At 41.6% G+C, this 70,452-nt stretch overlaps 5 protein-coding genes and 1 long non-coding RNA gene across 10 annotated transcripts in view; 1 reads left to right on the forward strand and 5 right to left on the reverse strand.

The window, feature by feature from the left end:
* Positions 1 to 10,585: 10,585 nt before the first annotated feature.
* HOXD3 (homeobox D3) lies at positions 10,586 to 16,608 on the reverse strand. Its single transcript, XM_074215656.1, has 2 exons — positions 16,065 to 16,608; positions 10,586 to 14,080 (listed from the first exon to the last, which is right to left on the reverse strand). Exons 1-2 carry the CDS (start codon positions 16,606 to 16,608, stop codon positions 13,332 to 13,334), a joined length of 1,293 nt encoding a protein of 430 aa, XP_074071757.1. The 3' UTR covers positions 10,586 to 13,331.
* Positions 16,605 to 36,643, reverse strand: HOXD4 (homeobox D4). Of its 4 annotated transcripts, none has more exons than XM_074215665.1 (4): positions 34,444 to 36,643; positions 33,752 to 33,848; positions 21,090 to 21,176; positions 16,605 to 16,694 (listed from the first exon to the last, which is right to left on the reverse strand). In XM_074215665.1, the coding sequence occupies exons 1-3, from the start codon at positions 34,853 to 34,855 to the stop codon at positions 21,095 to 21,097; spliced, it is 591 nt and encodes a 196-aa protein (XP_074071766.1). In that variant the 5' UTR covers positions 34,856 to 36,643; the 3' UTR covers positions 16,605 to 16,694; positions 21,090 to 21,094. The 4 variants fall into 4 exon arrangements, 3 of the variants coding, with proteins under 3 accessions (XP_074071766.1, XP_074071765.1, XP_074071764.1); XM_074215664.1 differs by having other exon boundaries at positions 16,607 to 16,697; XR_012474257.1 differs by lacking the exon at positions 16,605 to 16,694 and having other exon boundaries at positions 21,088 to 21,176; positions 28,765 to 33,848.
* A 14,910-nt stretch (positions 36,644 to 51,553) lies between these two features.
* Positions 51,554 to 56,154, forward strand: LOC141507723 (uncharacterized). Its single transcript, XR_012474258.1, has 4 exons — positions 51,554 to 51,709; positions 52,119 to 52,164; positions 53,232 to 53,274; positions 54,132 to 56,154. It is a non-coding gene; the product is annotated as an uncharacterized LOC141507723 (long non-coding RNA).
* A 230-nt stretch (positions 56,155 to 56,384) lies between these two features.
* Positions 56,385 to 59,203, reverse strand: HOXD8 (homeobox D8). Of its 2 annotated transcripts, none has more exons than XM_074215661.1 (2): positions 58,288 to 59,203; positions 56,385 to 57,866 (listed from the first exon to the last, which is right to left on the reverse strand). In XM_074215661.1, the coding sequence occupies exons 1-2, from the start codon at positions 58,937 to 58,939 to the stop codon at positions 57,574 to 57,576; spliced, it is 945 nt and encodes a 314-aa protein (XP_074071762.1). In that variant the 5' UTR covers positions 58,940 to 59,203; the 3' UTR covers positions 56,385 to 57,573. The 2 variants fall into 2 exon arrangements, with proteins under 2 accessions (XP_074071762.1, XP_074071760.1); XM_074215659.1 differs by having other exon boundaries at positions 56,385 to 57,869; positions 58,288 to 59,201.
* A 5,676-nt stretch (positions 59,204 to 64,879) lies between these two features.
* On the reverse strand, positions 64,880 to 67,390 carry HOXD9 (homeobox D9). Its single transcript, XM_074215657.1, has 2 exons — positions 66,333 to 67,390; positions 64,880 to 65,962 (listed from the first exon to the last, which is right to left on the reverse strand). Exons 1-2 carry the CDS (start codon positions 67,123 to 67,125, stop codon positions 65,721 to 65,723), a joined length of 1,035 nt encoding a protein of 344 aa, XP_074071758.1. The 5' UTR covers positions 67,126 to 67,390; the 3' UTR covers positions 64,880 to 65,720.
* A 2,802-nt stretch (positions 67,391 to 70,192) lies between these two features.
* Positions 70,193 to 70,452, reverse strand: part of HOXD10 (homeobox D10) — a 3,339-nt gene continuing 3,079 nt past the window's right edge. Inside the window, exon 2 of the mRNA XM_074215658.1 lies at positions 70,193 to 70,452. This exon is cut by the window's right edge and continues 842 nt beyond it. The gene's annotated coding sequence lies outside the window, so the exon portion shown is untranslated.

Here is a 70,452-nt window from a genome sequence, read left to right on the forward strand (position 1 = left end):
CCCCAAAGCACTTTTCACTCTATCACCAGCAGTCTAACCATCTAACCATCATTAAGTTTAGAACCTAATGAACTAATTCCTATTGAGGAGAAAATCAATTTATAGTTTAAGTACTGGGAAGCAGTCTGGTGAGTACCAAGAGTGTTGGAAAACCTAGGTCTTGGGTTCAGATCTTCTTTCTATCACTTTCTGGCTGTGTGGTGATGAACACAGACCTTTCTGCAGTGTCAAGTTCCTTATCCAAAAAATGGGATTAATATTTTCCCGGCCTATTTTACAGAACAGTTGTGATGAGGGATGCTCTTTATAAATGTGAGTCTATGAGCTGTGAACCAAAACCATCAAATGTCAACTCCATTTAGCTACCCAAGATGTCTGCTGCCTGAGGACAAAGAGAACAGGAGCCAAATCAGTCGAACTATTCATTGAAGTATGAGGGGCCAGTGGGACTGCAGTTAAGATGAAAAGGAAAGCCAGGGAAAAGAAGTCAGAAAAGGAGAGTATCCAAACAAAAACAGAAACTTTGGGGAGAGCATTAAAGAAAATTTAAAAGTTACTTGTCAAGCTGTAGGGTAGAGACAGGTGAAAAGGTCTAAACTGAGGGCTGTTGAATTGAAGAAGTCAGGTTTAATTAGGTTTCTGTTTGAGGCTAATTACTCCTGATACTTGTAAAAAATATGTATTTAGTCATTCTATGAAGTTAATCAAGTACTTTTTCATTAAACATTCCCTTACCTCATTGTGATTCCTCTGGAGTTGTTTGAGATCCTGAGAGAAAAGTTGGGAGGAAAGAGGGGTGTGAAAGAAAGAAGAAAAAGGGAATAGATAGAAATAAAGAGGAAAGAGGGGAAGAAAGGCAGCAGATCAAGGAAAGGTGGGGAAAGAAAAACAGGGAGAAGTGGGGAGAGACAGATAAAGAAACCCTATTTCAACTCCCAACACTTGTATTTAGGTAAGCTTTAGAAAAGGAGAGTAATAAAAGAAGGAAAGGACTGATTTGTTTTATTAATTTTTCTTAACTTTTTTGGTTTTTGAAAGGCAAATGAGGTTAAGTGACTTGCCCAAGGCCACACAGCTAGGTAATTATTAAGTGTCTCAGGCTGTATTTGAACTCAGGTACTCCTGACTCCAGGGCCAGTGCTCTATCCACTGTACCACCTAGCCGCCCTGAAAGAATTGATTTAATAGCACCCTACTTCATCTTTCCCTCCCAGTGTGTTGGCACAGAATTGACCTGTAGACCTTTTAAAAATTAAAAATTTAAATTTTAAATTAAAAAATTTTTAAAATTTTAAAAATTTTCTACCTAGTTTCATGCCCAAACTAGAAGAGGTGTGTTTAGGAGAGACTATGGAACTAATTAGCTGTTCCTCTCAGTTGCACCCTGAATTACCCTTCCCTCAAGGAGGAGATGCCCTGGCTCTCAAAAAAGCAGTTGACTTACTTCTTACAATCAGCCTGACTCTAGGGTTTGTTATGAAGCTGAGTGTGTAGGCCCTGAAAAATTAATCTTCTCTTGGAGGGCAGTTTGTGATGCAGCAGAGAGCATGCTGGGTCAAATATCAGGAAAACTGGAGTTCACATCAGACACTAGCTGTATGACCCTGGGCAAGTCATTTAAGCCTCTGTTTAACTCAGTTTCCTTAACTGGAATTATAATATTATCTACCGTCTAGCAGAGTGCACATAATGGGCATTAAATAAATGTTTATTCTCTCCCTTTCCCTTGTCCTTATTACAGGTTATGAAAATGAAGGATTTGGATTAACTCTTCAACCCCATCATCCCATCCCCAAAGGATGAAGGATCTATTTCAACTCATGTTCTTCAGATCAACTATCTGGGGGACAGTGGGAACCCTGGAGAAATGGGAACCAGTGGGGAAGCTCAGGCCTTGGGTCTACTTGGGAGAGTCATTCTGTTCTTATGAACATGGATCAAGGGAAGTCAGAGTTTAGGGTTTGTGTTCCTAGATATAAATTACATTCTTGAAGAGAAAATTAGGATCTGGGGTCATTACTAACCAAATATAGAATAAAAGTTTGGGTGATGCAACATGACTAATATGGAAATATGTTTAACATGACTGTACATATATAACCTATATCAGATTACTTGCTGTCATGGGAAGGGAAGAAGGAAGGGAGAGAAATAAAAAAAAATATGGAACTCAAAACCTTACAAAAAGATGAATATTGAAAACTAGGAAAGGAACAATATTTCTACAGAAATGATAATATTCTTGTTATTTTCCTTCTACTCCCCCACCCAAGGAAAGACTTGGCATTTTAGCCTAGGAATGGACTGTATTTGTGCTATCCTGGAACCAGTCCAGCTAAGCTTAAAGAAGCCCTCTGTAGAAAAGTGACTATTAATGATTTTTAAATAGAATTTTATATATTCATTATTGTTATAGAATTCATATTATTTTCAAAGTCTGGAATAGAAGGAACTTGAGGGCAGAAAACATTTCATTTTTCTCTTTTTATCCCCAGTGCAGTATCTGGTATATAGGAAGTATTTCATGTTTATTGATTGATTTTTAACCACAGCAAGTCATGAAGACAAGTCAGTTAAGATGGGTCAGAGTTTGTGAAATATTTCACAAAGTACTTCCTTGAATGAAATCTAAATCATAGAATCTAGAATTGGAAGGAACATCAGAGGTCATTTAATCCAATCCAACATACATTTAGCCTAGAACAGCCCTCCTACATTATCATCAAGTGATCATCCAGACTTTCCAAAGAGTTCACTACCATCAAAGGCAGCCTCCTTAGAAACAGCTTAAAGAAGCCTTTCTTAGTCTGATTTGTGTAATTCAGTTCAATAAACATTTAATCACCTGCCATTGACCAAATTTCATTTGATTCTTGAACCCCAGGAGGCAGTGTTGGTTCAAATGAGGTTCCAAATTTCGTTGGATTCTCTCTAGTGGGGTTGGGAATTAGACCTTAACTATTCTGGTAGCAGGTAGAGATAGAGACCTGGACAATTACTTTTGGAATTTAAAGAGAATAAGCTACAAAGTTTGGGATGAGGGGGGAGAGAGGTAGGAAAAGACAAATTAATGCACTCTAAGTATAAAGGGTATAAGGAAGCTAGGACCGAATTTTAATCCAAGATATCAATAACAATAGGTCACATTAAATAGAAATTTAGGGGTATGAAATGCTTTACATGCATAATTAATTAATTTTCTGCAAATTACATAGAATCCTGCATTGTCATTTTTATAACCATTATTCAGATAAAAAAACCTGAAACTCAGATTAAGTGATTTATCCAATAATAAGTGAAAAAAAAAACAAAATGTCTTCTATGCTTTCTACTACTCTGATGTCCTCAAAACATATTCTCTTTCATCAAGTCATTTAACCTCTGTCTCTATATGAAGTGTAAAGGTGTGCATGAAATTATGATGAGTTTTGAATGCTTCTTTTTATTCATATGTAAAACTGGGAGGAGTGAGAGAATGACTGAAGCAAAGTAACTTTAGATAATGTCCTTCTGCTCCCCAAAGGAGATTATTGAATTGATCTCAGGGGATCTGGACCTGGCTATAGAGGCTATAGAGCTAAGTCCCTTAATTTCTGGAGGAGAAAGAGAGCCCAGAGAAGTAAAAGAGCTTATCCGAGGTCACCAAGGAGAATTACCTTCAGGGACTTGAACTCAAGTTCTTTCATTAGATAGTCCATGGCACTTTCCCTCCACCCCCAGATATTAAGAATTTGTGTGAAATCTTGAGGAGTGGGGGGGGGGGGGAGAAAGGGAGGAGTAACCTGAAAGTTAATTTGTTAAGAGAGGATATCATTCAGAGCCAGCAGGTACTCTTTAATGCAGGTATTCACCTGCATTCTACTTTTTAATGGATCTCCCTTCTCTCTTAGTTACAAATGATGTAACTAAGGCTTTAAGTAATTGCCAAAATATCTTCTAAGGAGGAAATAAGTGGAACCTAAGGGCTTAAACTTCCTACAACCCAACAAAGAAGAGTTTACCTTACAGAAGGGAATGCTAAAAAATGATCCCCTGTTGAATCTGGCTTGCTAACACCTACAAAAGAAAGAATTTTGTTAGATTCTAATATCAGTTGCAGATCCTTTTATGGTTTATAAATAATATTCCTAGAGCCTAGTACAGTGCTCCCAGTGAAGATAGTATCTTGTCCATAGAAGGTGCTTAATAAATGTTTGTCCAATCAATCAATAAGTACTTACTAAGTACCTCCTATATTACAACTAACTGTGCTGGATTAGACAGCTAAATATCAAAGAAGTATTAGAAGCCTTCCCTCTCCCTCTCACCCATTTGTTTTCCCCTTGCCCCCATAAATACATACATACATTAAAAAGAAGAGAAAAGCATTAATTTCATATTTTAAAAATATTTTAATGATCTTTTTGGCCATTAAAAATGCTTATGTTTACCTTCAAGTTCAACCAAATTTTTCCGTTTTCTCCATTCATACATGTCCTTTGCAGATAAGTAAGCTTAACCAAGCATGTTCAAAACCCTGCATTGAATACTGAATTTATGTACTTAGAATTTTTCAGTGTTTTAAATGAAGTAAATATTGCCATATTTTATTTTAACTTTTTCTTTTATATATATTTTTTTGCAGAGACTTCTTTGCTGATGATAGAGGGAAGAAAACAGCTAAAGTGGGGCCAGTCTCTCTTTTGTGTAACTATCTGTCTCTCTCTCTCTCTCTCTCTCTCTCTCTCTCTCTCTCTCTCTCTCTGTTTGTATACTATTAAGGTAGAATGAGGAGTGGGAAGAATGGGTCTGGAAGTGTAGAGGAGAGGGTCGTGTGATCATAAAACTGGGGTTTGGCAGGGTCTCTCTGTGGGCGTTCCTTGGTTGGTAATATTTGGCAGAGGGAGTGTGAAGGAGATGTAATGGGGATGAAAGGCTGGTGCGGTTGCTATCTGTGGTTACCCAGATAAGTCCTTTTTATATTCCTCTTGCTACAGAGAAGAGGTTTGAGCTCTTCTCCCCTCCCTGCTGGAGTTAGGAAGCTGCGGGTTTCTCCCGTTAGCTCTGTCTCCTCTGCTTGTGGTTTCTGGTCGGTTCCCAGCTGGCCCAGACTTGCTCTCAAAGAGGAGGAACCACTGTCTAGTAAGAAGTGCAAATCGGGTGATTGATGAACTCTTAATAGAACCAGCCTCCCTTCCTTCACCCCTCCTCCCCACCCCATAGCACCCCCTTCATCCAGCCCAACCCACCTTTTTCCCTCTTACCCGAGATTTTAATTCAGCTCTTTACTGAGAAGGGGGATGCTTCAGTCAGTAGAATGATATACTCACTGTTTGTCTTTCAGGAAAGATTTCAGGTAGATTTAGTAATGTCCACCTACTGCCCCTCCCCCAAGCTTTACATATCACACAGACACAGCATATTATGTCGATATTTCGTGGTCACAAATAGATGCTAATGAACATGGAGTCACGTAGGTATCCAGCCAACCAATCCGGGCTCATAGCTGCAGAGACAGGCCCTTTGTGCCTCTAGTCTGAGGAAGAGACAGCTATTGTTCCCAATGGAGGAAGGAAGAACACTTGGATAGACAAGCCTAGGTCAGCCATAACCCGGCTGCTTCCCATTTCTTTTTCTTTCTCCACCTCCCTCCCACCCACCCTACAGCCTAAAGGCCTTTCCTTCTTAAATTTAGCTTTACCAGAGCCTTTGGATACCATGAGGAGATTGGGGCAAGATCGCTACCAGAGGGTGTGGCTATAATCCTTTGTGTGTTGTCTGCAAACAGCTGGCCAGTGCTAGGATGAGTATGGGAGTTGTCCTGAAGTCAGAAGGAGCTAGGAAGTTGAGTTGCAGAGGAGAGGGAGAAGCTAATGCCTATTCCTTCCCTATGGATTCACCTGAAAACCATTTTATTCTTCAGCCTTTCTAACCAAATTCCCATTGTACAAAAGGAACTGATTGGAGAGCACCTTCTAAAAGGAATTTTTATTAGGAAAGGAAGACAAGGTACAAGAACCTCTAGCCATCAACACCATCTGGTAAATACACATTGGGTGTCTCTCCCAGTCCTTATTGGAAAGTATTAAGGCAGGTTCCTCAAATTTCAAAACAATTTCAAATATATGGAAGATATCTTTTCTGGAGCTCTAGAGGCCTCTTTACATCTTAATTTACATTGGGATCCCTTCCAAATACACTCTTCCCTTCAATCCCACCTGTAGTTTTACTTTCTTGATAGCTTATTGTGAATTAGTTAAAACTAGTAGGCTTCCACTTCTGGTTTCTCTCCACACAGATTGCAGTTATCTGAGGGATTTTCTTATCAAGCCCTTCCTGAGAAAATAGGATCTCTTTCATACCCCTTGAAAACTGCTAGTGTTATGCATTTCATTGGCTACCTATTTGCCCTTACACTTTTTGTCTTGTGACAACTCCCAAACTTCTCTATATTTAGTGATAGCATCATCATCCTTGAAGTCATATAGGTTTCTAACTTTCCTTCCTTTAGTTAATTCCCCTCTTCAATCTATATGTCATCTTGCTGTTGGGGGGGGGGGGAATTCTTCCTAATATATAGATCTGACCAAGGTCACTCTAACCCCAAACCTTCCATAATTCTATCACCTCCTAAATAGACTGCAATCTCTTAGTCATTGCATTTCAGATCTTATGTTATGCAGTTGCAAGTCACCTGTTTAGTCTTATCCCTTACTACTTTCTTTGATAGTCTAGCCAAACTATATTGTTCTCTGTCTGTCTCATGCTTGTCCTGACTCTTCTAGTCCTTATACTCTTGTTCAGACTATCCCCCATGTTTGGAATGGACTTTTCAGTCTCTTTCTCCATTTGTTGAAGTTCATAAGGCCAGACCCAACTCAGGTGTTATCTCCTTCCCTCCACTTTCCATGTCCTCTAGAAAAAGAAAGTGACATTTACTCTACATTTTCCTTTGAAATTATCTCATTCATTTCTACCCTACTGGTTTATATACTATATCCACCCCATCACTACTTCTTTCAAACTATATGCTTCTTGAGAAAAAATTCAGAAGTAATGTGCACAAATAGGTGCTGAATAGATGCTTCCTAAATGTCTAAATGTTTGTGAGTCAATAAATCTATTTCCCTGGTCCTTAGACCATAAAATGCAATGCCAGTCTCAAGTACTTTTCTACATGGGAAGGATAGGAGTAGGTGTTGGCTAGAAAGGCTTGCCATCTTCACTAACCCCAGGCCCAGACTCAAATGACTCCTCTAAATTCTTGATATTGATAAGCATTATTACTTTGGGATTCAAAGAGGAAAATGTTTGAAGAGGGGGAAAGTTGTAGCTAGCATGACAGAGCAAAAATAAAGGACAAAGAAAAGACAAAAAAACCCCAAATAAACACACTACATTTGGAAGCCCTAGCTTCAAATTCTTAAATCTGTCCATAATTAATTGTATGACCTAAGCTCTCTAAGTATCAGCTTCCACATCTGAAAAATGAAGATGAAAATTACTTGCCTATCTGATTCAAAGGATTTTGGAAAGAAAATTACACATATTATGTATATACATATATACATATATATGTATGGGTATATATGTCTGTGTGTCTGTGTATATATATTCATATATCTAATGTATGTATATCTATATATATATATATGAGCTTTTTAATAATTGTTTTAACTGTGACATCATGGTGTAACACATTCCTAATGAGAAAATTTCCTCAACCATTGTAGTTCATCAGTCACTCATTTAGATATAGAGGCTGACTGGGGACACTGAGAGGTCAAGTAACTATAATGAATCATTTCATATGAAGACAAGTATTAAAGAAAATCTTGAACTCAGGATTTTCTGATTTTCTATCCATTATCCTATGCTACCTTATTATTATCACTACTACCTTTATTCTACTACTGTTCTATCCATTCATCCACTAAGTCTCAACTAAAGAATCATATTCCTGAACCTTCTTCTCCCCAATAAGGTTTCCTCAAAAAAGGATCACTAATAAATCAATCAATAATAAGAATACAGGATCTCAGAGGAATAAACTTAGTTCCAATTCTCTAATGTCTAGTTCCAATTCTCTAGAGTTTCTACTATGTCTTTGGGATGAATAAACTCCCTTGAATTACTATGCCATCCCTGTATTTATGGTGAACAATCACTTTATCATGAGTTAGATAAAACCAGTAGTCCCTTGTCCTCTCTAAGATGACTTTGCTGTCAGCCTGTTGGATTAAGTTACCTTCAATGTCTTTTCATTCTGTTCTTGCAATCTTAAAGAGAATGATTTAAATAATGATTATTTCCTGTTGAAGATGACTACTGGCCCACAAAAGGTCCAAGGAGGTTTCACAACTATCCCCTTTTTTTGATAAAATAAAAATAAGGCATTTGATTCCACAAATGAGAGTAGGGGTGAAGTGCTTCTTTCATCAATGTCGGACACAGGAATAGTTCATGGTATGATTCAGGTAACTTCCATCTGTGACTCCCTGAACTCCTACCTTTTATGAAAAACCCCAACAGATGGAGAGCCTGTACTCACTAACCAACTGTCCCAGCACATTTCTCAGGAACCATAAGGCTGCAGACTGAAGGGAGGAGAAGACAAGAGTAACTAGTATAGATAATCACTATCTTTTAATATCCCTTACAGATAGAAATTCAAAAAAAATCTCGTTCAGCAAGGTTAGCAGCCTCTAGGGCTTCAGAAACCAATTCAGGTGATGTGTCTCTGATAGGGTACAAGACTAGGAGGAAAGGAAACATCTCTCCCCACCCTTTCCTCTTTCCCCTTACTCCCTCCCTTCTGAAATTTCTCTTGGTACAAATAGATGGTTGACTTTATGGTTCCACCAGAAATGAATTTTTCTCTGATAGATCTCTGAATGATATCAGGATCTGAAGACCAGCTACTCGCATCTGTATGTAACAGATCATTCTTTCTGAGTCTCCCTTCCTGAGGTCTCTTAACTGGCACCAAAACCCAAATCTAATATGTAGTTAGTTGAATAGACAGAGCTACAAGGTCTCTGTTTCTTTGACTGCTTTGACAGCTTTGTCCCCTCTTTTCATTTTTTTTCCATTCTTTTTTCCATTATCTAACTGTAAAGTGGTGACTAGGGACTAGTGACTGTTCACATTCCCCAACAGAGGCACACAGGTCATCAACCCCATCCTCTTGCCTGGTCTTAGCAAGAACCCTCCTGCCTGGCTTTCTTCTTTCTCCAGCTCCAATGCCTCTGGGGTTCCCAGAGCCCCTTCTCTCCTTCTGGGGTCCACAATTTTATTCCCTCCAATCTAGTCTTCCAAGCTGCTCAGAGATCCCTTCAGAATAAAAGGCAGGTAGAGGTTGGAGAAGGGAGTGACTGGGATCTGAAGAGTCGTTCCTCCTCTTGTAAAAACTTGTGGGACCTTCCAGAGACCAGGGCCTAGGACTGGAAACCAGTTCCCTCTCCTGTAACCCCCCTTCCCTAGAAACAGCCTTCCCTTTGTCTGGTTCCCATAGTGGAGACCCATTAGAAACCAGCTATAAAGCCTCTGACTATGTATCCTCTTTTCCCCAACAGCCTCTCCCCACCAAGCCTAATCAACTAGGTAGGGAAGCCCATGGAATCTTAGGATGAATCTCTGGATTTCGACCCAACAACTCTTACTGATTTCCCCTCACCCTGGCCTGCAGCGGTAGATGGGGGACTTCAACTGCTTTGTCTCTCTTTCACAACAATGGCCAGATCTCAGACCAAGAATGTGTGCTTTGGCGCTAGGGGAGCCGATTTCTTCCCTCAGTATTTCCCGACCGAATCATTAATACAACAAAGAAGGGTTCCCAGGCAGTCTGGCCTCCAGACCTAAGCCCATATCCTGATCCCTGGGATTCTTCCGCCTCTCCTTCCCCTCCCCCACCACCTCACCCTCTTCTTTCTTTCCACTTCCACGGATTGGCAGCCGAAGAGGCGGCTTTGCGCCTCCGCAGATAGAGCTGCTATTGTGACCTCGACTTAGGCTGCAAACTGAGGTTCTGGGGGAGGGGGTAAATATGGGAAGTCTGGGATGCGGAGAGGAAGAAGGCAAGCTGAAGAAGGCGATCAAACCTCGTGACGCTTCGAAATAGATAAAGGTTTGCAAACTTGCAGTTAAGTAGGGCATTTTATTTTGCTTGGGCTCTGTAGGTTCACGGCATTAATTGCAAGCTCTAAAAAGAAGCTGAATTTATGATGGAGACCAAAGTGGATATTTTATAATTTATGAAGTTTTAAAGGGATATGTGGAGAGTAGGGCATCTTACTATATGCCAAAATTGCTGCTCATATCTATTTGTATCCGTCTCAGTCTCAGTCTGTCTCTATCCCTGTCTCCGTCCCTGTGCTCCGAGAGAGAGAGAGAGAGAGAGAGAGAGAAAGAGAGAGAGAGAGAGAGAGAGAGAGAGAGAGAGAGAGAGAGAGAGAGCTCTTCTTCCCTTCTTTTATGTAGCACCCTCCAAATGGCAGTATCACTGCTTGGGAAACATTCCTTTAATAATTCTCGACCACTCCCCTACTTTTCTCTCCCACCGCCATTGCCCCCACCCCATGCGGTGAGAGGAGAGAAGAAACTGAATTTACTTATCACATGATCCCTCACACCAATGACAGGAACTCGGAACTGAGAGATTTGCAAGCTATGCTGGCCCTCTGAAATGCAAGGGGGAGGGAGGGTGGAAGGGAAGGGGACGGGAATCCCAATCTTCACTACCTAGATGGAAATCAGGGTGGGCTAACCAGTCGTGCAGGCCCCAAACTGAAACCTGCTTTCTCCAGTGTTATTTCCAGTGACTGGGTAGAAGGGAAAGTAGAGACAGTTAACAAACATATATTTGCCTAGAGCCTGAATGCAAGAGGAAGCTATGATGTCAGCCAGGGCAGACACCATTTAAAATCTAATCTATGAAACCCTAATTTTAAGATAACATTTGGGTCTTTGCTGATACCAGTAAACTCAGCAAATACTCATGCGATCATATACAACCCTAGAACACAGCTTGTAAGATGATACATTATGTAATTTTATTATTACCTTTGTGAGGAAGAGGAATGGAGGAAATAGTTGAAATCTAAACAATCTGACAATTCATCTGTTTAATATTTAGCCAGTCTAGAAAGGTTGGTATAGTCCTTGAAAGGCAATATGCTATTTCTGAGATTCCCTAATAGGTTTAAAAATTATTTCATCCTAGATAATTATAGATTTTGCCTATTCTTGCAGATTTCCATAGAAAACAATTTTAAACCTTAAAATAGGTAAAATATACCTTCATTTGAAGCTGTTTATTCTGTTGGTTTGTTTTTACACATCTGTAACATGAATATTGAAATATATGATACTGCTTGAATCAAATGAAAGAGGATACTTTTGTTTTCTCCAACCTAACATGCTATGTTCAAAACAGCACAAAGAAAGCTGGTAACTAGATATTATTTGGAGTCCTTATTATTCAGTGAAACATAGACATTAAAAGAGAAACGAGTGCTGTTTGATCAGAGGATGAGGAGTTAAAATATTTCCACACAACAGGCATTTCACCTCTTGTCACCAGGGCCTGGAGATAGAAGCTGCAGGATTTGTCAGACCCAATAGAGACCAGTCGGACGACTTCGCTGGAAATACTAAAGAACTGACCCTTATCTGGAGGCGTTTTCAGAGAACGCCTCTCAGAGAAGATGATGTCAATTATAATGGGCCCAGCCAATGACACTCAATGATATTTACAAAATGTTAGCAAACCCAAACTGCTATAGTGTCCTAGGTGGGGAGAGGGGAGGGAGGGAAGTAAACGAGGTGTTTTGGTTTTCGATTCCATGAGCGAAACTTTTATTATTTTACATTGTGAGTTAAGATTTGTTTTCCTTAGAAATGAACCACTGGCTACTACAAAAGAGAACGAGGTGAATCGTGAACAGCATTATATTATTCTAAGTAAAAGATTCTGGGCACATTTCCCCACAGGATTTATGGGTGGTGGGTTGTGGTTTGTTTATTTTTTTCCTGTGCCTTGTGTCTTTTCTTTGATTGTCAATTTTCTTTCAAAGTTCCTTTTTTTTAAAATATATTATTACTTAATGCACAAAAGTAAGCTTGAGCCTCCCACTTTGAAATGAAGTCTACAAAAAATCGATTCCTGCCTAGTAGAAAGACGACGTAGAAACAACAAAGGAGAGAGGCAGCAGCATTGTGTCCTTTCGGAAACCTCTAATGAAATCATCTCTATTAAAACGGCTTCTAATTCCTGCCATCTAGGGTTTTCCTCCTCTAGGTTCGAATAGCTGGAATGTCGGAAAGTAGCCCCGAGAAGGAGTTGGGGCTCTGGGTTCCCATCCGCAAGCAATCGCCAGCCTCAGAAGGGCTTTGTGTTCCAGTTTATCAGCAAGAAAATGGCAGCGTGATCTGCTCGCAAGGCTGCATTATCAAAAACAGATACACTTCTAACTGAGAAACGTATTTTTTTTATTCTAAGTATTTGTTCAAATGGTACCAGACAACTTGAAATTAATAAACCGTGTGTGGTGTGTGCTGTGTGTGTTCAGGAAACGCAAAACCGCCTTTGCGAAATGCCACGGTTCTGCCACTCTATGAATGAATTACAATTTGCGGTCTTAATTAATCCTCACATAAACTACAAACACCAGCCACTGTTACAACTGTTCAAAACTACTCTCTCAACTAGGTTCAGACCAAGTAGACTAAATAGGTGAAACGTAGCCACCGCGGACCTGAATCGATCTCCCGAAGATACGCCGAATAAACTCTACAAATATACACATAAATACATTAAGACGAGGATAAATAATCCGTGATACAAAATGACTCGCTTAAAATAATAAATACATATCATTTAGTCCTATGCAATCCTTACATTACTGAGGAATCATATAAATTAACGTCTCTGAAATAAGTTTCGATGCAGGCAAAATCCCATCGCTCACACTTGGTCTACAACCCCTCAGCATGACGCGTTGCTAATTCTAATTGATCTAAGACTTACCTTCCAGTACATCATTACCAGATTATTAGTCCCTTGGTTTGCAGTATATTGCACTGTCATGCTCACAGAGGATCCTTTTAGTTGATTTATGGAGAGTTACCCCAAAGGAGGAAGGGAGACCCATCCACTGCTAGACTATGGGCCCTTTGAGATACAGGGACCAGGGAACGTCAAGGGAGTGGACGGGAGAGGAAGAGGGGAAAAACAGGCACACAAACAAATTTTTTAAAATGTTTCAAAAAGAAAAACAACAAACTCAAACCAAAGTGAGGTAATTCAAACATGAGTCCGCCGCTGCAGCGCCCTCCGATAGGGCCGGAGCCCATTACAGATGCGTCAGTTTGGGGGCTTCTTGAATCCTTCCCTGAGAAGTATGGTGAGACGTGAGATCTGTGTAGGTGGGGTGGGGGTCACACGGTCCGTGATGGTGGTTGCCCGGAATCTGGGCGGCGCAGCTGTAGTCCACGCTGGCCGACGAGGGGTGGGAGAGGTGGCCCAGATTGAAGACTGGACCCGAGGCCGGCATGGAGTCGACAAAGTTCCCACCGACGTAGACCGGGCTGCCCTGCAGGTTGGCGTTGGCAAAACTCCCGTTGCTCTGCATCGGGTGGTGCTCGTACTCCGGCCCGGGGTATCGCTTCTGTTGCGGGAGGCAACTGCTGAGCGGTGCCGTGTAGGCGGCCAGTCCGTACATGTTTTGCTGGGACTTGGCGAAGGAAGGGGGCGAGGGAGCATCGTAGCCCAGCCCCGGCACTGGGGGAAGCTGCCCTGAGTAGCCCACGTGGTTAGCCCCGCTCAGCGGAGGGCTGCGCTCGGGAGACTGACCCACAGGAGAGTGCATGATGCCCTTGGCCTTCTGATCCTTCTTGTACTTCATCCGTCGATTCTGGAACCAGATCTTGATTTGGCGCTCGGTGAGGTTGAGCAGGTTGGCCATCTCCACTCGGCGAGGTCGGCACAGGTAGCGGTTGAAATGAAACTCCTTCTCCAACTCCACCAGCTGCGCACTTGTGTAAGCGGTACGGACCCGTTTGGACGCCGGGCCAGGAGGGCTCTTGTCCTCACAGCTCTCACCTGAATTGGGGAAGGAAGAGAGAAAAACAGAGAAAAAAGTGGGGGTGGATTCAGTATCACACGGAGAGTGTGAGGGACTGTTGTACCTGAAGATGAGAAAATTCCTGTCTTCCCCTTCACCTCCTCCCACTCCTCCCTCCAGTTACCATTAGGATCCCTGAAGGGATAGAAATAGAGGCTAGGGTTAGAAGGACCACACAGGCCTCTAACCATTAAATATCTGGTTTTAGATTCTCACCTTTCTCATACCCCCTGAAACTACCATTTCCAAATCATTTCTGAACCCTGGGCATTACCCCGGGATGGCCCATTTGTCCCCAGTTGTTTGAATGTGGAAGAGAAATAATTGTTAAGATACATTTCACACTGTCAGTCCCGTCTTATTCCTTTCAACCCTAGCTCTTCCTTGGCAGAGGTCCTCAACCCAGCCTGCTGATTGTTGAATACCGTGCAGTGAGGTGAAGCTGTCCTGAACAAAGAAAGTTTCAGACACTGGAGAACTAGGTTCAACTGATCTGCAGGTTCAGAAGAAACTTCACCCAGAGAACAGAAAACTGGGAAAGCTTTCTTGGTCTTTAGGGAGGCCCATTTTCTTGGGAGTGAAGGATGGTGATGGAAATAGTATTTTAAATGATGCAATTCCTCTGGAAGCAGAATCACTCAAAATTCCCACTGGTGATGGTACCAAAGGAAGGAGAATAATTAGGGGGCCAATACACCCCCTCAAAATACCTAGAGATCATCCTTCTCCTTGGCAAGATTGGGGACAAATGAATGATTGGGTACTTCTTAAATCCTTTCTCAAGATTGGAGAGCAAGAAAAGAAGCTTCTTGGTTGGTTGACCTTTCTTAGGAAGAAGAAAGCAGAGAGCAACAATAAAAGAAATCTGATACCAAGTCCAATTCATTGACTTCCTTAATATTTTGGTCTGGAAAACTAAGTTCACCCACCATTTGCAAGCCAAATTAAAGAACACAGATCATCACAGAAAGTCAGTGAGTTGAGCATAGATCAAAACAGAATACCCTGATTTGCTCCTGTTCCTTTAAAAATGGTGTGTTTTTTCCTCTGTCCTTCACTGGTCTATAATCTCTTGACTGTGTGACTCATACATTTTTGTATCTCCCACAGTACCTTTAATGTAATACACAGTATATACTTGTTGCTTGACTTGAACAAGAGACCCTTTCCCTCATTTCTTTTTCTCTGAAGACTCTTCATTGAGGGAAGGATTCCTGGGATTATCTATGGCTGAGGTTCCTGCTGCTCTTTCTCTACGACCCAAGAAAACTTATGATTAAAAGGTATTGACCAGTTTATTGCAATCATTTATTTGGGAATTGGACAAGATTCAATAAAATAGTTCAACGGGCATCACTTAATCACCTACTGTGTGCAGAAGTGACCTCAACTAATAGATGTTTGTGGAATTCAATTAAAATATTTGAAAGAATAAAGACTTGCTGATGCTCTAGAAAGTTCAATTAGGAATAATGCTGGAAATCATAGAGGTAGGTTTCTTTGTAATGTGAACAACTATTTTACAATTAGAGATGCCCATGGGGGCAGCTAGGTAGCACAGTGGATAGAGCACCAGCCCTGGAGTCCGGAGTACTGAGTTCAGATCAGACCTCAGACACTTAATAATTACCTAGCTGTGTGGCCGTGGGCAAGCCACTTAACCCCATTGCCTTAAAAAAAAAATCCTAAAAAAAAATTAGAGATGGCCAACAATAAAATAGATTTAAAGATAGTGAACTCCCAGCTTTGAAGTATTTGAGCAGAGGCTATACGTGAAAGAAGTGTAACCTGTCAAAAATTTTGGAGAGATTTCTGAATTTCATCGAAAAGCCCAATGGGACTATATGGTTTCTCAGAGTGAGTGCTTCTAACTCTATGAGTCTAGGTTGGATAGCATGTCCTTAGATGGGATTGGTGTTAGGTGAAGGGACCCCCAAAAGGAAATAATAAATGAATGGCTACCTGAAGTGGTACAATTGCTCTTCTGTTTGGAGTTCTGCCGGGATTCCTTCATCCAGGGGAAGATCTGTTTGCTGATAGTGGCAGAGGAAGAGCCTGAGGCATTGGGGCCACCCTTGGCCTTCTTGGCTGGAGTGGCAACACCAGGATTTGTGGGTGAAGATGGGGGCAATGTAGGTGGTGGTGGGGGTGGTGGCGGTGGCTGCTGATCTGTATTCAAACCAGGGGGTTGACTGCCACCTCCACCAGCCTGGCCACTCCCACCACCTGGACGCATGCAGCTACCATTGAGCTCCCCACCTTTGTGGGATGGGGCACGGATTGGTGCTGAACTCTGAATGGAGCAAGCAGAACCTGTGTAGTCAGCATCCAGGGCTGCAGGAGCAGCAGGGGGTGGGTAAGGCTGATGAGTGGACCCATAGCCATAAGTGTCAGCAGCCTTGCTATAACCATAACCCCCAAAGAGGCCCGTGTTCTCATAGTAGGCAGTCTTCTGCATTGTGCACTCTGGGATCTCTGGGGCCTGATGACCCGACTCAAATAACATTGACTGCCACCTTTTTCTTCACCTCCACTCCAGCTTCAACTGGCTTCTTAGATGAACTGTAGCTCAGCCCCAGCCCAGGGGACAACCTGCTGGGAAAAAAGACAAGAGAACCCAATGGGACTGTCATTGGCAAGATAAGTCAGTATAGAATAGATATCATCCCCTCCCTCACCTGGTTGGATCCCATTTCCATCATTTCACTTATATCTACTCGTGAAAGAAGGGAGAAATGCTATATTTGGGGTACTGTGAAATTCAACTTGTAAGAACCCTTGTAAGAAATGTACTTGAAGGAGAAATGTACACTCACTCTTGTCTTCTGTCTGGCTTTCTCTATCTGAAAGAGACTTTTCTTCAGAAATATTTTATCCTTCCTCTAATTCTGTATTTCTTAACCCATGTAGAAAAATAAAGGTAAAGTTTCTATTGAAAGGACTTCTATTAGATGAAGGAAGAGAAGACCCTTAGATTGACAAAATGTCCTAAGGAACTGTTATTTCTGAGTCTGAGTCATTCATGGAGCTAGATGTAGTCATGTAAAGAGGATAAAGTGAGGCCTCACAAGTTAGTAAGAAAGAAGAATAAGGAATAAAAGTTGTTTAGTACTCCTAAGAAATTCTCAGGATTATATCTAACAATTCCCCACTTCCAGGTCCTAACAAAATCATCTATTATTTCAGATTTTATATTCTCTCTTTGTATCTTGAAATTTCTATGGTGATGAATGAGGAGTCTGTGGGTCTTAAATTAGTGGTTTGAGTAAGCACAGATAAATAGGAGATGGTTTTCAACATGCTTTTTTACTATAATTTTATCCTACGTCTACTCTATAAAGAACTGTGATTATCTACCTCCACTTTGATATCATCTATCTCTATGTCTCTCTCTGAATCCCTCTCTGTGTCTCTGGTTCTGTCTATCTTTCTGTGTGTGTGTGTGTGTTTCTCTGTCTCTCTGTCTGTCTCTCTTTCTCATCTATCTGTCTATCTATCTATCCATCTGTCTATCTCTATATTTCCTCTCTCTTTTGCACCCTCCCTTTCTCCCTCCCTGTCTCTCTATCTCTGTTGCTACTGCTCTCTCTGTGTCTTCAACAAGAGAGCCACCCATGACATGATGGATGGAACCAGAATTAGAATCCTATTCCCCACCCCCCCCCCCAAAACAAGGAAAATTCCAACCCTATTGTATCTCCTGATTCTTAAGAGAGATTTTTCTCCACATCTTCTTCTGCCTCTGAAAGAGTTCTAAGAAGTTAAAGTATAACTAATAGTTCCAAAACTTTTGTTTGTATGATAAAGAAAATACATAGGTCAGCTCCCTTGCCTTAATTCACAATCAATTTCCTCAATTTAAATCTTCTCTTCTTTGGAGACATTCCCTAAACTTCCATCTGGACAATTAAGATAACCTGAATTACTTATACAAGTTGCATTACTTTGCATGTTTGAAGCATTTATTGACATCAAAATCTTTCTCAGATTTGCTTATTTCTTTGCCAATTCACTGCTTTAAGAGCCTAACACCAATCTAACAAAAAAATTGAACTCTAAATTTTAGAGGTATTAAAATTTGATTTTGATACAGATCATGAATAGAATTACTCTCCATCTTGATCAAAGCTCTTTACAGGTTAGTTGGCTGCTCTTTAAATGATACTGAGAAAGCAATGTTTTTTTGTGTCTGAATTTTCACTCTCAATACTTTCTTGGCAGTTATTCAGATAAACACATTCCAGTTCTCTCATGATAAGCAGCAGTTACCTACATGAATCTAAAAGAGCCGAATCTTTATCTACACATTTCTTTTAATATCTACATCTTACTCTGAAAATTAAAGTAGTTAAATAGCAAAATGACTACTAATTTATTTAATCATATAACCAATACAGTGTTACGTAGCTCATTGGCTGAGCTTTAGATTATTCCTTAGATTTTTTTTCCCCATTATTTAAAATCCAGGCACTTTATGTATCTGAAGATTGACCATCCAGATTCTCAGCACCCCAAACTCAAAATCACTTCAAACTTTCATACTGTCATTTCATCTAATCAACTGCTGTGGTGAAAAAGGATCCCATTTCCTTCTACAAAGTCCAGAAATAATTTGTCTTTAGACTTAAGCTGTAAGAAAGCCAGTAAAATTAAAGTAGCTGCTTAAGACAATCTCATGACTGTATGGGGGAAAGTATATATAATATCTATCTATAATATTATACATTGACTGTGAGATATTAAACATCCATAAAGTATTTGTAGAGGAGTGTTATTATGTGCAGGGGCCTAAAAAGTATACCACTGGTAATGCATTGGGAGAATACAAAAATTTGAAGTTCAGTGCCTCCTCTCTATTAAAGAATTTTGTGAGTAATTCAATAATTATCCGTCAACTGTACCTTTTCACTAGTAGAGACCACAGGATCACCATTTTTGATTGTATAAGCCTTGTAGATAATCAGATAAAATACAGTGGTCCCCCAAAAGCTACCTCTTTAAAAACAAGAAAATGAGAATATTACTGTGGAACTGGTTTTTTTTTTAAACCCTATTTCTTTTCAGAAATCCCTACTCCTTGTGAACTCTGTTTGAACCTAAAAAGGAGGAACGGGTAATAAATCACTTGGACAATGGTCAACTGTTCAGTGGCTCATCTTTTGGATCCCCCCCCCACTTTAAGTTTTTTTTTTTTCCACCCTTTGGTACCTTAGTACATTTGGGCTCAGCACAAAACTGCCTGGGGGTAAGACCATATATGGGGGAGGCACAGAAAAGCTGGGCTTCTGCAAGCAGGCTGCAGGCCCGGCTCAAGAGCACGACCCTGGAAAAAAGGTTGGAGGCTAAAACTGAATGAACCTTTGCCATATGTTGCAGCCAATAAAGCCAGTGTGACCCACCCATCCAGTATCTGACTCCAGGCTATCCAGTCCTAAGCAAGTCCTCCAACCCAGGAATGGGCCGAGTGTCCTTTCTCCCTGTTCCCGAGGAAATGCCTAGCCTGCTCGGGAATTCTAGCTCTTTTAGAAGTCAGATTGACGACAAGGGAGCCGGCAGGAAATGTGGCGCCAAACGGTCACCCACCCACCCCCAGCACCCACGTGTAAGAATACAACAAACTTCTCTCTTGACAAGTTCCCGGCCTCCCAATTGCGTTCGATCCGACGTCCAAACATATTCATATGAAGCAGCTCGGTACTAATACTTGCTCACTACACTTAATTCTGTTGGGGATCAATACCTAATATGATACCGAATAAATAAAAGGCAGTCAGAGCGGCCAGTGGATGGGGTTATTAAGCAGCCGGAGCTCTCGCGGTGCATATCAATGCACCTGTCATTGCGCCTTGTAACAAAATTTATGACTGCTAGTACGACGGGCAGTAAACGCTTCAGTAAGGAATGAAAAGGAAAACACTTCCCAAGCCCTCTCGCACTTTTCAGAAGTGTAAAACAGCCTCCGCGTAGGAGGGAGAACAGCAAAAGAATTCCCGACACCGCACTTTTCCCAGCTTGGCCAACAGGAAGGGGAGTTCTATATAAAGTGACCCGCTCCGTGTTCCCCTTAGCTCTCCTCCGCCAAGACTCAAACTACATCCTCCCAGGGTCCAGGGGCTGTCGTGGAGCCTTTATTTCTCTCCAAGAAGGAAGAACATTTTTTTTCTACAGGGCACTTTGGAACGGAAAAAGTTCAGGGCTCCTAATGGATACTACTTTAGCCCTGCACCCCATCCCACCCAGAGGAACTCCGAGACACGGACTCTTATTTATGGTGCAGTTGGAAGAGGGCCTGGGATGGAGAGGGGAGACAATCGATGGGATTTGACAAGAGCCGCCATTGTTAGTAAATTACGTTCTCGTTATAAATCCCATGTAGGTCTAGAAAGAAATGGGGGTGGCATATTGGTTCCTTCTGTTTCTCTTTAAATAATCTACAGATCATGGGCTGCTCACCCTCTGCTTTTGATAAACAGGGATTAGGAAGTCTACCGTGCAGATTTCTTTTCTTGAGCATATATATTCCATGAATCGGGCGTGTGGCTAAACTCTTCTCGGGGGAGACTACTCCTCTTCCCCCACCCCTTAGGTCTTCAGTTTTTCTCCTGAAGTTTCAATTCGTAAAGGTTAATTGTTTTATAAGACAGCATTTTCAGATGTTCTCAGGTTCTTTTCCCCCACTTTACCCTTTGGCTGTTAGAAGCAATGACAATTCCTGAACAGGCAGTTTTTAAAAATCATTCTTATTTATACCAAATAATTCTATACCATTACACACAGTGCATCTAAGGCACTACGACTAACCTCATTAAGTAGCAATAAATCTTAAGACTGATGATTGGATATCAAAGAATAATGCTTTAGTTCAAATCTCGATGATAAACTTCAAAGTTTCTCTTTTGTTTTAGGTTTGTGATGTAAGAATTCTGGTGTAACATCCCTGAGTGGCAGAGTAGGTGGAAAATACGTGGAATTAAAGAAGACACTCACCACAATTACGTTTTTTTCCCTTGAATTTTGTCTTTAACTCTTTTTGTAGGGTCTTCAGGTTTCTCTTGATAATCCGTGGAGGAGGATCTGGAACAGAATGGATAATTCTCAGAGGAAGCGGTCTCTTCTGCGCACTTACACACAAATGTGTCGAAAGCCTTTTTTCCCCCTTTAAGAGCTTCATAATCAATGTATTTCGTGTACGCCATTCTTGCCCTAATTCAGAGGGATAACTTTTAGCGAATAGAAAGAGAGGAGAATTTGGTCTGGTAATGAATAAAACTAAAACCTTTCTCACAGAATACCTTGGCTGGAGGGAAGGACTGGAGGGCAAACATGAATTTGTTCAAACAATGAAAGTTCAGAACTTAGAAAGAATCTGGAAGTTCTGAGAACAAAATTCCTGAGGTTCCATCTCCCTCCCAAATCAGGAGTGCGAAGGAAAAAAAGACATCCTTTCTCTTCTTCCCATTCCCCCCTTCAAACCAGACTCCTAGATGCCTAACTTTTATAGAGGTCTAGGACTGACCATAGTCCCAGGTGAAGAAAGAAGTTCTGTGAGAGTGCTTGCTAACCTCTAGGAGCAGAAATGTGAAAGAATAGATGCGCTTGGAAGGGAACTTCGAGGAGGGGAATGGGCAGAGTTTGTAGACCCATAACTGGAGAAGGGTGGGTAGGGATGGAAAGTGGATGACGCCTACCCTGGGCCAAAAGATAAAACAACTGCTGAGCTCTCCAGTGCCCCCATCACTCCCCTGAGGAGGCAGAGAGAAAAAGAATGGAAATTTACTTGCAAGACCCCAGACGCCATTACCCAGGACTCTTACATGATGTATAGAGGTGACTATCTTAGGTCTATCATAATAAACAAAGCCCCGTCTCTCTTGCCCACATCCACTCAACCCCTAGGCTTCAGTTTGGCGGGAAACACCCCAAGAAATAAGAATTGCTCACAAACACACGAACTATGCAAAGTAGACCACCCCTACACTACCGCCCACCGAAACCTCGAGCTTGAGGGGGTCAAGGGAATTTGATAACATAAGGTGAAAGGAGAGATCAAAAATTACCCCTCTAGCATCTCGCTTCTGTAATTTGTTGACTCAGTTATTCTGAAAACATTAACCACACCAAGGGAAAAAAACCCACACACAAAGCATCTCGGCCATTATGAGGACAAGATCTCGCCACCGTAAGCCTTTGAAATGACCTTTGCCTCGCGTAGCAATAACTCACCCCTTAATGAACACCCAACAGAAGCGCCTCCAAGAAATCCCAAAACCACGGGGATCCCAACTTTGCCACCAATTCCTCTAGGTCCCTAGCCAGTGCCAGTAAGCTGCAGCCTGCTTTCCTTCGGCAAATAACTGGACTCGGGGCTGGTCAAAGGATGAACAAACGGGAATTTGGGGAAGGAAGAGGAGCTGGGTGTCTAAGGCGCCAACCTTTCCCATGTCCTTGGTCCTGGGCCTGTCCCAATAATGTCTTATATAATATATTCACGTGGGCGGACGTCAATTTTAAATGCTTTATTATTTTATCATTCTTTTTTTTGGAAAAGGTATTCATTAAGATCAGAAGCCTTCCCAGAAGAAGATATTGAAAGCTGAAAGGCCGTCAAACTCTCTCCCGATCAAGAGATACAAGTACACCGCTTACATTTTTTCCTCTCTAAAAAACAAACAACAGCAAAATACCCCAAAACGAATACTTCTTTCATTTCCATCCCCCCCCCCCAAACCAACGGTTGATTAACTGGGTAAGTTTTCATTTTGTCTTTAATTAGTTATCGACGTGGGATCCCCATGGCCTTCCTTTGGGCTTTCTAAAGGAGAGGCTGATCTAACTTAGTCTCAAGGAAGGGGAAGAAGAGTAAAGCTAGACAAAGTTGGCCAAAGTCTAGACTTCAGGCACCCAGCATCCCAACCCCCATCTCCCCAGTATCTTCCTTCTGGCCCACCCACCGATGAGGAAGATTCCCAACTTGGTGATCTCAAAAGATCAGATGCTCCCAGCACTGGCTGTGGGCCATCAGATTGTAGCATCCTTTCCAGGAACAAGATGTGGAAACCCAAACCCAAAGTTGTCAGGAGACAACAATTCCCGTCCCCAGCTCCCAAACCCTTTCCTCCAGCTCTGAATCCCACCCTCCCCGAGAAAATCTTTAGGATTACTCAGGCATAGACCCGATCCTGGCATTATTGAAATTTTCGGTGAAGTTATAAGTGACTGCTTCTATGGGGCCAAATGAAATGCTGGTGGCGGTAATTGGATTCAGCTGACTAACTTGGCAGTCTCACAGCTCCGAGGCATAGAGCTAAGAAAAATGTCCAGCGCCTTTAAGTTCTGATCGAGCCAGGCACATGCAATTGACAAAACAACTTTGTTGTCTTCTCTGATTGCTGCAAAGGGCTGGAGGTGACGCACCTTAGAAGGGTTCCATCGGAAAAGCTCTTTCACTCCGTTGGAGTCTGGACCACTGGGGTCCGAATCACCTCTCTTTTTTTTTGCGAGAGACACTTCTAATCCAGAAGGAAGAGAGAGATGAGCACTCTCCCTCATCTATAACTGGATCCTAAATCGCCTTCTCAGCCAAAGTGGTTCCTTCCTATCCTCGACCTCAGAGGAGAAGCCTCAAAGATGGTTTCAGGGTTTTGACTGAAGCTGGGAACCAAAGAAATAGTCTAATAGAAGTAGACAAAGGCTAGGATGGTGGTGAAAAGAAATAGATGATTTTTGTATTTAGTCTAGTTATTGTACGGAAACAGTGAAATGGGAGAGACCCAGAATCACCTAATACGTGTGTTAAGATGGTATTCACTATTGAAACTGCTGAAAGAAAAGATTAGAGTTCATTCTTTAAAGGCACTTTGAGGTTTACATTATTTTATGCCCTTGAACAGTTGGGGGAGGGGTGGAGAAGAGACTTTGCTAACAATTTCATATGAAAAGAGAAATATTAGCCCAACAACTGAAAAAAAGGAAAGTCCAGTCCATGCATGTGGAGAGGTTTAAAGAACAATGCACAGAGGCTACGTTGCCTATGAGTTTATTTTAAATACATATAAATCAACCTTCTTGCACCCTGCCCAACAGCCCAAGACAAGGAATTAATATGACATTCCATCTTACTTTGGCAGTGACAGCCTTAAAAAAAGTTTCTTTTCTTTTTTTAAATTTAACTTCATTTTCAGTCTCTTCTCAGAATTAGAATGACCCCCCAAAGCCCTTCCTCCAGCTTCTCCCAACCCCTCCCCTAAATTCATCCCCCTCCCCTCCAAACCCACCACCCCACCAGTCAGTCTAAGAAGGAGGCGAATATCTTCTCCTAACCTTTGGGAACCCGGGGAGCTTCCCCACAAAGTGCATCTCATTACGATTAATCATCGTCCTCGATGTATATGTATAAGTGTATATAGGTCTGTGCGGGCTGGCTAACAAATTGGCAATAATCAAGATCACAGATTACACAAAATAAATCATATTTAGTATCTCGCTAAAGGCAGCGGCGTGCGGCCCTGTGCTCAAAGGTTTCCATTTGTTTGTCATGCAATTGCTTACCTGGGTCTCAATTTATCATAAACCTGGTCTCCTCAGTCTCAATAAGTGCGCCTGCAGTTGTGAGAATATATCCTTCACCCTTTGTCTGCAGACAATACTGTCCTAAACCTGATCTTGCGGCTTTACAGACATTTCCATATACCAATGCAGACAGTATTCCCGATAGAATGGAACCAGGCTGAGGTTCAACGACCAATAAAGGCAGGAAGGATGGAGTTCTCAATGTGGGATTGAAACCCCTTTCCCAGTGCCATCCGCCGCCCTCCAGCGCCGAGGCTGCCTCGGGTGCCTCTCTATCCCCCACCCCCCTCTTCTTTACCCGCCTCCCCCCTCCAGTCTGGGTTTGTTTTGATTTCAGAACGTGGCCCTCTATGAATTTGGAGCGAGCCCCAGAAACCCCCTCACGATCGGAAAATACAAGCGCTGCCTTAAAACGCGAAGCATATTTGTTCACGTGATCCCGAGAGCAGATTGTTCTGATTGAAGCTGAAACTTTCACGTTGTCCATCCCCGGAGCACGGGCATGGCTGGGGGGCTGGGGTGGGCTTGGTGGAAGGAGGAGGGTCTCAGGAGGTGGTGGGCGCGCAGGCACCCCTCCTGACTCCAATCCCCGGGGTGGGGGTGGGGGTGGAGGGAGAAGAGTAAGAGGAGAGCACCTTAACCACCTTGCAACTTTCCGAATGGCTCCAGCTCCCCTTTGTGGGACAGGAACCAGTTAGCTTGGGGTAGAGGGAGAGAGCCTTCTTTCCCTGGCCATTCAGGTCCTTTGGGCCAAAGAGGCCTGGTAGGTTCCAGGGTTTGCAAGACTTCCTCTTCGACGAGAAATTGAAGGGGACCGACCAGAACCCATTCTTAGAGAGCTTGCCCCAAGCCTGCTCTCCTGCGGTACAGACGCCCAGCCTTTCCGATGGTTTGCATTGTGTTTACTACGGCGCTTCTCTCCCTCTTTCTTCCTTGTGGGTAAAACAAACACATAGGGTATTAATTAATTTGAATGGCAGTTTTGCCAGACCTTGCAGATCAAATAAATGATTAATCCGCCACCGGTGGGATGGGGAGAAGAGAAGAGAAGAGAGGCTTAATTCTGGGTAGGTGGGGGTGGGGGTAAAGGAGGGACAAATCTACACCAAGCAGCAGCCCCAAGAGTGCTTAGATTGAAATGTTTCTCTTAGAAATACCCTCCTCAAGTCTTCTCTCTCTCTTTCTTTCTTTCTCTTTCTTCCTTTCTTTTTTCCCCTATTTCTCCCAGGTCCAGGGGAGATTTCTTGGAGCAGCAGAGATGGAAGAGCCCTTGAGAAAAGCGTGATGTGGGACTAAGACAAGTCATTCCCCCGGGGGGTGGGTGCGTGTGACTAATGTGTACTGTTTATCTGTAGAGATTCTGAACTTCTCAAGCCCTCTCCCCGAATATCTTCATCTCCTTTGTTTGGGGTTTGCCAGTAGCCGAAGCCCCTGGAGCCAGGGGCAATGGTTGGTGTCTGTCCTCAGGTCCCTTACCGAGCGCCAGCCCAAGGCCTGACAGTAATGTATGGCCTTACCTTCCGAACTAGAAGTGGATTGTAACATTTATCTAAATTACATTGCTTTCTATGACTTTGCAAGTCAGTTATAAAAAGATTGGGGTCCAATTATGGAAGGATAATAGGTTTCATGTAAATAATTGTTAGCCGATTGTTCTTGTTGGCTTGTTTGTTTGTTTTTTTTCATCCCACGATTTGCGTGCTCTCTCTTTTGAGGAGGAGGGGGGGAAGGGTGGTTTTAAACCACCCACTGAAAAAGGGGTCGTGGACTCTGACTTGAAATATAAATGCCTAGAAAGAAAAGATTTTCTATGTGTATCATTTTCTGCCAACCCTTGACAGTCATACACGAATCTGTTTGTTTATTCACCTAATCACCTACACACAGACATGTATGAGGCATATATTATAATCCATTCCTTACACACACACTACATACTGGATTTATTTATTGTAGACAAAGATATATACACGTGTGCTGCCACAGTCCATGTCTCACTTGCAAGTGCTTTTGAATTTCAAATCTGATATCTATATTTCAATGAAAATTCCTCTTTTCTCAGGGTAAGTGAATACTTTGTATATGCATACATAACGCATAAAAAGGACAAAGTGGGAAAGGCGCACGAATTTTCTCCCTCCCCTCTAAATATTTTTTTAATTGAGGAAAACAATATTTTACTAAGTGGAATTAGAGGAGACAACAAAAGCATCCGCCAGACCAAAAAGTGAATGAGGAGAGAAAAGGCAAAAAAAAAAAAAATCATCCAACAGCTTCTCTTCTTTTGTTTAACTTGGTGAACGTCGCCTCAAAGTGAATTTTCTTCGAGGGCTTTCTTACTGGACCCTGTAGATGATCCAAAACCATTTTCTTCTCACCCTCACCAGTCCCCAGTCTTTTTTGAGAGGAGTAGAAGCAGACGGGAGCAAGTGTTAATCCCTAGTCAGAAAGGGAGGGCGGCTTTGCAGGGAATTTGTCTCAAGGAAAGGATCTAAGACTTCTTCAATCGGAGCATATGTTCATAGAGCAATAAAACCGAAAGATTTACAGTCCTCGCCCGGCCCCCAACAGCCTCGCACCCTTTCAGGAATTACTTACGATGATTTATCGCAACAACCCGGGCAATTGTCAAACTGATAAAATATCCTGAGCCCGGTGCCCAAGCAGCCCCGTTCTTGGGAGAGTGGTGGGATGCGAGGGCCTGGAGTCCAACGGGGCATTTTGCAATGTTTTCCCCTCTGGACCTAAAAAGGAAAGTCGGGTGGTTAAGGGGGGGTGGGGGGGGGTAAGGGAATAAAGCGGGAAGTAAATCCTCATTGAGAAAAATATCCGAGCAGCTCCCGATAAGAACCGAATCTGTGCCTGAGTCACCAGCAAAACACATAAACATTTGTCATGTTTGAATAATTGAATTAATGCGTTGTTGTTTGAATGTATAATTCATAACGGGGAAAACTTTGTCTTCGTCCTGCCCGAAAAACAAACCCACCATCACATGTATTAAAAGGAAAAAGAAAACATCAACAACCCACGGAAGTCATAAAAACTCCTAGGGAGGTATCTGAAACAGGACTCCTGCGAAGGCTCAATTAAAGGGAATTCCAAAGTAGGAACTAGAGAACTCGCTTTTTCAAAGCAAAATCCAGGTTTTTCTGGAAATGAAAAGGTGCTTCTCTCCGAGGCCCCTTTTGAAAGGTTTAAAAGGAGGAGGAGGAGGTGAATAGAGGGAGAGAGGAGAAACACCGGCCCAGGGAGAAACCAGCGTTTGCCTCCCAAAAGAAGGCTGTTTAAAAAAGTCTAAAATTATTTGTGGTGAGGACAAAGTCTCGTCTTTTTCGAAAATCCTTTTTCCCTCTTGTCCCCTCATGCCTCCTGCCCCCAAAAAGCTTTCTGTCTCGCAGAGAGATCTCCAGCACAAAAAAAAAGGAAAGAAAAAAAAGAAAGATGCTTTCTCCTTCGCTCTATTTTCTTCGCCCGTATAGGAAAATTGAAAGGAAAAAAACAGAAGAGCAAAAAGATGCCTATCCTAAGTGAGGGAAGCAGCAGTGCTTAGATGGGGGGGGGGGGGGGGAGAGAGAGAGAGAAGGAACTCGGAAATCATTATCTGTTGGTTAAAACCTGCCTTGGGTAAAATTTCAACTCGATTTTATAGCCTTCTATTATGACGCAAAGAAAAATTTACGACCCTCGCTTGAAAAGAGGTCCGGGGCCTTTTCTCACCGGTTTAAGAATAGGCAGCAGATGCCCTGACAGCGAGCATTGTTCCCAGTTACACCAGTAAATCTAAGCCCCATTTCAGCACACATGCAAACCCCACAGCCTTGCCATTTTCTTTACAACTCTTGCAATCGCCAAGCAAAACGTGCGCGTACACACACATGCACACATACAGAGCCTCTGGCCGCTCTCTGCAATTTTTCATAAGTGCAAAGCTTTTCTGAATCAAAGGTCACTATATAAGCCTCTAACAACTTCTCACTGTCGTACGGTTCCAAATCAGGAAGCCAAGGGAACTATTTGTCAACCCCCCTGACAGCTAAGTTCATTAAGGATTTAAATCCGAAGAAATAAAAGTAGTAAAATGTTTACATACCGAGCTGCTCTTTCTCGCCTGCTACAGAGGGTTAGGTGTACAGAGAAAGAGTCCGCTCCCTCCCTTTGTATATTATATTCTTGGGATCTCTTCAGTTTTCAAGTCTGATAGAGTCCTTTGCTTGGCAGATTAATGACGAGTCCGTGTTTCTTAAGGGACGTGCTGAATTAATTATTTCGCAAATCACGTGGTCGGGACTTGTAGAAATCTATTCTTATCATCTTCCTTGCACTTTGAAAATTCTCCCCGTTATGAATGGCCCTCCCTAGGCTGCTGGTGATCCCTACGATCACCCAGTTCAGGGGAAAGGGCTGACAAACATGGCCGTTGAAGGCTGTGTAGAAGGGCTCTGCTGGGAAGGTCCTGGCTTACTGTACTGTACAGTGAGTGGTGTTTGCTGTTGACTCTGCTTTTCCTCCCCATTCTTTCCTTAACGACTAGTGGTGATATAATATACAGAATTTTATTGATGTATTGGTAGTAACAGGAGGAGCCATTAAACAGAAGACGGTCAAAGTATAATCATAAAATGTGTCTGAATATTAAAACTTATGTCTGTGCACTTATAAATACACATGTACACGCGTCTCTGGCGAGTCTTTCCATATATTAAGCACACATGTCTTATTTTATGCATTGTGCTCATTCCGTGTCTCGAGCAAGCCCCATCTATTTTTGGACTCCTGCCTTGGCTACTCTTCAAGGAAAGACAAGTCAAATATGAAAAATACCCTCGATAAAAATAGCGCCCGCCACTTTTTATAGCAAGGAGTGTTTATTGTTGTCTATGAAGCTGCTATCACAGGGGAGATAGGAGGGGCAGGGGGCTGGACTGAGCAGCCCCAGCAAAGTTTAAGTATTTCGAGATTTTTTAGTTTAAGATGTTCTGCTTACAGCATCTGATACAGTCAAACCTGCTAGTGGTGTGGGGTTTTTTTGGATACAATCTAGACTCTTCCTTCTAGTTGTCAATTAACAGTTTGATCTCACTATCCACCTCAGAATGCAGAGCTCTGTGGGGCTCCAAGGTTCAAGAGGAAGGTGGGGGTGGAAAGAAATGCTTTTCTGGCTATAATCAGGTAGGAAACCAACCTGGAAACCAGTCCTTTAGCAGGAGCTTGTCAATTATTGTTCCCAAAAGAAAATAATAGACAGTACCCTGGTAGACTTATTCTCAGGGAGACTAAGGCTTTTTTGAAACAACAATAGTCCAATCAACATGATTTGTCAGATTGCTTAAAAATAGTTTGTTGAAGTGGGAATTCAGGGTGGAAGATAAGGGACTTTTTAAAGGTGTACTTTGGTACTCTCTCTTAAAAAAACAAAACTAAAATAAACTTAGTTACCTCCCCTATTCCCATTATTGTATAATTAGGGGGAATGACAAGTAAATAAGTATGCAAATAAGCAAGCAAGTAAACAAGCAAGCAAACAAATGTTGAGACTTAGTTCTTTCAAGATTTACAAGCACTACTTCTGTCAAGGCAACAAACAGAATAGGTTTCTCTACACCTTTTATTATTTCAAATATATATGAACAAATAACATCAAAACTACAGGAAACAATTAGTATAAATAATACTTTAATCAGTGGCAGTGAAACCATTGGTAGATTCTATAAAACCATCTTATGTGGACAGATATCATAGTGTTGCTTGACGATGTCACAACAAAGGCTGCAATATTACAAAGTGTGATGTCTGAGGAGCAGTCTCTTCAAGAAAACATTCCTCTTCCACCTTCAGTCACAGAGCCACCCCCATCAGAGTTTAAGAAAAAAAACATAAACAAAACAAACACTTCTGGCTCATATTTTCTGAAACAAAATGGAAAAAATAATAGCAAATGGGCCATGGAGCTCATTTTTGTCAAGCTTCCCTTTTAGCAGGAACACAGATGGAAACTCTCCCGACACTCCCTTTGGCTAGAACCACAGAGTGGGTTTCCTGAGGCCACTGGCCTAGTGTGGCCCTCTTCCAGCAAGCCCAAATGGACCCTTGATCCCAATATGAATTTAAGAGTTAGGTCTGCCCTCACATCCATCCAGTATATATTAACATTTCAAAAGCCCATCACTTGAGCCATACAAGGAAAGTTAAGACTTATAAACAAAGGGGTTGCTTCTTTGATTAAGTTACTTTCCAGAATATTAGCTCTAAGTAAGAGAAGTCTTGGCTTTTTTCCAAGAAAACATACTTGTGTGCTTTCTCAGTCAGAGCTGGGGAGAGTTGAGTTAAGTAATTGTGACATTTGGTCGAAAGCTGGGGCTAAGTAACCTGAACTTCCGAGGGGGTGGGGAGAAGCTCTCTGTGAGCTGGACATCATGCAAAATAGACATTTCATGGAAAAGCTTCAATATATTCAGGGATGTGAATTTCAGGGAATAGTGAGAGCAATGCCCAATTTGCCTAAGGAAAAAAAGCTTTATAAATGCTGCATCTAAATGGACTCCATGTCAGAAATGGGGGGAGGGGGAGGGAGAGAAGGGTAGTTAGAGTCCAAAAGGTTAAGGGTTTAGAGGTCAGTCCTCCCGGCTGAAATACAGCTAATCGAATAGAAAATTTGTCCTCTGGATGAACCTGTTTCAGTAATTTAGCCGAACTTCAGTAAAATACCTTTTCAACTTCTCAACGTGAAGGCGTCAGAAAAAAGACGTCTTTACTATGTATGAACTCTGTGCTTTTTGTCATAGAAACAATGATGCGAATAATGCAGGAATATCCATCTTTAATATCACGACATGTAGATATTCAAGTATTGCCATGTGCAAGTCTGAGAATCAGGCTCACCCCAAGGAAGAACAAAGAGTTGTCTCCAGGATTTAATACAAAAGACCAAGTCTTGGAAAAAACTTTAGAGGAGCCTAATTTTAGCCAAAGAGCTCAAATTAATTAATACCTGCTCTCAGCTTTGGGCATGAACCATACTGAGAAGCAAACACATAGACGAAACTTCCCCTTTCTCTTTTTCAGCCTATTTTAAGATTACCTTTGGAGTCATCCAAAATGTCTGGAGAAATAATACAATTCTATGATCTCTCTCTTAACCCCCTAACTACTCCTCCAAATCTCCTTCCTTTTAATTCTGTAATATATCAAACAATTTTATTTGGTGATTGTATTTTAGAAACCCAGAGAATTTAGGATTGGGGTGGAGGTAAAAAAAAACATGAAAAGCCTGGTTACTAACCAGCCCTGGTAGAACCTTTCCATTTTCCCACTTTTACACTTAAACAATTAGTATTTCACACACACACACACACACACACACACACACACACACACACACAAATTTTTTTAAAAATCCACAAACCTCTCTTGGTAGAGTAGTATAAGAAAAATGGCAATGAATCCCTTTCCTTTCGTTTCAGTATTTTTCATGTAATTCTGCCGAACTCAAGACGTAACAGAGACAACTTGAAAACTTTAAAAGGGTGGGTTAGATCACCCAAAACTAGGACATAAAAGATTTACTTCTATTTACCAAAAAGACGTTTTCCCCCTCCTGGAATTAACTTCCTTCTATTCTTGCCCATTTGATTCAATTTGCTTGCCATCTTGCTTATTTATTTGGACAGCATTCCTCCACCCCACCCCCAGTCCCAATATGTTTTCCAGATTTCTGGTAAGACAATACTTTGCTAAACAGACTGGTGTGCAAGGTGAATTGTGCGTTGGGAATCGAGTTGGAAGGTAAGAGGATCTCTACAATGGCACGGAAGACTGGGGCTGTTTTGTTTGGTTTCCCCACAATGAAAATGTTTGACCATTTGTTCCCCTTTTTAAAATCCCACAGAAGCGGTTGTGAGCAGAGCGAAGAACCAGTTGTGCAGTCTAAACACATTTTAAAGAAATTGACTTTGGGTCGATATGTTTTTCTCTCCCTCTCTTTATAAAAAGGTTAGAACATTTCTCCCATACTGGGAGCGGTGTGGGGAAGAGGAAGAGAGTCCTAAACGCCTGGCAAAGTGAGAAACCTAAGCCGTACATATTCTCTATGATTTTCCATAAGAAGGAGCCTTAAGCGTCAGCTCTCCTGCTTAGAATTTTTGGCTTAATGCGTGTTAATGTGTGTATGTACTCCTCTAATCGACAAATAAATAAATATGTAAACACAATCTGAAAATAAAATAACCCGTTTCCACTTCTTTCCTAGTTATTTCTTTGGGGGGTTTCTGAACACGAGCAGGGGCTTTAAATAACAGTCATCCACAAGATAGAAGACCCAGGAAGTTCACAAATCCTGTAACCAGCTAAAAGTCCTCTGCCCTGAACTCTCCTACATTCCATAAGCCTGAAACTGCATGAGGTGGGGGATGAGGGTAGACAGAACATCAAGACTGATACTGGCATAGAATCAAACCTTCACTTTAAAATTGAAAACCGAAAAGATGCAATTTCCATTTGTGTTTAATGACTCGTCAGATTTTTATAGACTCAGTAGCTCTTCGATATATAATTATATATATATACATATATAATTATATATCTCTCTATATAATTTTCCCTAAACTTTCCACTTCCTGCCTGGAGAGCTGGGGCTTGTGCTAGTATGAAGAATGCCAAGAAAGTCTGAAGTACCCTCAGCGAGTCCGCTTTGTATAGCACAGCACCTTAAAGCAAGCTGACAGCCTGGGGAGGCTTTGCCTGCTCCATGCAGGTTTGCGTTTGGATCATGTCAGTTCTACACACAGCACAGTTCAGAAGCAAAAGATGAAATTGAGGGGAGGGATGGGAGAGATTGGATGGGGTGGGGGGTGGGGGGGAGATTTCACCTCCTCTATAAAGTCGTCAAGTCAGTGTGATGGTCCTTGGACACCGGCTGTAAATGCTGGTTCGAGGCGGCAGAGGAAGACCTGCCCTTCGTGTTGGGCAGCTTATGGTCTTTTTTCCATTTCATCCTACGGTTCTGAAACCAGATCTTGATCTGGCGTTCAGAGAGACAGAGAGTGTGGGCTATTTCGATCCGACGACGCCTCGTCAGATACCTGTTAAAATGGAATTCCTTTTCCAGTTCTAGGACTTGCTGCCTTGTGTAGGCTGTTCTGGACCTCTTGGGCTCCCCTCCGGTGTAATTAGGATTCACTGAGGGGGAACAAAAGAAATATATACGTAAATGTAAGCTACATAAGAACAAGTTTGGTGCTGTTCAATCTGAGCTTACACACCATTATGATTTTCAAACAATCCTCGGGCGCGCGCATAGACGCGCGTGCACACTTTCACAAGCTTGTCTGTGTAAGGGGTCGTTAAATCCCCACCAAGAAAAAAAAACTCAAAACAACAATACCCAAATCCCAAACCCCAACCACAAAAAAAAATGTGCAAGTTGAGTTCTCTAAATTTTGTAAAATTACACTCCCCCCTTTCACCTCTAACACATTCTCCTTCTAAAAATGGAGGACCCCCCCCCCTTCTCTGATTCAGCCAAGGAACCACATGGCCAACGGCCTATTTCCTCAGCTATAAAAATTTATGGGGAGAGTAATTGCGGCATCCATTTAACACACGCTCATGCACACACACACACACACACACACACACACACACACACACACATTCGGACATAATCCACAACTCCTAGCTGGCTCTGGGGAAGCACTTGAGGGTTGCAGTCTCAGGGGTGGTGGAACTGGGGTAAGGGGAGACAGAGCGACCGGAGCTAGGAGAGGAACCTTACCGGAATTTACATGCACTTTCTTCATCCAGGGGTATACCACAGCGGGTTGTTTGAGGGCCGTCCCGTTGGGAGGTTGCTTGAGGTTGGCCGGCTGGCTGCAGGCCCGGGAACTGGGAATTGGAGGCGGGGGACAATGCTCCCCTTGGCCCGGGTAGTGGCTCGCCGGGCCCGATGGCTCCTGTCCATGACCCCGCGGAGGCACCGTAGAGCCCTGGGCATTGCTACAGCTGAAGGGCTGCTCGCTGTAGTTTGACCGTGGGTAGACTCCCTGATGCTGGAAATCCGAACCCTGAGAGCCACTATAATACTCTGAGCTCTGCTCGGCTAGGTAGCTATTCTGCAAATATTCCTCACAAGGAGGAAATTTGGGGTCCACATACTTAGAGTTCACCATATACGAACTCATGGCCATTAATTTCTGAAGGTAGAAAATACTAATTTTTCTCGTGTTGTCTTTTTTTCTCCTTCCATAGGGCCCTCCTACTTGCTGTCAACTGAATAAAGTTAGGGGGCCATGTGACCGTCCCAGCCAATAGCGAGGAAGGAAGTTTATCACCGGATTTGTGAGCATCTCATAATTTTCACAAATTTAACTAAATAATATACGTGTAATCAAGTGACTCCACTCTATGCATTAGGTCTTTCCAACCAGATGTTAATGTGGTAGGACGATTCATCACTCCGACCCCCATCTTCTTTGCCCCTCAGGTAATTCGAGCTTTTGTTTGAAACTGACTTTTCTAACCTTCCATGCCCTTTTCACTAATCCCCCAGAAATCATTCCCCGGCCCTTCGCGTTACATTTGTAAATAAAACATCCAGCAAGAATATAGAACTGTGTGTTAGAGGATTTGAGGCTGGGTTAGGGGTGGCATCAAGACCTTGGGGAAAATATGCAGAGGGAGAACTGAGAGAAAGACTCCACGCCCAAAGAAAAGCCATCAAACAGAAGGGGAATATGATGTACAATAGATGTGTCTTGGCTTTGTCTCCCCGGGGTCACCCAAAAGTTACCAGAATCTAGTTCGGTTGAATAAAATTAGGCAATCAGTAACTTCGAATGCACTTAGCAGGTCCGGGAACAGAAATTCACACAGAAAGCAGGGCGACTCTCGTTTGTGCTTCGGGTTATCTCCCATCCCCGCCCTCCACTTCTTTATGATTGAAGTTACAGGCAGTTAAATCGAAGACTGCTTGACACCATCACAGGAAAACATTGCAAATTTAATCACATAAACTTTTCCCCCTGTCCAACCGTCTGCCATGAGCAGAAATGAATCCAAGCCGATATCTCTCGTGCTACTTTGTAGATAATCCAGGAGGTTAAAAAAAAGTGGCCAGGAAAATTCTTCACACCTAGCCTCTTAACTCTTTTTTAAAAGTGCCCTCTTTCAGAAGCATTCATTTATCAAACTAGTTTTCAGATCATCCAGACCTACCATGTGACTCAGTTTTACAATGAACAGATTTTTTTTAAGCTGATCTATAATTCACCAACATCAATCCATATTCCCCATGTCGTAAGGTGTCAGTAAATAAGACAGAGCTAGCATGACTTGGATAAGTCTCCAATGAAGCAGCATGCACTTCATTTCGGATCCCCAGACATTTACACTTTTAACCATTTGCAGAAATGTGAAGTTTTTGCATCGACCATATATTCCCCTAGAATCGAATCTGTGACTATGTGAATACCACACAAATTCGGTTCTACAGGGTATATATAGACAACGTAATAACATTCTGTTCTCATCTACAATGTAATCTGCCAGGATCTCTGCAATGTTTTCTGATTCATCCTACTTTCTAAATCAAAACTATGCTGCACTGGCCAAAGGCTGTCATCCTCCACTGAAATAAAACTGCACTTTCAGAAGACATTTCAAGTAGCCTACAGTTTGCTGAAATATCTCTTTAGAACTTAAGGACAATTTACAGCGGCTAATTCAAATCTCCTTCCTTCTCTGCCTGAGGGGGAAACCTGAGTGGGATTGAAAAGCCTCCATTGGAGCTCTTTTAAGAAAAAAAAAGAAATAATAATGTTAATAATGATGACCCATCCTGATATTGCCAATTTTTCCCCTACTTCTGGGCATCCGAATAATCTTCCTAAATAATATTTTCAGAACGAAAACAGACAGCGTCTGAAGAGACAAGAGGAAACAGAGAAATGCGTCCACCAGCCCTTTCCCTCCCCCACCCCCCCAGCTGAAGTAAAACCCTGGCTTGAAAGCTAAAGTTAGTTTCCAGAAAAACAAAACAAAACAAAACAAAGCAAACCCCAACAAGTTTCGTTTACCTTCGCATCATTAGAGTGCCTTTCTCTTTTATCCTGTCCAACTTCAGGCAGTAAACCTAGGGTCGAATGCTTTGCTCAGGAAAATGTCCTTAGGTTTAGTGGGGTAGCGTTTATGGTGAAGGGCAGGGCTAGGGGTCATTCGAAATCATTTACAAACATATCACAAAGTTTCATTATTTTTGCTTTGGCGACAGCAGCACACAAGAGTACAAAAGTTCATGAATTGCGCCTGCCCCAGCTCCTCTGTGCTGTCCGGGGATCAACCCCTCAGCTTGGGTTGGGTTTTCAAGCAGGCAAACAAGAACACTCAGGAGGATGGACTTCAGAACAAGAAAGATGACCCGTTTTTTTTCTATAAGGATCATAAGCTTGGGATTTCTTTCTTCTTTTTCTTCTTTTTTTTTTTAAATCTTTGCAATATATGGAGATCCGGCCCTTGGGTTGGAATAGGAATTAAGGGTTAGGGCAGAGAAGCAGCTCCTGGTTACTATTGGACCAGTTCCTGTTTGGATGAAATCCGTTCTCCAACCACTCCTACCCCCATCCCCCATATAATTTTTTTTGTCAACTAAGTATTTGATCTTAGAATCTCTTTGCTTTGCAGCTTTAGGGATTTTATGGTGATGATCCTTGTGCTTAATGCTCACTGAGTCAATCTGATCTCTCTCTTAGACAACTCCCCTTTCCCAATCTCCAAAATAAAACAAATTGTCCACTTTTGACTCTTTTATTGGACAACAAGGGTGCTTGATCTCATCTAGAAAATCGAGAGAGATAGACCCAATGGACTCCGCAATGGGAGAAATTCAGTACATTTTCATATTTGTGAGACGCTGTGACCTGCATTTCACCTTACTGCACGACTTGCTCAGACAGGTCAAAGCCAGAGAGTTATTGATGAACAAAAGCGTTAAATAGTCACCTCCTGTTCAACTGCCCACACAAATGCTTTTGATCTATCAAGCTTTTTGTGCTCGTGTTCATAATCGCTGAGCTAAATGTAGATTTGGGAGAGGGAAAAATTGATTCAGAAATATAAGGGGAGTCCATGTCTCATCTGCCAAGTGTATATCTGCAGTTCAGTATGGAGGAAAGCAAGGAAAAGGTTACCTATGAAAGACAATGTTAAATCCCACAGCAAAGAGAGCCATTTAACTTCATCAAGGATATCTTGCAGAAGAGAAGGGGGAAAATCACAGAGCAGAATCTGCTGCGCAAGGATAAGCCTGGCATAGTGACTGAAAACAACCTGATTATCAGAAAGACTGCTTCTTTCTATGGGTTGGACAAGCCTGTATATATATTATATATTTACATAGCTATGATATACATGTAAGTATATGTATATATTTATAATTTCTTTGTTCCACACGATCAAGGATAATATTTAATTAGAAAAAATGGGCATGTGTGGAGAACTTAACTTCTACAGACTTCATTTTCTTCATAGACAACAATTAGCACAATTTCATAGAAATTCTAGACTACCAAGGCTGCAATTCCTTTCGTTTTCTTTAAAAATAAATAAAACCATCTAAATGACGATTCTCTATAGAAGATCTAATCGGAGGCCTTAGAAATTCTGGTGCTCTCATGTGGAAAACCAACCCCGGGAAGACCAAAATTACAGCACCGAAGTCCCAGCAGCAGTTGCCCCCTCTCTTTCCTTATATGTTATTGGGCTGCTCTAACTGACCCACTCATTTTACTTAAAGCATTGGGAATATCTTCAGTTGCTCTATGGAAAGCTGGATGACCATTTTAGCCCCATACCTAATAGTAATAGTCACCCCGCCCCCTTGGATTCCAAAGTGTCTATAAACCACGTTCACGCAAAGCCCATGAGTATATTCCTCTCTCTTCAGAAGTGTTTCTAAATCAGGAAATCCCTACAAGAGAGTAGTAGGGAACTCTTTTAGGGAAAAGAAAGGCAGTTGGGCGTGGGATTGAAATAGGAGTGGTCCAGTTCTAGAAGTCTATGATTAAATTCGGTGATTTCAGTGTTCGCACAGGGAGGCGCTGCATTGCTCCAGCATGCTAACAGAGTACACTGCTAATTAGTTTCAAGCACTTATAAGGAGTTTAAGATGCCACCCAGCACCTGTGCTGGATGGTAAGTGCTTCAAGAAATCTCAGCTTCAACAGCACAGGTGATTGCAAAAGGGTCCAGTAACAGCAGGTTCAAAACGGCTTATTCTCCATGATTTCCAAATGCTCAAATAACCCCAGTGTAGGAGAGGCAAGTTTCACCCACCCTCCCGCTTGTATTACTTTTCCAAAAGCATTTAACAGTTAACAGTTCAACAATTCAAACTTTGTAAGGAGGTAGAACAAAAGAAGTACTTACAGGAGACGTCTTTCCATTGTGACGAACCTGTTGCAATAAAAACGTGGGTCACTGTTAAATTCCATAAAAGATCAAGGTTCAAGACTGTAGAGAAATAGAGCAAAGGCCTGCCAGGTGTCCTGCCCAGATAAAAGCACGTCTCCCACCCTAAGGTTTCGGAAACTATAGCGCCCCTGCAAGTTTCCTTGCAAGCCAGAACCTGCAGTCCCAATTCGGATTCACTTGTGTGCACCGAAATCTGAATTCTCTTGGGCTGCTGAATCCCTCCTCTGGTTTTTCAGCATCTACTTGGAGCAAGGTTTCCCCACTGGAGTAGTGGGAAGCGATAGGGCCTTTGTGTGTTGCCTTCTGTGTTTCAGTTGGATCCATCGGTGACTCCACAGTCGTTTCTGAGAAAGTAGATCCCGTAATCTATACTCTCTTGGGAGATTTCCACCCTACCCTGAGCCTAGAAGCTGTTCTACTTTCCTATTAATGCATTCAGGTTACTTTAAAATTTACATGTGATGAAACTTTACAATTCTTCTCAATGCTCTCCATTTTCAAGCAGGATGTGTATGTGACTTGGGATCAGGTACTCAATTTTACATGAATTCAATGTCAAAGATCAATTCAAAGGAAAATGAGAAACTAATTCATGGTGGGAGGAAATGGAATCAGTGGGTATAAAGGTAAATGGTATTGTTGTAAATTGATGTATTTATACTTATACCATAATGCCTATACACACATCTATATCACAGTAAAACCTAAAGCAAATTTCTCCTTAGAAAATGTCAACCCATTTTAAAGTTTTATTACACAGGATAGTTTACATCTCCTTAGCACCGAGAAATCTCTAGAGTTCCACCTCTCCCCAACTTTTTCTCCTTTTCTTTACCCTCTCAGCATATAATAACCGCTCTCCTATCTCAATTAGATGTACCGTTATACTAAGAAAGGAAACAGTTAAACTCCCTCCTTCCTGCTAGTTAATCCTGGGGAGGGGATACTGACCAAGCTACCTTTGTGTAAGTGTGAGAAGAAAAGAGAAGGCTGATTCTTCCTCTGCTCATTCCAAGTTAGGCTGATTTTGAATCAACCTGATTTGTGTTTCTTCCCAAGTCCTTCCCTCTACCCGCAGGATTAACAAACATCAGAGAAATTCGACCAAGTCTTTAGTTGTATCATAGGTAATCACGGACTTACTGTTCTTTCCCAGTGGATAGGGGAACCTGAGAGTAGAAATATCTCGTTCAGGATCAAGCCGAATGTTCCTTGCTAACATTTTCCCTATTACTGCTTCCAGGAACCAAAGCATCTGCACTTGTATGCTCTTAAACTAATTTATGGTGGGAATTATATTTTGGCTTGTCAACTCTCAAGCCATAAAACAAAGTTTATTGGAATCACGTGCTTCTAAATAGCCACTCAGGACCTATCTCTGCGGAACCATAAATAACCTTCTGCTTTAAACTTTTATTCACTAAATAAAGGTTCACTGCAACTGTTCTATCAAATTTAAATAGTTCCAAATATTCAGGATGCATGGGAGGCCATATTCATATCAATACCCGGGTCTTTTCAAACAGTACCTTTTCAGAGAAGGCTGTTTAAGTTGAGAAATAGTGCTCCAAATTTGCTATTTGGGAAAAGGACTGTGGGCATTTCTTATGGTTCTTTCGCTGCATTCGCTGTGAGTACCATCAACTCCTTTATTTAAATCTGTTCTAGCTCTATAGTTTTAAAAGAAATAAAGAGGAAAGATAAGACACATCGCATGCTTCCTTAGTTTCTTCCCTGGAAGTTATTTAGCGTTTGGTTTGAGGACACCCTAAGAAGGGGGGATTAGGAGTAGAGGAGATGGGAAAAGAATTGGTTTGAACGAATACATTTGCTAAACAATAGTTCAGGATGGATTTAGTAAGAGGGGAAGGTCATCACAAGTGTGGGGATTTCTATGATTTCCTTAGATCTGAAAGGGGAGCCCGAGTAAGTGACCAAACTGTTCAAACCAGAAAAGCTCTGGGTTGGTAAAGTGAGAAGTGGCCAAATAGCCCCAAAGAAATCTCTGAGAACTGAACCTCTAAGGGTGGCTATAAAACAATAAAACAGTCTTGGTGTGAAGGCAACAGGGTGTGAGGAAGCAAATGAGAATTTCAAGGCTTCTAAGCACAGGAAGTTGAATGTCCCAACTCACTTGCCCCTAAGACCACTGGACTTAGAATTGATTTGGAACAAAAATTGGGCACAAGGAGCTTAGAGGGAAAGGGATCCCTGCCCAAAGGGCATATAGCCCTGCTCAGGGGACAGCTGAGTATCTGAGGAAGAAGGAAATCCTTATTCTCTTTGGATATTCAATATGTAGCCTTGGCCTGGTTACTCATCCAAAGAAGGATATTGAATTCTCTGCTGAGGGGAAAAAAATAAACCCATAGACCACCAGAAGGAGCTGGAAAGGAAAGAGAGAAGTGGCCCTTTCTCCCCCACACCCTCCCACACTTCAAAATAGAAGCATGTATGTGTTTCTATGAACTCTGTGGAAACCTGAGGTCTGATTTAGCCTATATAAATATAAATGAGTTGAAGCATACATTTTTAAATCAATCTCTATATAAATGATGAATGTTTTGTGTACACATGTATATGTGCACACACACATATAGAATTCTAAAGCAAAGCAACTACTTCCATCAGTAATTCCCATCAAACTGATGAAAGCTACTCTGGAAAGAAAAGACATTTCTTTGTAAAAGATAACTTTGCTTCTAAATTTTCCTCCCAGTTCTTCATGCCATTCTAAACCTTTTCCAGATTTGATTTCCATCAAATAGAAAGTATGGAACTTATTAGCCTGAAAAATCACTTATATTATTTTCTCCCTTTCCTTATTATGATAGTTATTTTAACTTTCTCCTTCTAGACCCACTCCTCTTTACAAATAATAACCAATAAGTTCAAAATTTGGATCATCTACCAGAATAGGTTCCTGTATCTCCCTGTGCTAGATTTGGTAGTTTCACAATCTATCATTATTAAGTTGCTGTGCCAGATTCAAAGTTTAGTAGGGGTCAGAGTTAGGAAGAAAGATCAAATGTAAAAATTCCAGCTAACCAAAGAAAGGCATTTATTCCCTAAAGGTGTAGCTTGTAACCACAATTATAAAAAGTTCTTTTAAGTACATAGAATTAAAGAAATCATGATAAAGAATTTTATTAGGGCCTTCATTATGTTTCCTAACAAAAATACACTCTGTCTACAATGCATATATATGTGTGTGTGTGAATTAATTGGGGAGATGAACCATTTTCCATTTTTCTCATAAACATCAGGAAACGTAACTAATGAGAAGGGAGTAAGCATAATAGAAAGTTTATATAAGAAGGAAAGGGGAACTGGATCAGAAAGTCTCATATATACTGAAATATGAACAAAGGGTCACTCTTAGGACTAGGTACTATAGGCCAGAAAACATCAGATTGAGGAAAGGAAACAGAATGAAAATCTAGAAGAAATAATCTTTTTCCGTTTGAATGAAATTTGAATCTGAGTATCTTCATAAGGCAGAGAACTATCCCTTTTGATTTTATTATCCAAGATAACTCTTCTGTAGGTTGTCCTGGTGTAGAAATTCATGCTTACTATTAGATTACTGAATAGTGAAAACAGTGGAGAATTTGGGTTCAGAACCTTCTTCAGATCTCACCTCTACTATTTACAAAATGTGTGGTTTTTAGCAAATCATCTCAATTTTTTCATTCATAGAAGAGTACTAGACTATGTTATCTCCAAGTTCTAAATTCCAAGGTTTGTGCTTTTCTTAAACCCAAGTCCTTTGATTTTGATTCATTAATACACCACTTTCTTCCCCAACAAGAAAGATTTAACAGATTACATAAAGATGGGAAACAGAGTTGAGGAGTGAGTGATGTGTGTTCTGGTTGAGAAATCAGCAGTATTCTAAATACAACTTATTCTAGTCATCTCCTTATTTGATCCCTAACCCTTTTGACCCCACAAACTAAGAACCAAGGACTTGCAGCCATATATATAAAAATGGAATTATTAGAAATGGTATTGAATTCCTTCTAAGGAAACTCTGAAAAAGGGAAATAGGTAAACATAGGAATTTCATGGTAAAACACCCTTGTACAAAGATGTGTTCTACATTCTGAAAAAAAAGGCAAATCATTAATTTTACTTAGATTGTTTGGTGGTGTAAAAGTTGCCTGATCAAAAAAGTAGTAAATCTCAGGGCTGAAAGAAATTCCACTCCAGATTTCTGGCAAATGTTGAGAATGTACCTAGAAAATTCTTATTTCCTGAGAGGGGAAACCTAGTTCTACTCATGATGTGGACTTTGGGTTCATCTGTCTAGAAGAGTTCTAAAACATTGAATCTTTTAGGAGGAAAGATACCAAAGGAAGTGAATGTGTGCAATGAGATGAAGCATTTTAGGAGAATGAAAACAGGAAGAGAATATTAGATAGCAAAGTCAATGGACTGGTGAATGTTTCTTCAGTTAGAATAGAAATACTCTTAAAGAGAGCCCTCTGACTTTTCCAGCAAAACCCAGTTCAAGATACAGAAATGAAAGATATAGAGGGGAATGTTGGAAAAGTGATATACACCTGGAAAAGTTCAAGAGAAAACAATACTATGAAGAAACAAACAAACAAAAAAGTACAGAGTGGAAAAGAGGTGACTTCCATTGAGTGTGTTTACCTGTATAGGTAGAGGACTATGGGGGAACAGGGCTGGGAGTGGAGCACTGTGAAGAGGTGGAAATGGAAGCCATAGTGCCTGGAGCCTCAGATTCAATGTTATCCTTTTCCTTAGAGCCACCAGTACTTACTTTTGAACTAGACAGAAATTCTATAGAGGAGAGATAGAAGGTCATTTCAAATGTAATTTTCCTTCCTAGACCATCTTTCCTCATTCTTTCTACTACTCATTCTTCATTCCTAAGCTCCACTGGGAACTATGCTCCTAAGAGGAAATTGAGGAGAGAAGATTTGCCCACAGTTTTTTTAGCAACACATCAGAGATATTATGTCATCAGGTTCTGTCTGGGAAGAGAGGAAGAAGAGACATACTGAAAAAGTCTTGGGCCCTTAAGTAACTTTCCCACTTTACCCTTCAAAACATAAGAACTACCACAAATGAGAAGCCAGGACTGAGATGTTTTTTTTTCTATCAAGCCAATAACAAATGTTTATTAAGGGCCTGTGCTAACAGTTGGAGATCCAACTACAGAAAAGGAGCAATTTCTACTTGCAAGGAACCCACACTTGAGAACCCACATCTTGAGAGATGTGTGTGTGTGTATATATATATGTAATATACACATATATGTATATATAATATATATGTAATATACACACACATATATATAAATACATAGAGTAACCATTAAGTAAATAGATACAAATATATTTTTAAAATAGCCAAATACAAATTAGTTGTAGGACTGGGATTCTTAATATAAGTAGTTTAGAGCATTAATCCATAACACAATGCAATGTGCCACCAGTCTCTTGAACTAAATGATTTCTAATGTCCCTTGTAGCTCTGAATCTTATGACTTCTTACTCTTTTTTGTCTTCACTCTTTCTTTTGGCGCATGGTTTGCTTCAATTTTGCCCCAGAGACTTTTAGGCTTTTCAGACTGGTGAAAGAACTGGTATTATTTACATCCTACTGATATCAGACTTTTTATAACCCACAGAAGGCTTCAAGTCCTCAGGACCCCACAAGCTCTGTGGGTACCTAGGATATGAACAACAGGCTGAGAGAATATAAAGCTAAAAAGGAGGAAGGAAAGGGTGGGATGTGTTGCTTGCCCCTTTTACTAGGCCCCAATGGCAAGGATACAGGAACCTGCTTACTGAGCAGGAAGGAAATGTAATCTCAAAGGGAAAGGTAGAAGGCAAAAGAAAATTAAAACAGAAACATCATAGTGAGAGGTGATTCTTTTTAAGGAATACTATCTGGAAATGGGATTAAAGGAAATATAGAGATAGAGAAAAAGAATTTTTGTTATTAAAATATTCTTTGGATGTTTCCTTTTTCTAAACATTCCTTTTTTTAAAAAAAATCCCTCATTTCCTATTGTCTCATCTCCCCTAAGAATTTCTTATTATCCAATACATATAGTCAAGCAAAACAAATTGATATTATAACTATTAGGAAATGTGTACTTCATTCTGTACCTCTTTGCCCATTAGTAGGGGCCACCCAGTCTTCTGAAATCATGATTAGTCAGTGTATTGACCAGAGTACATAATCTTTCCAAATTGTTTTTCTTTATATTATTGTGGTGATCATGTTGATTGTTCATCTTGCTGTGTTCACTTGGTTCTGCATCAGTTCTAACAACTCTTCTTAAATTTTTCTAAATTCTTCATATTCATTATTTCTTACAGCACAATATTTCACTACATTGATATATCATAAAGTGTTCAATCATTCCCCAATTGATGGGCACCCATTTTCCAGTGTTTTGCTACTATTACAAAAAAAATGCTGCTACACAGGGTAAAGAAATTTGTTTCCATAGTTCTTTGAAAATGAAACTTTAGAGAAAGACAAACTTCTCAGGAAGATTGAGTAAATATCCCTAAAACAACATTAACTCTCTCTCTCTCTCTCTCTCTCTCTCTCTCTCTCTCTCTCTCTCTCTCTCATAGCACTCTAAATGATATCATCAGAGAGATATGTATCAGGGGTGAAGGATGAGCTGGTATTGACAAAAGAGTAAGGGATGAGAAGACATATGTATTAAATACCTACTATGTATGTGCTAGACATCATACTAAACTTTCATTTGATCCTTACAACCATGTGATGTAGGTGCTATTATTATCTCCATTTCATAGTTAAGGAAACTGAGGCAGAGAGTGGTTAAGTGATTTGTCCTAGGACATAGGAAGGTCTGAAGCTGGATCTTCTCTCTATTTTATTTTTTTCCAATTACATGTAAAGATGGTTTTCAATCTGAAACTGGATTTGAAATCAAGTCTTCCTCTATCCATTGGGCCTCCTAGCTCCCTTAAAGATAACTCATGTTCTCCACTGGTCATCATGACATTTGGAGGAGGAGGAGAGGAAGGCTCCTAGCAGATTGAGTTACTATCCAATAGAGGATAACAGAAGGTCAGTGCAAAGAACCAAATAGAAGAGACATTGAAATGTATATGTCATTATTCTACATGACTAGAAAGAGGACCAATGCTGGTGAGATGCAGCACAAAATCAAAGCATTTGACTTAGTTGAGATAAAGACTATTGACAAAGAAGTATCAGGGTGAAAAGGAAAAGTTTCTGTATTGGCATTCAACAGATGAGTTCTGATATTAAATTTTAGTTTGTAAGTAGATTCATGATCCTGGGGCAAGTGCATTCACTTTTATTAACCTCAGTTATTTCACCGGTAACAATAGCTGTAGCACAAATTGTAGACATCTCCCTGGAGGTGCTTACTATCAACTGACTTACTTTGGAAACAGTGGGATCTCCCATGTGGGCACCACAGAAATGAGAAATCAGAGAGAATAAGAGAAAAGAATAAAGAGGCTTCATTTGTCAGGAGCTTATCCTAATAATCTTCAGATCATTGCAGCTTCCAGTTCTAGCACTCTCTGATTATAAGACCTAAAGAAATAGAAGTTACACCAGTCTGGGGGAAAGGAAGGAGAAAGAAAGGGAGAATGGCAGTAAAGTAGGTGAAAAGAATACAAACATACACACCTGTCTTGGGCCTTAGTCATATACTAAGAATGCATGTGATATAGGGGTAATGGGTTTGCTGTCTTGATCCAGCTCGACTAACTCCAAAATCTTCCCTAGGAACTTTGTTCTAGAATCATAGTTCAAATCATTTCAACAGACTTTCATTAATTGGTTAGGCTCTATTCGTAGTGCTTATGGAGTTAGAATTTAAAGGGACCTTAGAGTTTTTCAAATGTAGGCATATTGATTTACAAAATTGGAAAGTGAGGTCCAGAGATGGAGCTTGATGAATTCTGAGTTCCATTCCAGCTATGATGGCAGACCTCTCTGGAAACTCTGGGACAAGTTAAAAAATCTATTAGGCCTGAGTATCATCAAAGATACACTGGTCTAAAGCAGAAACAGGATAGAAGTTGGAAAGAAAGGGGAATATATGGTGGGGAAAGGAGACAATTGTTCTGAATACAATCTGTGCCACAGACTACCTACGTAGAGTAAATAAGGGATCTCTTCTAGGGATCTGAAACTCAAGGGAATCCTAATGCAGTACTGGATGCAGCTTGTAAGATGAAAAGGGTTCCTCTGGGAACTTAGAAACCATATTAGATTTGGTTTTAATTTTGCTCCTTTTTGTGTGTGGTCAAGAGGTCACAAGGTTAGGAAATCAGCAGCAAATGGTACAGAGTAGCAAAGGAATACAGACACATTTGTGTTTGGATTTTGTTGCTTTTAAGTTTGTAAATTGTCCCCATCCCCCTTTTCAGCGCGGTTGTGTTGAAGTTAATGGCGAAAAGAGCCGTTAACGAGCAGATTGGGTGGTTTGGGGGTATAGGGGTTTGCATCAGGAAAGCGCTCCCCCTGTAGGAGGGTGAAGGCAAGGCAAAGGCAGATCCCCAGAAATAGCTCCTCGGAGCACAAATTTTTTCAATGCTCTCGTGTAAACTTTCTCTAACTCCTTCGGGAAAAGGAGGAAGACGTAAGGTGAAGATGTCTATGTCCATGCAAGCACTCCGAGCTCTCAGCCCAGATCAAACAGAGGAGATTAAGCCTGTGGCCCAGCTAGTCACTGACTGAGCAGCCTTCTCCGGATGCCGCCGGCAGGCATCTTGGCAGAGGCGCGGTCCGCGGAGAACTTGGCCAAGCTTCTGTATGGCTCCAGGGAGTGCGCAGGGGGTAGGTTACGTGCCCCTCCCACCACCCACTCGACCACGCCGCCCCCGGCTCCTACTCAGGGCACTTCCTGCAGAGCTGGAACCCGCGTGAGGCTTGTCCTACAGCGCCTTCTCCTGGACAAGAGGCCTGATAGCAAAAAAAAAAAAGAAAGAAAAGAAAGAAAGAAAGAAAGAAAGAAAGAAAGAAAGAAAGGAAGGAAGGAAGGAAGGGAAGGAAGGAAGGAAGGAAGGAAGGAAGGAAGGAAGGAAGGAAGGAAAAGAAAGAAAGGGGGAAAAAAGGGAACCCATATTCTGAAACCACCAAAGAAAGGCCTGTGACTTTCTCTAACTGGCAGAATGCAGCTCCACTGAATCGAAGACAGCCTTATCGGGAAAAGCTCCTGACAAATCAAGCTCTTTTATTCCTTTCCCATATCCCCTCCAGTCCTCCATTTCCGTCTTGACTCTGCAGCCCCATGGCAGCAGTGGGCGTTAGCAAACACCTTCAGGAAGATGTCTACAACTTGTTTGTTCTTTCTATCATTCTCGACTAAGTTGTGCCCTCGCCTACCTAGCGTTGCAACTTGTCACACAGAGGAGATAAGGGTTGAGAAGGTTCGGGCTGGTGGGATTGCTTTTAAATTACGTGGTTTGAATTTGGGCCAAGAACAAATCTATTTTCCCAAACCAGATGAAACAGACAGAATAACCACATAAAGTTTTGGAGGGTCCTAAATATATTTTAAACACCTGGAAAGAAGATTGGATTTCATTTGACACCAAGTCTGTCCTGATTTTTTAAAGTATAGATTTGCAGTGAATGGACTAGGGAAAATGATATTGAATGATTGAAAGTAACGCGACCAAGTCAAGAGAAGGTCAGTGGGGAAAAAGATTTTTCCTACAAATGGAAGGTTGAAATTAAGGAAAGATGAATTGCAAATACTCTTGAATAAGTAGTAGAGGGGAAAGATCAAGTTTAATCTTCCTCCTCTTTTTCTTCTCTGTCTTTTCCCCTCCCCCCTTGCCCCTTCCCCCATCTGTGCTTGGTTGGTTGGTGGTTTCACTGCGCGTGCGCTTACAGCTCAGTTCCCTAGTCTTGCATCTGGGTTTGGTGCCCTACTGTTCCGCAACTACACCTCACTACAAAGATGAATGAAAAAAATCATACAGGCCTGATGTCATTCACTACAATTGATACTTAAATCAGTCCCAGAAAGTCAGGGAATACACTTTCTTTCCTTCTCCCACGTCCCTCGCTCCTCCCAACAGAAAGAAAATTTTAAATGGAATTATAAAGCAGATCCTTCCCGATTTACGTTTTCATGTAAGGAGAACTGCAGTCTAAATCCAGCTTCTCCTTTATATAAGTATTCTAAAATCTAGTATGCAGCTTCCGCAGAGCCACTAAAACAAATAAAGGTCAAGAAACCCTACAGACGTGAACGCTTCTCTTCCAGATTTCTCCAGCCTTTACCATACATAAGTGTCTATCTGCTGAGAAAGACTTTCCACTGGAAAGAGAATTACATATTTTAATTTGGATACAAATTGGAATTCAGATCATTATGACGTTTTGCATTTCCTTTAACTTCCTGTCCTACCCCCACCCCCTTCAAACTCTGCCTTCCCTGCCGCACTGCAGCAGAGCTGTAAATACCTTTAACAGCTGCCTGCCAACCAAAGGGTGAAATACTGTCTTTGTTCGAATTTTCCCTGCCTCTAAGACTCAGAGAGCAGAAATCATGCAAAATATGCTTATTTGGGAGGAGTCTTGGTAAAGAAATAAGCTGAATTTTAACTCAGACACGTTTATTTTCTTTTTATCCCCCTTTCCACTGTACTGACAACTCTTGCTACACCCCCACCATCCCTTGACACCACTGAGCTAAAGCACAAATTCATTCCATTTACATGGGCTATATATAGATCGAGATTTTGGCCAAGCACGAAGGGAGTTTCTCACAAAGGCAGGCATTTGATTTCAGCTTCCAGACATTTTGGATTTCGTTTCATTTTACATTGGTTGATAAAGCAAGAGCTAAGTGGTTCTTCTGGCTGCAGCTAAGTTTTAAATGTGTTTCTGATTGTCTTAAGAGCCTCCATCCAAACACATTTTAGGAATTATTCTTTTCCCTAAACACAATTGGTCACTTACTTCTACTAAGCACTTGGAATTATCTATAGGTCCACCATGTCTGAATCCATGACATCATATTCAGCTGTGTAAAACCATATGCCTCTGTCGCTGATTTCTCTATGAATACATATCTATAGAATTTCAGGGATATTGAATAGGGAATCACTCCAATATGTAGTGGATTTACATATATCTATAAACTATTCCTCTGTGGTTACAACTCTTCTCCCTGGTCTTGCTATACAAATTATTAAAGTTGAAAGAGTGGAGATAGGGGAAGGGAGAATGTGAAATGACAGCTCAAAATCTTCTTTATAACCAAAGGATTATGATACTAAAATCAAAAAATATTAGCATGAGTTCTCAAAATAAGAACTGCTTATAAAATAGGTCAGGAGATAAATTATTTCCTAAGGTTACTAAACATCGACAGTTATTTCTCCTCAGCTACCTCACAACAAATTGTAAATCTCCATTTTGAAACCAAAATGATATTGGTGTTAATTGCTAATAAATAAATTTCTAAACAGACGTCCATTCTTCTAAAGGCTTAAGGGGATTATAACAGATATTTAGGGAAATTATAATAGTAGTGAGAAATCTTAATATATAAATTAGTGGAGAATGTTGACTTTCCCGCAATGTGTCGATGTATAGTTCTTTACGCAATGCAGAGTGTATTTTCCATTATTTTGAATCTTTTGTATTCGTTGCACCATAAGGTTATCATATAATTATATAAAAATCCTTTTAAAAGACATGTTAATACATTTGGCGATAACGTTTGGGAAATGATAGGAAAGCAGAGTTAGTAGGAAAGGTTGCAACATTTTGTTTAATGACTAAAACAGGTTGAGTTTTTTAATCTTACAAAAGGTGCTTCCTCTTAGACAAGGTTGACAATGTATATAAGTAAGCAAAAATTCTACTCTGCTACAAAATGAAACGTAAGAATCGCTTAATCATAAAGATGTGTAGCATTTTAAAAAATAATATTGGCCCTTATACGAATCCTAATGCATATTTTCGTTATTTGAAGAAAATGAACATTTGTAGGTTGAGTTCATGGAGTAAATATAAAACTACATTACAAAATATAAGGGAAGAACCTTTGAGGATTATTAAGAAATAAGGACACAATATTATTTTCGGCCCATCTGAAAGTCACTGTGCAAAATCATTGAAGTCCATTAGCATTTTTCACTAAATCCTAACTTCCAAAACCTTGTAATGACATCCAGCTTTGCAAATTTTTAAGGACACTAACACAGACACCAAGCTAACCCTCAAGCTAAGCAAAACACACCTGTTAGCCTTTCCAGTTTGGGGCTGACTTCTCAGAATAACGAACAAATCACAAAAAACATCTTACTATCATTCAGTATGCCGAAAGGCCTTTATTTTATCAAAACCAAGCTTTAGACTTACAAGAAAATCTCCGCGCCCCCTCTTCCAACACGCGCCAGTGGGGGGTTGGGGTATCCATTCTGCCGCACCTCCACTCTCAGTATGAGCAGCGCCCACGACCACCCTGACATTATGAACTTCTCTCTACAGGCCAGACTCAACACCTTGCCCTGTCTACTCCACCCAGGGAAAGGAAGTAACCTCTGGGACAGGTGGTGGAGACTGGGGTCTTTTTGGCGTGGGGGGGGGGGGGAGAGGCGGGGAACTGTCAATCAGGTTTCGGAAACTCTGTCTGGGAGCTAAGGATAGACTCGTAAGCAAGCAGATCCGACCTGACAAGTCACTTTTATGACTTTTTTCAAGTCATTCTACGGCAGCTCCCTGGCCGGGAAACGCCGCAGTGGGGCGCCAGGGGTGGGGGTGGGGTGGGGTGGTGGCGGTTAAGGAATGGGGGTGGGGATGAAATAAAAATAAAAAAGAAAGAATAAAGGTGACTCTTACCGGATAGTTGGAGAGGAGGCGGAGAAACACCCCGGTGGTTGCTGTAATCCATTAGTCGTTGGGATGAAGACAATCCCAACAACCGAAACCAAATATTATCTTTTTTTTTTTTTTTTTAAGAATTAAAAGGAAAGAAGGAAGGAAAAAATAAGCGAGGAGCAAACAGGTAGGGGCTGGAGTGGACTAAGAGCACTGTACTGCGGGGCAAGCTCTCTATAGGCTCCCGGCCGACTGGCTAGCTGCTAGTCACCCGGTAGCAAGATGCTCCGCAATGAGTCTTCTAAGAGCTTGGAGTCAGCAAGAGGCATCCAGCCGCTGGAAGCGGGAGGGTTTTAATGTTGCTGGCCTCGCCGAAATCGGCACAAACGCATCCCAGCGACTGGAATACACCTCTGCGGAGACAAAGGTTAGAAAAAGAGGGGGTGAGGCTCTCGGAAGGCAGAATGCAGGGGAAAATTCGCCAGGGAAATCAGGAAAAAGGCCATGAAGGCGAGCAGAGTCTGCACATGACCAGCCGCAGCCAATGACGACCGCAAATAGGTCATAAAAAGGTCTATTACCAAGTTGTAAATTTTCTTCAAACAAAAAGGAATTTACTGCAATTCCTTGCGGATTTTGCACATACAGCTCACAAGCGCCATGTTCTCTCTCTCTCTCTCTCTCTCTCTCTCTCTCTCTCTCTCTCTCTCTCTCTCTCTCTCTCTCTCTCTCTTCCCCACCCCCTTTCACTCTCTCTATCTTATCCTCCTCCTTCCCTTTCCGATCCTTTCCCTTCCCTTCACCCCTCCCTTCCTTTGAAAATTTTTTTTGTTGCTTTGGCCCAACATTTCTGACCAGTTGGATAATGTGTCATAGCCCCAGAGAGAGATTTGAGCTAGTCCAATCTAGATACTAAGAAAGGAAATTAAATTCATTCCATTCCATTCCGCCCTCCCTCTCTCTGTCTAAACTCATTTTTCCTTACCCCCTCCCCAAATCCACTTAAAAGACTATGGAGTAGTTTACTCTTACTACCCTCTACTAAAAGCAATGACACCCCCATATTAGGTTCTCATCCAAACCTTAACTCTGTAAAGAATGAAATCCTCCCAACAGCTTATTTTAAATTGGGGTATAAGGTCATCCCTAGGGAAATTAATATTGTGACCAAAGGGGAAGACATTTTTTTCTTGTTAAACTTTAATATATAATTTAAGTAACCACTACTAAAACATACTTCAATGTTTATCTCAGGAATCATGGCAATAGAAGCAACTTCATATTTAAGGATGGACAGGTAACTCTGACTTTGAAAAAAATGTGTTCATGCATATTATGTCATACGAGTATGTCTTTGCTGAGGGTACTTAATTTTAGCTAGATAACTTCATCCCCCCTCATCTTTTTTCCTCCCCCCCATCTTTAATCAACCATAAAACCACCATCACACTGCAGTGGGGTTGGGGGAGGTGGGGAGAGAGGAGCCTCTATCCTTCTTTTGAGAGAATTTCCATTATTTTTGACAAAACTAATAGATTCCTTTCACCTTATTTGCAAGAGGCACCAAACCTTCTTATTCCAATAGAAAACATAAAGATACCTATATTTATGAATCAATATATGTATATATGTGTATTTGAACATAATACCCATGAAAGAGAAATTGACCCTAGATTTCATTAGCAGAAATAACCATCAGTTCCTCAAAATCAGCTTGAAATATTTCACACATGGCATGGCTCTTTCCTTCCATTACCAACCTCAACTCTACTATGTCATTTCTCTTGGATTATTTTGCAGTTTACAGAAACTTCCATGTTAGATGTGTCTTTTATGTGCACATAGCTATCACATATATATATGTGTGTGTGTGTGTGTATACCCAATAAGCTTAAATATATTAATCCATGTAACTTAAAACTCAGTTATTCAAAGTTTATACCTCTATGTCTAATTTCCCTGCTGCAGCTGGGTTGACCTTGTATTACATAGAATTAAAGCCTTTGTTTCCATCAAACATATCTCCAAGTCTTAAAAAAAAGTATCAACTAATAACCTCATATATTGACTGAAGAGATTGAGAAGGGAGTAATTATAATTGCAGTCACTAATTTTTAAATAATCTTTTCCTTTTCTCTTTTTTACATACCATAGCACTTAATGAACATTGGCAGTTCGATGAGAATAGGCACTGGACTCCAGCATAAGAACACAAGAGATCATTTGAAAAAGAATATTTTTGATCATTCAGACAAGTGGAAAGGGTGTTTAAGAAAGCTTTGAACCCTCTGACACTGAAACTGAGCACTAGAGTCTGATCATTTATAAAATTTTCTGTGAAATAATCTCTAAGACCAGTTAATCTATATCCCTTTGTGCTGTTTGTCTGGTGTTTCCTGTTAAAAGAAAACACACTTATTTACACCTGTCTCATTTTCAGTTTAGAGTCGCAGCAATTTTTCACACCAAAAAGGTCTTCATGATTGCATATTTATTTCTGGGGTGTGTTAGGTAATATTCTGGATCATGAGGCCTTACAAAGTGGCTCTTGCTGAATTTGCTTTTCAGTTAACGATCTTTAAGTTTCCCACGTGCCTTTGTTCTTCCTTGATCCTTCTGTTACCCTGATGTCCTAAATGGGACCTGAATCTATAGCATTGCTCTAAAAAAATACTGTTAATATTATAATATAGGCTTAAAAATAAAATATTGTTGTGTGAAGCTATCATAAGAGTCTGCTGTATCTGAATGCTACAAAGAACTACTTGATAGGCTAGGAATTCTCTAAAGGTTTATGCAAATTTCTGCAGCAAAATTGTTTGCTCGGTAGCTTGCCGCAGTGCCCTGATGTTTACAGATCCTAACCAATTAGAAGTGCTTCTTGAACGCCTGTCATTGTGAGTCTCTCAGAAAGAAATACCACTGTAGGTGGATGTTCAAGGGCAACCTTCTGCATTAAGAGAAAGAACACAATGTGTGTATGAATGTACACACATGCAGAGTGTGTAATTTCTCTCAATCTCTGTGTACAAGGGGGCAATTTCTCTGTATATTTATATAATTACATGCTTTCTATCTATTGAAAATATCTGCATGTGCATTTTCATATGTGGACATATAGATGTATGAATGGATGTGTGTATATTCCAATACTTCCCCAAATACTACCCAGTTATATAATTTTATATGAGAGATCAAAATGGAATATTTTAGAGGAGAGTGTAGGGGATGGAAATTGTAAAGGCTGATAGATTAGGTTCAGTTCATGGATTGTTAGCAAATAGGTATATTTTGACCTTGACACTTCAATGAGTCCTTCTTATCCAGCTTTGTATATTGTCAGAGTGTGTATTAGTTACTGAATTTGTGCGTTCAAACATTTCCATTTGACAATGGTTCTCTTTGAATATGGGTTCCTGTTCTAAGTCAATTGCTGGCCTAAATAAGATCTTTTTAAATTTTAATCTCTGGGAGAATCATTAAATAACAACGATCTAGTAGTGTTCTTCATGATGTGAAGCAAAATCCCCTAAATACTGGGCCAGCAGGAGCTGGATGACAGAAACCTATGAAAAATTGTCATCTATGAAAATTCATCAGAAAACTTCTGTTCAAGGAACATTTTCATTATATCAAGCAAAATCTATCACAGTTAATAGGAAAATGCTCATAAATCCATCATACATGTATGCGACTATCTATTTTTGTGTAAATGTTTCTTAATTCTTGTCTTCTTTAAACTTGTCTTTTCCTGTGCTTTGGTCAATGAGCCCCCCTCAGTCTCTTTTTCCTATTAGGATACTCATGTCCTTTTGTCCATCTGCTGTAAATGTAAGCATTTTCCCGTGGGTAACCCTAGATTTCCCAAATTTGAAGATTATACTTTGGTTCAAAGCAATGGAAATTAATCACGGGAAATTTTTAAATGATGAAAATAAACTATGGCTTATTCAAAAAGTAAGTATGAGACTTTCCTTTTTGTGTGAATGGAAGTGTTATTTATTTTAGATAGACACTGATTATGTTATAATACTGTCTTCACTCTCTTAAAACTTTCATCCTAAAACTGTAGATGCTGAATCAGTCTTGTTAGTTATATCCTGTAAAATCCTGGAATCCAGGACTTAGGTATGACTCAGGCAGCTCATAATGTGCTGTTTGAGTAATTTCAAAGCTTTCGTGGAATCTTAGAAAATTTACTTACAGAGAGAAGACCTTGGAGTATCAGACAACATCATTTTGGAAGCCTCCTTGTATTTTTTTGGGGGGGGGGGGTCGTTTGTGTGCGAAAATAAAATGGATGCACCAAAATGAACTTTGCTTTGCTTTCAGCTGGTGCGTTGTGGGTTATGAAAAAGTCTTTGCGGCGCTACAGACACAGGCTCACTGAAGGAGATTCCTTCCTGCTTTGTTTGTTTTGTTTTATTGAAGGGATAGATATGTTCTATTAGCGACTGTTACACAAGCATTTTAAATGTTTGCTCACAGTGTTCATTTCAAATAGGTGGAGCCATTGTTTTCATGGATGAAACATGAAGACGTACCAGCCAACACAAGTGGAGACGTAGTTTTCAGTTGGCTCAACATGATGTCATGAACAGAGTGCAGGTAATACAAATAAATATGGCACCTACTCTATAAACAAAGAGGAAACATGGAGTCCGTACAAATAAGTGACTGAAGAAGGAAATTACAACAGCTGTTCAAAATTAAAGTAAGAGGAAAGTTGAGAAATAAGAAGTATTTGACCGTGCAATTGACCGGCATGAATAGTAATCAAGAAAGATATCATTTGCTTTTCAAGTATTCATTCATTAGATGATTTAGTTGCCATAATTTGCATGGACTTTAACAAAAGATTAACTGTCAACTTTGACATTGTAGTAAAACTTTCGTCACCGGTACAGTTTCCATAAAATTAAGTGCTTTTGCAAGTCCCAAGACTATATATAGAGAGAGTGCACTTTTGCAGCTATGTTGTGCTTTTAAGATATTTGGCCCAAACTTTTCCCCGAGATATTACATATATAAAAATGCCAAAAAGGAATCTTTAAGAGTAAACAAAAGGCACCAAAGCCATTCATTACAAAAGCGATAAGAAAAAATATAAATAAAACATTTTACATTTATTTTAATCAAATAATATAAAGTAAATATTCTGCTGACATAATTTCTTCAAAAAACTAATAGATTTCTTTTAATTTACTCACCACAAGAAAAAAAAGTTTAAAATGTTCAAGTGCACTTGTTTCGATTAATAAAGCATTTTAGGTTCAACTATTCGTGCTTATCATTAGGAAGTTTATGTTGTTGAGGCAAATCACCAGCTTAGATATTAAAAATTACAACTTAAAAATATTGCTACAAAGTCAGTATCAAATTTCCACGAAAAAAAAACCCAGCTGAATTGTTTCTATGCTCTGCCTGATTTTTTAACCCAAACACCTCTCAAAACACAGAAACATGGAGAGTAGTGACATTACGGTAGCTTGAAATACAGGTAGAATCCTTTACAACAAAGAAAAACAGGTGGCATTCACCAGCATATGTTGATCATTATTTTTAATAGTCTACGGTAAATTTTTAAAGGCATAAGTTAATTTGTCTGGCCCTCAGCTCTGTCCTCTTCCAGATCATGTGCTTCTTTTTTTGCTTCCCCTTCCTTCCCCTCCTGCCTGGAAACTGGAAATTTGTCCTTGTTGTTCTCTTTTTTCCATTTCATTCTCCTGTTCTGAAACCATATCTTTACCTGCCTCTCGGTGAGTCCTAGAGCGTGGGAAACCTCAATCCTTCTTTTCCTGGTCAGATAAGGGTTAAAAAGGAATTCCTTTTCCAGCTCTAGCGTTTGGAAACGACTGTACGTTTGTCTTCCTCTCCTCCTACCAGGAGCTGCTGATTAAAACAAACAAAAAAAGGAAAAAAAACAGTTTTTAAAAGTAACAGAGTTTATTGGTGCCTCTGCATGTTTGTAGAGATTTATCTTCTATATGGGGGAACAACACCTATGTTGCTATGTTCTAGATCTGTAATAAATAGATCTGTATGGAGGGAGGGAGAGAAAGTATAAACAAGTTATTCCGGCAACTGTATCCTTACACTATTCTAGTTTAAATATATATATATATATATATACACACACACACACATATATATGTGAATAGATACATTGTATCACTTTATAACGAAACCTATTGCGGTTACGGCAAGAAAAAAGGTAAGAAGGGGGGGGGAGAGTTTAAAGCTAAGACGTGAGATGGAAGCAAAATTTTCCTCTCTTTCATTCTGTTTCTTTTCTAAACTGCATCCCAACCTTGTGGTCTCATCCAGGGAAACATTTGAGAAGGAGACGAGCTCTGATTTAAGTGGTCTGGGTCTTCGCCAATATTACCACTGGACGATTTACAGTCAGGATATTGTACCAGCTCGGCCTCTTGCTGGGTCGTAAAAATCGGCTGTCTCTGTAAGTTATCGTATCCGTAAAACTTAGCGGGCTCCCCGTGACAGGCAATCCCACTGCAGGGGGGAGGCGGCGGCGGCGGCGGAGGAGGAGGAGGCGGAGGAGGAGGATGCGGAGGAGGCGGGGGGGCCGCCTGGTAGGCAGAGGCCGGACTCCCCCCGGCGGGATGGTAATAGTCCGGGCCCCCCCCGCCGCCGCCCCCGCCGCTACCGGGTCCGGGGTGCGGCTGCGGCTGCTGCTGCTGCGGCGGCGGCTGCTGCGGCTGGTGGTGGTGATGATGGTGGTGGTGATGCTGGAAGCCCGTGGCGCTGTTACTATACAACTGCAGGGCGGCGGCGGCGGCGGCGGCGGCGGCGTGGCGGCCGCTGACATCGGGTGCAAAGTGACAGTCGTAGTAAGTGGGATTGATGGCCTCGCCCGCCGCCGCCGCCGCCGCCGCCGCCGCCGCCGCCGCGGCCGCCGCCTTGTACTTGGAGTACAGCGGGTTCACAAAGTAGGAGCTCATCGGGGCCGGCGGCCGCGCCAGGGCTGGGGCTGGGGCTGCGGCGGGTGGCGACGCCGGCGCCAGAGGGCGGCCCCGGGCCTGGGAGGGGAGAGCGCGCGGGAGGAAGCCTGAGGGAGCGGCCGAGCGCCTCTTGTGCCGCCGCCGCCGCCGCTACGTCGCTGCCACCTTCCGAGGGCCAGGGAGCCGCTGGCCTCTAAGCCCGGGTGCTCATGACCCCGCGCCGCGCGCCGCCGGCACTTCGGGCTCGCTCGCCCGTCTGGGCCCCCTGCGCGCCTCCCGGCTGCGCCCGGCCCCCGCGCGCCCTCCTGCTCTGCCCCGCGCGCCACTCGCTCTGCCTCTCCGCGCGCGCCGCGGCCGGGGCTGCAATATAATCGGCGGCGCCCCGGGTGACCTGCCCCGCTGCCTCCACTGTTTCCTATTAGGCACAAGGCGGCCCTGAGCGTACCAGGAAAAAAAAAGTGCACCTAAGCGCAGTGGGGAATCTTTGGCTTCGGTTTACATTTACCGCACCGGAGGCAAAAGAAAAAAAAAACTTTCACCGCCACCCCTCACCTCCCCCCTCACATAACCCCCCCGCTCTCCCCTCCCACAGCCCCCGCCGCCGCCGCGGCTGCCGCCTCTGTGCGCTCTGGCGAGGCATTTTTGCACAACGCCACTGAGCGGAGAGGCAAAGAGATGGGGGCCGAGATAACCATCGCGGAGTGATCCAGTGGCTTCGCCAGAAGGCCACTGAAGCTCAACGGGACAGCTCACTCCCGACTAGGAGATACCTCCGCTGGCCTTAAAGGGGGCCCATAAAGCGGCACTGCCAAGGGCTTATTGTCCCTCCTTGATGGGAAGGGAATGGCAAGTCCTAGAGGCTGGGGAAAGGGGAAAGGCAGAGCCTTACACTTGGGAGAGGCGAGTAGGTCACTCCCAGAGGGCACAAAGTAAACTGTCCTCTGAACTTTCGGAACTCGCCATTGAGAAGCCTCTGTTTATTTTGTACGGCTATAAAGGCACACAAAATAGCCCAGCACCTAGGCCAGAAACTAATATGTATCTGAAGGAATGGACACATTGGATTCTGTGGATATGCGTTTCTGCTTAGAAATTTAAAAGTAGTTTCATTAAAAATGCACACAAGCAATCTCAAATCCTGGTTGTTATCAAAGCGAATCAAAACTATTTTCCAGCCCAGCAGGTCGTTTGGAAATGAGATGTACATTTACCCTTGACGCATTGCATGCATGGCTGAAGCTCTCAGGTTAATTGATATTTAATGAAAATCATGCCTATGAATATACTTTCCATCATTTCACCCTTGGTGGAAGTCATGGGGGAGGGGGCAGGAGAGAAAAATGTGTGGGTGAGAAATTAACATTGCTTGAGGATGGAATAGAAAATAAGAAAGAAATGTTCTGAGAAGAGGAAAAGAACTCACATTCCAGTTTGTTGGTAATTCTCCAGGTACTGGACTCGCTGATCTCAATCCGGCTCAAGTGCAGAACTCTAGCTAGGCTTTGTTTCAGAATGGGTGGGGTGCCCAAAGCCTTCCCCAAATTCCCTCCGAATGAAACACAATGGTGTGATAAAGTTCTGCAAACAAAAGGAATTAGGGTCCCAGTATTTAGGATCCTGCTAATTCCAATCTGCTTTCAAGGAGTCTGCTCCCATTTATCTAAAATTTTAGTTCTTCTGAAGTCTTTGATATGATATGCCGCTTATAAAGGCATAAGTGTGTGGATAAGAAAGAAAGAAAGAAAGAAAGAAAGAAAGAAAGAAAGAAAGAAAGAAAGAAAGAAAGAAAGAAAGAAAAAGGAAGGAAGGAAGAAAGAAAGAAAAGAAAGAAAGAGAGAGAGAGAAAGAAAGAAAGAGAACACGGGAAGGAAGGAGTGAAGGAAGGAAGGAAGGAAGGAAGGGAAGGAGGGACGGAAGAAAGAAAAGGAAAGAAGGAGGGAAGGAAGGAAGGAAGGAGGGAAGGAGGGAAGGAAAGAAGATAGTAGAAAGCCTGAACCGCAGAAGAAAGGAAAAGGGGAAGGAAGAATGAAGGAAAGAAAGAAAAAGAGAAAGGAAGAAGTCTAAGCCGGGATCTCAGCTGTGAGGAGAAGCAGCTTGGGGCATGTGGAGAAGTCTGGTGTGAATCCGCAAAAATATTTATGATTCCAGAAAACACACTCCAAAGCTGATTCGCATTACAGTCAACCTCCTTCTCCACCCACCTCTCTCTCTCTCTTCTTTTTCTCTCTTCCCCCTTTTAAAATGTCCAATAAATGTAATGGGTGTTCCCCCTCTCGCCCCCCCCCCCCGTTTGTCTAGGTTACCAAGCAAATTTTTTCTGCAGTATAAATTTATATTGTAAGTGCTTCAAGCTAACCGATCTTTTGAACAGAATTTCAAGATTCACAAACCCCACCACGGAAGACTTTCCAGTTTAACCTAAAATGCATTTAGGAAATGTTGCAAACTAAAGAAATGTGGTTTTAAAACAGGACACGATCCCAAAATGATTTAAGGGAAGTTATGTCCAACTATATAGATGCTCCTTTTGTATTGGTCCACACCGCTAACATGTTCTTAAAGTAATTCCTGGAATATTTGACTCTATACTTTGCAAATAGAAAAAACATGTTCAAGATGTTAGAAGAAGCTTGAAGTGGATTGTTTTAATTATGTAGTTCGAACTTTTATCTAGACTGATAGTGTATGAATGCACAAGTTGCAAGTTAATTATATGGATTTTATTAGTATTAAGGAAGAGAGATTTAATTTTGAGCAGTAAATATTCATATATTTCCAGTGAACATTGGAAATCCTAAAACCTGATTCTGACACCAATTTGTTATTTTTTTCAGCAAAATAAATTTAAAATAATTTTAAATTTAAATAAGAGGAAATCAACTGTCATTTCCCCCACCCCAGATCTCTTTAGCTGTGTGTGTGTGTATTTAAACCTTGAAATGGGTCACTATACCCAAATTAAATTGAAAGCATACATGATGGAAGTATTGCATTTCGGTACTTTCCAGAAGTGCAGTTTCTGGGAAGTGAATTGGAGCCCCACAGAATCAGCTTGTATACAACGAGGCTTAATTCAGAAAACATTTCAAAGTTTTCATTTACAATTCTATCAAAAAATTCTGGGGCATAATTTAAAAATAATTATATCTTTAATAAGAATAGAATATTGGGTTATTAACCTTCTAAATAAATATATATTGTTTTGTACATTTCTATTTTGATAAAAAAAATTTTATAATTTCAATGATGCAATACCAACTTTTAAGAAATATTGACTGGTTCAAAATAATATTTCAAACAAATCCGGGTGCGGATAAAATCGTGAAATTTATATATTTTTTGCTTAAAATCATCCTAATTTGTGACTCAAATAGCATTGTAAATATTTTTTTATAAAAATGTTTCTAGGCAGGAATACGAAGCTCTATGAATTCGGAAAGTGGAGCAACAGCTCCCTCTAGTGACCAAAACAGAATCTAAATAGCCCAAACTCAGTCTTTGGTCTTTATTCATTCGTTTTAAGTCAATTTAAAACTCTCTCTGTCTCTCTGTCTCTGTCTCTGTCTCTGTCTCTCTGTCTCTATCTCTCTCTCTGTCTCTCTGTATCTCTCTGTCTCTCCTCTCCTCTCCTCTTCTCTCTCTCTCTCTCTCTCTCTCTCTCTCTCTCTCTCTCTCTCTCTCTCTCTCTCCTACTCTCCTACCTATTAATTGTTTGGTCCATTGCTTGTCAACAAGTAAAATCAGCTAGAGAAATTCAAAATAATAAGGAGATTAATATGACTTCAATTTTTAGCTAAACCTTTAATATAGTCCTTGCGGGTACTAAACTTTTTCATTCAATACCAACGTTGCTATTCTTTTCAAGAATATTTATCAACTGGATTAATTTTTTCAAAAACATCCATAATTTCCTAAATACTGGTTGCAAAAAAGTAAGAAAACAAATGGAGAGCTACTACTAATTATAAACAAAATCTAAAATTTTAACTTTCTTCCTTAAAAGACTATTTCTGCTGAAGGTAGTCAGTAATGAATTCTTATCTGAAGGATTTTGCTGAAGGATTCCTTGCCCTCTGAGTTAGATTTAAAACTATTTTTGCCTAATAAAGAACTGATGAACAGAACAGCTGAACAGCTCCATTCTGCTATTTGTATGTTTGGATTTAAATGTATAACACTATGCTTTTTTGCAGTAATTCCAAAAAACACAGATAGAATTAAAATTCTATGCATTTCTGCTTGGACTTGAAGAACAAAGCTATCACAACTTTCAATGTTTTCTATTAGTTCAAACATTTTCTCCTTAATTAGAGTGAAAGCTGAGTAAACATCCATGTACTCAGAGTACCTTATTAACGAAGAATCCAAATTGGACAAGATATTTTTAGAAACTGAAGATCGTACCTTCAATATCCAGTACATCGTGTTTCTCAGTGGACTAGCTGGCCTTAATTTTAAAACAAAAGCAAGCAAACAAACAAAAAACCCAAGTTCAAATTAGGCTTACTTACATCTTTGAAATGACTGAAGATATGTTATTTAAATGCGCTAGCAGTATGGTGGCAGTAGGCAAAAATGTAAGGAATTACTGATGTATATGCTTCGTAATAAAGTCGCTTTTTAAAAGCCTCCTCCACATCTTTCGTCTTTTCCTTCCCTCTTTATTTTTTTGAAAGTGCCCACACCTCAACCCCAGTGCTCCTTAAATTGTGTTATCGTCTTCCAACTCTGACTTATTTATATTTTATTGTCTGGATTTTAAGACCTAATTTTGTCTGCATTTCTTCTTCCCCTCTAACAAACACAAACATCAAAATAAGACGGTTTCAAAGCAAAGCGCCAGGCATATCGTAAACTCATTAGGTCCAGACGTCTAGCCATCTCAATGACTTTATTATACCTTGGTTCTTCCTGTTTTAAAAGAATTATAGGTATAGGGTTGACAATGAATGGGGGATACAAGCCAACACCTTTTGCTGCCCTCTGAGCCTTGGCTTTTACCCCCTTCTTTTTGTTTTATTATTTTTCTTTTTTTCCCCAATAAGGAAGAAGCATCAAACTCCCCCAAGAGTTTGGAACAATTTTCTCCACATTGGAAATAAGAAAAATTGGAGACTTAACACCCTGGCACTTTTGGCCTCTTCCATTCAATGGGTTCCATTCTGAACAAAACCTTTTTTACAATGAACTTCATTTTAGCCAACTGAATAACGCCATTAGAGCATGGCGGAACTAGGGGCTAAACCCACACTGGGGCTGGTGGAGGGGGTGGGGAGTGGTGTGGTGGGTAACTGAGAGTAGGAAAGACTTGACCATTTTTTATCTTGGAAAGGTCAATTTGGAACTTTATCTCTCTCTCTCTCTCTCTCTCTCTCTCTCTGTGTGTGTGTGTGTGTGTGTGTGTACACGCGTGTGCATGTATATGTTAGGGGCCGAAAGTAGATGGGAGAAAAGATGAAAGTTTAAGTTAAGTGTGGTCTTTGGAATTGTTTATGGAATTCCTTAAACTGTAGGGGCTTTTGCCTGTTTCTTTCCTTTTTTGGAATTTTCTTTTGAGGAGGTAAAGTTTTCAACAAATTATTCTGTGATCCTTAAGATAAGAGGAGAGTGTCTGGAAAGAGTCCCTTTGCAGAAAAACCCTGAAAAACGGAATGGTTTCTCGATTAATTTTACCTTTATCGTTACCTTGACGCTATATCCAAGGTGTTTAAAAACAACAGCCAGTAAATAACTATATCGAAAACCTTTTTTCACGGGTCTGTGAGAAATTAGATATGTAAAGTAGTATTAAATATGAGTCCAATTTTTTTTCTAGAGTCTGTGTCCGGTGTGGACTTTCAATCTCCAAAATAAAAGGAGACACACTAGATTTAGTTTTGACAAGACTTTCTGTATTTGGAATACTTTTACAAATTCCCTGTACAAAAGGAAGTGTACAAATGGTGTACCAAAGACTGTCATAGCAACCAAGAAGGGGAGAATGATCATTTTTATATAAAAGAAAAAAATCAAAATAAAGAAATGAAGGAAGAGCTCACAGTTTTTATAGCTTGTAGATGGTTTTCTTTTGGTCAATTCAAGCTTTATTGGTAATAATAGACAACATTTACAAATGGATTTCAAATAGAAAAATAAGAAGGCGAATACAAGTGACCAAAGTTCCTTGGGCCCAGTTCAGCATAATATGAGGCCCATGACAAACGCTTTCAAGTATGAGATGACCCCTTAAAAGTGCAGAAGAAAACAAACATACACACACCAATTTCAGGCTCTCCTGGCCTGGCTCTGGCATCTAATGCAAACTAAGTAAATGCAGAAATCCCAAAGGCAACGCTGAGGCAGGGGGAATGATTTCTTTGAATAACTGTGATCAACATTGTACTGCCATCGATGGAAGTAACTGTGCCTTTACTATAATTTTATTATTATCTTGATTATTATATATCCTTGCCTTTACTCTGGCGAAGGGGAAATCTAGACTACATCACTTCAGAAACATGTCAGACATTTACACATTAGAGAGTTCCCCAAAGCTAGCGTGCACTCACAATAGACAATTTCCCCGAGGAACCAGATCCATTCGGAAGAAGGGAGGGAAAGGGAGGGTCAAAGCAACTTTTTACACATCAGAGAGAAAATAATCAAGTTCCCCCCCTCCCAAAAAAATTAGCTTACAAAGACAACATTTCACTTCTACCTAAAAAGACCTGGTCGGTGAAGAGTTTCTGAAAAAGGAAGGGGGTAATATGTATTTGCAAAACCAATTCATTTTCAAGGGGCATTAGTCTCCTTTGCTGCCCTTTTCCTTGTTCATCTTTTTCATTTTCATTCTTCGGTTTTGAAACCAGATTTTGACCTGCCTCTCTGTGAGGTTTAGAATCCTAGCTACTTCGTAGCGGCGGTCTCGGGTGAGGTACATGTTAAAGAGAAATTCCTTTTCCAGCTCCAGGGTCTGGTATTTTGTGTAGGGACAGCGCTTTTTCCTGGTAGAACGTGCGTGGATCCAGTTTGCTGCAGGGTTATCTGCAAAGGGGGGGGGGGGGTTGGAGTAGGGGAGAGAGAGGAGAGGGGAGGGGAGTCAGGGTGGTAGAAGAGAGGATGGGGAGGGGAGAGAAAGGTCGTTAAATTAATTTAACGAAGGATGGACGGTTTTCACAACTTTGGGGGAATTATCATAAAAAGACTTAATGCCCCCGCTCTGTTTACTGTACAAACTGTGTGCGGATGGTAGGTGGTTATGTGAACTCTTTTTTTTTTTTATGGACGTTTGTTGCTTGCCTGCGCTAGGGTAGGCGTCTAGACGTTTTTATAGGTTAGTAAAACTATCAGTTTTGCACATTCGAGCCTTACAGGTTTCGGCAATAAATCAGGGGGCAATTTCTTTTTTACTTACTTGGGTCAAGTTGCTGCTGTTGTTGCTGCTGCTGCTGCTGCTGCTTCTCCTCCTTCAGCTGGCTGCTCGGGCTGGGGTGGTCGCTGCAAGCCGAGGGCTCCTTGCTGTTGGCCACTCCAGCAACTGCCGCCGCCGCCGCCGCCGCCGCCGCCGCCGCCGCCTTCTCCCGGGGCTCCTGCAGGAAGGAATTGCACGTGTACTCGGGGACACTGATCCCCTGGGACTCCCGGGACGAGGAGCACTCAGTCCTTTTGGTAGAAGAGGAGGAGGAGGAGGTGGTGGAGGAGGAGGGACAGGAGGAGGAAGAGGAAGAAGAAGAGGAGGCGGAGGTGGTGGTGGTGGTGGTGGTGGCAGGAGCAACTCCGGTTTCAGGCTTAATTCCGTAGTGGCGCCCAGTGGAGGACGTGCCGCCGCCGCCGCCGCCGCCGCTGCCGCTGCTCCCGGTGCCGCCGCTCCCGGTGCCGCTGCTGGGGAAAGTCGGGAAGGGCTCGATCCAGGAGCGCACGTACCGACTGGACTCGGAGGCTGCTAAATGGGGCTGGTGCACGTAGGGATGGTAGATCCCTGTCATAGCCGCCGAGGGCTGTGGGGGCACGGTGGGCCAGGAGGCGGAGAATACGGAGGATTTGGGGGCAAAGCTACAAGAGGAGAATTCGGCCCCATCGGCCACACCTGACGGCCTGGCGGCCGGGCCGTGCCCCGCCTGCCCGAAGCGCCCGGCGTACACTTCATCGCTCTCGTGGCCTATGAGAGAGTCCACATAGTAGTTACTTAGGGTGCCACTGGAAGACATTTTTTAGGCTCCCCTCTCCCTCATATAAAAGGTTACACTGTTAACTGTAGCGGCTCCCCTCCCCGAGCGCAATCCGAGTATTTTGCAGACTGCAACCAGCCACCATTGGTCGCGGGGCCCACGTGATCATATTTACCAATACGGGGAGTAAATCAATCCGCTAAACTGGGGGCTGCTGTGATTAAAAAAAATCATCATCATCAACACCACAATTAAAAAAAAAAAACTACTGGAGCTATGGGGAGGACGCCGGCAGGGCGAGCCCAGGATCCCTGGTTTCCACCGGGTGTGAGTGGAGCCCGGGCAGGAGTGGCCGTGCCGAGGAGCCTGGGCAGGAGACAGCGGGGACTATTTCTTCGCTTCCTCTCGGTGCTTTCTGCCCTTCATTCCTGGCCCCCACTCCGAACCTCTCTAGGGACTCTCTGCATTGCAGCCCCCCCACCCATCCTCTGTCCCATAATCCCAGATTGGCGGCCTTGGGGGTGGAGAAGGAGGTGAGCAGGACACCGGGAAGGCAGAAATGAGCAACGAATACGAGGGCTGGGGTGAGGGGGGGATTCGAGAGAAAGTCAGCCCGGAGCCATCCAGGGGAGGACAGGATGCCTCCTCATTTCGGTGCCTATACTTGTGTTTTTGTGGAAATCAGTTTCCTAGCTGAAGGAATTTTCTTTTCCCTTCTCCTCATTTTCCCTCCAGCTCCTCCAGCCCCCCCCCCAAATGCTTGTCGTGTTTGTTTAAAACAGGTGGAAGACCTCTGTAATGATATTATGCCTTTCAATAAAAATTTTATGAGGTGTATTTGATTATAGATTAATGTGTCCCTAATAAAACGGACGGATGGAGCAGCTCCGACAGCTTCTCCCCTCCAACCCCAACACAGACACCTACACACAACAACGACGTGTTGCTCTCTGCTCACACACAACTACCCCAAAGGTGAAACTTCGGAGTTTCTTTTTCCCTACTTGGGTAGCGCTGCGGGGCTTTAGCTGCAGTGACTTCTTCCAAACACGAAGAGATGTGTTGGTATAAGCTGGCAAAACGCAGATGTTCCGCTGGTGAGTGCAAGAAAAAGAGCTGCCCTGGAAGAGAGCATGGCATACAAACGATTGTGGACCCAAGTGCCAGTCTCCTCATTTGGACCAAACTTTTCCCTTCATCGTCAACGTGCAAATAGAGCAGTTGGTGTATTCTCTTTCCCCTGTATTATTGAAGGAAAAACGAATATTAGCAAGTCTCGAGACAGGGAAAAAACTATGTTGTTACCAGGGACTATTAAGAGGTTTCAGGGAATATTTGAGAAATATTGGCCTTCCCTTTCTCCCCCTCCCCCATCAGCATTTCCTCTCTTCAAAGGCGACACTGAATAGCCTTGAATCTGAGGGAATTACAACTGTATCCCCAAAATCCATAATATAGCTGTATCAAAATGTTACTTCAAACTGTGTGCGTGTTTTCAACCCCCCCTCTACTCTCTGTACTTCTGTCCACGAAGGTTTGTGTCCACAGTCGTTTTCTTCGTGTGAGAAATGCATTCTATAAAGACCTAGAGGAATATAGGGGTGGGGGTGGGGTGGGAAGAATTACTTTTTAGTTGATTGTTGATCACCTTTTTCTAAGGCATTCTCATTTTCTTCACAATTCTACATTAAATTGAGAAAGCTTGGGCTGTTTTTGCTCCATAGACCTAACGTTTTCCACCCTTGCCTGGAAAGAGGCTTACATGAACAGGCACCCCAGAAATGATAGGTTTTCCCTTGGCTACTTAAAGATATGGGGCTGGCAGATTCCAGTTTTCACGGCCATCATGTTTACGATTTCCTGTAAGAGGACCCTTTCCCCCTCCAAATAAAGTTTCAAATATATTAGTGCTTTAAACAGATGAACTTTCCTGGTGCTAGGAAGGAGGGATTTTTTTTTAACTTACATAATTTGTAGACTGTCTAGAATCCTTCACTAAATGAATGCAGTGAAAAAGCATCTAAATGGATTTTTGCCCCCCTCTAGGAAAGGAAATCGAAAAGGAATTGTCTAGTGTAACGAAGATACTAGAAACCCTTTAAAACTGCAGCCAAGGCCCGAGACAACGAAATATTTGTAGACACTTTCCAAAGCATATTCTTATATCCTATCTAAAGGATGATGGTTAACTATGTTGGGGATTCTCTCAGATGAGAATCCTGCTTGAATAGGAGCCGAAAGGGCTACACTTTTCTTTCAAAACCTGCTAGAAAGAGCTGGCTTATTCAAGCATTGGACTTCAGCATGGAGTCACGTTCATTTGCAAATCCCCTAAAGTTCCTTTTAGTGCGTTTACTTCCGTCTCATATACGGTGGCTCTGAGCAGTATTTTGCAATGAAGGAGGGAGAGGAATGACTATGTGAACTTTTTTCCTTCTCTCTCTCTTTCTCTCTCTTTCTCTCTCTCTCTCTCTCTCTCTCTCTCTCTCTCTCTCACTCTCTCTCTCTTAATGTGGATCACTAAAAGGCAATTACACATAAAATCACTTCTCCAGTAAACAACAGCAAAACACTTTCTACAAAACTCGACTTTCCCAAGTTATATGACAAGATGGGTGCCTGGCATTAAGGTGGGGAGGGGGAGAGGAAAGAGCTCGAGTGTGAATGCTAAGTAGTTCTATATAGCCGTCAGTTATTAGAGAAAGCCACAAGCTACCTTCACTCCCCGCCATGGGGAAGACTGGTTTAGAATCTGGACCTTTACCACAAAACAGGAATCAAACGTTTTTTTAGGATACAAACAAATGACATTTTTATATACCAAAGGTCCAAGGAAATGATTCTTGCAATACTACCAGGTATAAAAGGAAGAAGGAATCTGAGAGCACTCACCAGTCACGAGTTGGTAAGAAGCAGTAGTCCATTTAGGTCATGATACTTTATTATCCTTGGGGGAAGGAAAGGGGGCACTTTTTCCAAACTGTGAACAACTGTACAACATTTCCCGGATTAATCATTGGTACCACTCCTTCCATTTCCTCGGGGCCTTTCCTTTTCTCTCCCTCCTTTGATTCTCTCCTCCACCTCACTTCCCACTCCTCATCCCCTCCTCCCCCTTCAAATAGTCTTTCAGGTTGCAGTTGATATTCCCAGTGAAGGCTCTCAAATCCAGACTGATGATCTTTCCATTTTAGACAACAAAAGGGACCAGTATCGTTTACAGAGTTTATTGCATTATACATGCTAACAGAACATGCACAGAAAGGACAGATTGCTGTTTGTACTTCTAAGATACCACATATGCACCACAAGAACATATCTACAATGGATAAGAAGACAAGAATCCATTTTACGAAAGACAATCTC

The sequence above is a fragment of the Macrotis lagotis genome, chromosome 1 (genome assembly GCF_037893015.1).
Source record: "Macrotis lagotis isolate mMagLag1 chromosome 1, bilby.v1.9.chrom.fasta, whole genome shotgun sequence".
In the NCBI taxonomy this organism is placed as follows: domain Eukaryota; kingdom Metazoa; phylum Chordata; class Mammalia; order Peramelemorphia; family Peramelidae; genus Macrotis; species Macrotis lagotis.

Bases quoted from the DNA above. Each gene is read 5' to 3' on its own strand.
- HOXD3 (XM_074215656.1), bottom strand. From the start codon at position 16,608: ATGTTATTTGAGTCGGGTCATCAGGCCCCAGAGATCCCAGAGTGCACA. The intron at 14,081-16,064 runs GTAGCCATTCAT...TCCCCAATTCAG, and splicing joins GAGCAATTGTACCACTTCAG to GTGAGAGCTGTGAGGACAAG.
- HOXD4 (XM_074215663.1), bottom strand. From the start codon at position 34,855: ATGGCCATGAGTTCGTATATGGTGAACTCTAAGTATGTGGACCCCAAA. The intron at 33,849-34,443 runs GTAAGGTTCCTC...GTTCCCCCTCAG, and splicing joins GAAAGTGCATGTAAATTCCG to TGAATCCTAATTACACCGGA.
- HOXD8 (XM_074215659.1), bottom strand. From the start codon at position 58,939: ATGAGCTCCTACTTTGTGAACCCGCTGTACTCCAAGTACAAGGCGGCG. The intron at 57,870-58,287 runs GTTGGGATGCAG...TGTTTTAATCAG, and splicing joins TCCCTGGATGAGACCACAAG to CAGCTCCTGGTAGGAGGAGA.
- HOXD9 (XM_074215657.1), bottom strand. From the start codon at position 67,125: ATGTCTTCCAGTGGCACCCTAAGTAACTACTATGTGGACTCTCTCATA. The intron at 65,963-66,332 runs GTAAGTAAAAAA...CCCCCTTTGCAG, and splicing joins ACAGCAGCAACTTGACCCAA to ATAACCCTGCAGCAAACTGG.